The following is a 55,087-nucleotide window of genomic DNA, read 5'->3' as shown; positions in this document are numbered from 1 at the left end:
CTAGTGTAAATGTATCAATACGGAATGGCAAAACCATATAATAAAACTTAGTTACAAAAATATTAAGAGAATTTCTTCACCCTGTCATACCCCAAATTTGTCCTACCCTTTCAATTTTATCTGGCTTAGGCTCATGCATTTCATAGTCTCATGTACATACCTCCCATTAGGTCATTGATATAACTCATGCATCATTAACCAATAATCTGACGTGGGATCAAGGCCACGGATAGAGCTGGGATTTCTCACGGTTTGGAGTTACCGTATCACCAAGTTTGTTTCTGTTGGGGTTTTCGATTGATCATGGAATGAGATTTACTTCCTTATGCTTGGTATCATCAAATACATCTTAGTGTATGGTCCTATAATCAACTCGGGCTATTTCTCAACACTTGGGTTTGTTCATCATTTGAGGTGTGGCTTATGATTCAAGTCATTTTGTTGAGCTTCATCATATACAAGTTTGACCCGCTTGGATACTGGAAGTACAAGTTGTTGGTTTTGGATACTGGACAAGAATTTGATATGGAGCATGGTGGAACTTTTAGACTTGGCCAAAGTCAACCATGAAAAGTTGACTTTTTGACCAAAATCCATACAAGGCTACTTTAGTCTTTCTTCATCTTATCGTGATACCAATTAATTCAAGTATTGCAGGAATAAAGTGATGGTGTGAAGGCCCAATTGAGCACATGGAAGGAACGTGTGTTTCAAGTCTTATGTGAAAAAGAAAAAACATTACATTATCAACCATTGCACAAACTTGAGTTCTTAAACATCTTCATTACACTTTCTCATGATTCAAACCCAAATTACGGCATCAAATAAAATCACAGAATAATCAACACTTGACATATGCTTCTAGTCAACAACTCTTACCATACTTTCAAACATTGTCCCATATTACATCATTCAAACTAACATTCCATTCAGCTACATTTCATTATTCATACAAAGTTTAAGTCCATTCAAGGATAAAAAATATTACATATTTCCATTACATTCATCAAAAATAACAATACAATTCATCACAAAATGGCATTACAAAAGACCACAGCTTCCATACAATTCGAGACCGTTGCTACCCGCGTCTTTAAACCAGCCCTGTATATGAAAACAGAAAAAAACAAAGCATTCAGTTCAGCCACCATACATTCAGACCAAAACATATCCACCTGCATGTATACAAGAAGAGCTATGACCATTTTCGACACTAATTACTAATTGCCTTTAACCTTCAAATTACATCATCATTCAAAACACTTTAACACCATCAAAGCAACTGCATACGACAAGCCACAACAGAGATATTCCAGCCACGATATAACAAACCATTCATGTTCACAATACATACACACATGAAAAAGAAACTATGACAGTCCCGTTAACTACAAAGCCTACATCACTTCCACATATCAGTTCTACTCAAACTGACTTCTAACAGCAGTCACACAATTACCGGTTCGCATCCTAACAAAATCACCCTAATACCATGACAGTTACAAAACATAGAGAAGGAGTTACCATTTTAGTAAGTCGGCATCTCGAAGACTCTGTCAAGAACCAATGGTGGCTCGGGCATCATGCATCCAACGTGGCTCGAATGAAAATCACAAGGCCTTGTCCTACAGCCGTCATATGTATCAGTATACCAGATCTACAGCAACATACAAGTCATCATTCAGCATACCTACACATCATAAAAAACAATTAACATTCAATTTTTCCCACCCTTGCAGCCAATTCCTAATATCCTAACAACCTTAGACTTCCCTAATCAACAGTCCATCATTTAACACACAAACTACGACACTGCATCAAACTAACACCGGGTCACATTCTGAATTCAAACATCATAGCTTACTAACCTTTTCGCCAATAAAATTCATGCTAGCATTCAGCATTCCAGTCCACACTCAAGATCGCAGCCGAGCCAAATCCATTTGAAGCGCCATTCCAAAGCCATCACAGTTCAGGGGTATATCCAGTTCACGACAGAAATGCTGCATGGATTCAAAGTAAACCAAAGACCTGCATAAGACACAAAGACAAAATCAGAGTCAATCACTTTCAGTTCGAACGTTTACCATATGCATCCAAAGCTCCGATGCAATTCAGGTTGTCCAAAGCCAGCTCGCTAGATACAATGCAACCGTGTTCATATTCCAATTCAAGCCTCACTGCTAATTACACTAACAGCATACCATCACAGACCCTAACAGAATTCAAAAAAACAACATGTAACAAATTCTAACAGAAAATAACTACTTTCCTAACCTCCTAACTTCCTATCACCTATAACTGACTTCAACCAACTCAATCCCCACCCTCCATCCATAACTGACATCTCCTCTCCATAACTAACTTTTAACACCTTCCAACTACTATAACAGAATTCAATAACTAACTTTTAACAAGTTTAAACCTTCATAACTAACTTCCTCTCCCTCATAACCAACTCTAAATCTCACCCTTCAATCTCACCATTGATTCATAATTGATTTCAATCTCAACCACCACTTTCTAACTAACTCTTCCTCCCTCTCAATCTCTATATAACAGAATCATCTCTCACCATTTTCCTCTTCACGCCATTGTTTCACCCCTTCTCTTCCCACGCCATTTTCTTCATTCACCATCCACCTTTCACCTTCACGTTTACCACTCTCTCTCCATTCTCTGCAATCACTCTCATTCATCTCCATCATCATCTCCCTCATCTTCATTCTTCATTTTCATCAAAGCTCAGAAAACCAGAACCAATCCTCTCCATCAATCCAACCTTCACCTCCATGATTCTCTCTTTTCCCTCAACCTCAGAAGCTCCATTAAATTGAGCTTAACCTCACACTCTCTCAACGACAACATCACATCAGACTCAGAAAACAGAAAAATATCAAGAAAAAGAAGAAGAAGAAGGGAGGGAGAAGGCTTCACGGAAACAAAAACCAGGGAGAGTCATTACCTGAATGAAGGCTCTTCCGGGATTCTTTTATCTCCAACTTTCGTCCATGCTTTGACATCATCATCATCATCACTGATTTCATATACGCGATAGCTCCTCACGCACATCTTCGCCACACGCCTCGCAACGCACCTCCATCTGCAATAATCAACAACAACACGTTCGACGCACCAAGAACGCATCAATACTCCTGCAAATCGCATCGATCAACATCACAATCGTTTCAACGCGATCCAAAACTATACCGAGAGAACTGAGAGGCGAGGGATGAGATCGGAGGAAGAGATATTCGCTTCTGATTACGATGTCGAACAGAAGGATCATGCCGGAGATGGAAGCCCGCCGCCGTCGGTCGTTGTTCGTGAAGGAGAATAGCTGACAGGAACGTGTATGAGAGTTGAAAGGTAACGACTCCCTTAACCCTAAATCCCTTTTGCTTGTTCTTCTTAATTTTTTTCTTATTTCTTAAATTAGGTCTGAATGATAAAAAAAAAACTGATAATAGATTTTCAAAATAAATAATGGATCACCAAAACATTCCTTGGGCCGAATCTATCTCATACCCCTTTAGCCCATGCACCGCTTTTTCAGACCTGCAAACAACAACAAAACGCCCCTTGGGCCACCATATGTTTGGGCCCTGCGCCTGGACTACTGACTTCACCACTATTTTCAACTTAGCACCCCCCTTGATCACTATTTTCTTATTAGGATTTAGGTTATTTGACATAGTTTTGTTCTATTTTTTTTATATAGATAAAAACATGATAATGATCACCATTTTGATAGATTTTTAGGATTTGTTGACATTAAAAAACTCATAAAAATAGTAGACTTTTTAGGATGATTTTGACATTAATCTTTTGACTTCTCTTTCATAAAAAACGCATAAAAATGGTAGTATCTTTTAGTGTAATTTTGCATTAGTACTCGAATTGTTTTTGTGTTAGTTCCATGTTATTTTTGTATGATGCTTGTGTGATTTTGTTACTTGTATCTTTGGCCTCATTTTAGGCCTATCTTGTTAGTACCACTTAATGCTCCTTTTAGAATTTAGTCACCATGTTAACATTAGACTTAGACTAGAATAACAATTAGGCTAGAAAATAGGTTAGTCTCCCCTCTTTCATTCTTTTTCTTTTCAACTTTTAAAATACTTAATAAAAATCGATGAAGATCATACCGTTGCTTTATTTCATGGTAGGAAAGAAATGATTGAGGCGTAGGCCTCGATGTATGTTCTTTCCTACTTAGCGGAGAAGAAATGATTGAAGTGTGAAGCTTCGATGTATTTCTTAACCGTTATTTAGAGAAACGATTGTGGCGTAGGCCTCGATGTGCATTCTCTAAATATTCACAAAGGAACTCCTTTTTTATTTCTACTAAACGGAAAAGAAATGATTGGAATGTAGATTTCGATGTATTTCTTATCCGTCATTTAGAGAATCGATTGTGGCGTAGGCCTCGATGTGCATTCTCTAAATGTTCAAAAGGCTCTTTTTGGTATGATCTAAGTCACAAAATTAAATCCCCTTAAAAAACACCAACCAAAAACACTTCAAAAAACCTAATAAATGTTCAGACTTAAAACAAAAGTGAGGAAGTGATGCGAGACCTTGTAGTAGGTTCTCGTCATCATGGAATTACCCTAAAAGACACAAACCAATCTCTTTTCTTCTTTCTAAGGGCAAGTTATCTTCGCTCCATTGCATCCTAGGCTGTCCCCTTGTGCAAGAGCGTGAGCGTTAACGCCGCCCAACTAAAAAACACCAAAACAAACAGAAAATCGTGAGCCGAGCTACGGTAACTCTGATTCCTGAAAAGGATACGTAGGCAGCGGGGTAGGGCCCGTGCGAGTACAATTCTTTATTTTCCCTACATTTTGCATTCATTTCGCATTTAGACATAGACATAGTTATACACCCATTAGATAGAAACAAACATAGGTGGATACCATCGAGTACGATGGGCGCGAGGGGTGCTAATACCTTCCCTTTGCGTAACCGACTCCCGTACCTTGATTCTCTGGTCGCAAGACCCCGTTCCTTCCCTTGTTAGGTTTTCTGATATTCCTTTCCCTTATGGGATAAATATATTGGTGGCGACTCTGTTCATTTTTCGCGAGCGTGCGACAGCTGGCGACTCTGCTGGGGATGTGATAGACCTGTGCTGGTCCATTCTTAGCGAGTCGATCCTAGCCTTTGTTTGTTTCTTTTCTTTGGGTGTTTTTCTTTGTTTGTTTATATGCTTGCATCCTGTATATATATGTGTTTGCATATCATGTCTATTTTCCGCTTGCATATCATATTTACTTTCTCGCATTCTGGACTATATTATGGGTCCCCGTGGGGGCCACATATTTTCTCTGTTTGCAGGTTGGGTGGGATGTTTCTATGAGGTAAAAGGCCCAATACCCAGGCCAGAGTTGACACATAGGATACCTAGGATAGAGTGGATAGTCATGACGCCGATGAGATGTCAGGTCTTGTCTAGTGCGATCATGAGACCCACGCCCAGTCGAGGTCCAAATGGGGTATCATTGTTGGCATGTAGATGCAACAACGGTGGTTCCTCAGGAGGACTGATAACGCTGGTTGCCATTTTAACCTTACCCTGGCCTAGATTCACCTGTGAGTGGGGAGGGATATACATGACAGGTACCGTTGGTGACTCAAGTTTGATGGTGACTATTCAGTTCTGATGGTGACTATTGTTCCTATGGTTCCATGATACAAGGCCGAACCTTTGATCTCATGACATCTGATCTATATCAGTTATTCAGAGGATTATAAAGTGGTTACTAAGATTATATGGATCTTGATCCCATGCTTTTGCATTGCATAACATCATTACTTCATCCACCTCATTTGTGGGGATCCTAAAGCCTATTTCCAAAAAAAAAAAAAAGAGAGAAAAAGGACATAGAAAAGCAAAAAAAAGAAAAAGAAAAGATATTATATACAAAATAAGGCTTTGATTCCAAAAGAAAAAAGGAAAAAACAAGAAGTGCGAAAAGACTTTAGGATCTCTCATAAATGAAACATGCATTCATACTATCATGCATTTCATGGTTCTATCAGAAGCTTATGGAGCCCTTTCTATTCAGACTTTGACATCAACAACAGATTTGACTTCTCACCGTTATGTGCTTGAAAGTTAGCATTGGAACAACTCCGTGAGGTTTTTGAGTGAGATGAGAACATAAATGGAGACTGACATGAATCAGTGTATGGAGGTTATTCAAGCCTTTTCTCTTTGACAAGAAGAATTGAGACATGTTCCTCAGAGGCCTAATGGAATGTTAAACTCACCTCAAGAGAAGGTCCTATGAATCAGAATTTCTGAAGTATTGCTGAGATTCCCATCACTGTTAAGGAGGAAATACACCATTGGAAATTGAAGTCTTCAAGTTCCCGATTATTCAAATTGACAAAAGGTTTTACCTCTTGGAAGAAAGTTTGGAATCCATAAAAAGTCGTGACTCCGCTGATTCATATGTTATTGGTTTGTGCCTAATGCCTGATATCAAGAAATGCAAGGATCATCCACTCTCACTCCTAATGATGGATATTGAAGCTAAAATGGTAATCATATCTTGTACATATGTGGAAGTTGCTTGGGGCTCCCGCACGAGGGATAAGCAAGACGCACTCTTATCTTGAGCATTGCATCATTCGCCTTGCTCGAATCCCTAAAGCATTACAATTTCTTGGGTGACTTCGTCAGAATCTTCTTCCATGTGATAATCAAGAGTGTTCTTCACAATGCTTCTCATTCTCAAGGTTCTACTTCATATATCAGTTGCCTTTTCTCAGGATCTCCTTCTCAGTGGCCTTGTTAGTTAACAGAGACAAGAAGAATATGAGAAACAAATTGACGTGATTCTATTGCCTTGTACTCATTCGTTTCCTTGATTGTTGGAATCACAATTGGTTAAGATTCTAGTATTGGGTCTTCTTCACCACAAGTATCTCTCTTGAGTTGATGATCATACAAGATTCTTCCCATTTATGATGGCGATTACTACTCTAGAAACTATGCTTGGGGCTCCCGCACGAGGGATAAGCAAGACGTACTCTTATCTTGAGCATTGCATCACTCGCATTGCTCGAATCCCTAAAGCAAGGCAAAAGTTTACGACTCATGGGTGACTTCGTTGGAGTTTCCTTTTGGAGTAATCTGAAGTATTTTGAAGGAACTGCAGAAAGTATTCAAGATCAATAAGTCCAGACGGAGTCAAGTCTCCTCAACAATGGCATTCATTTAGTTTCTTTATTGCATTCTCATTCGTAACATTTCATTGTTTGTTTAAGCATTACTAGCATGTAAAAACTTGTTAATTTCTGAATGAAAATAAAATACATTGTTTATGTTTGTCTTGAAGAAACCCATTCGTTATCACTCATAAAATGTTTTGGCAATACGATACCAACGTTATTAGTCCCTTGCTTAGGCAAAGAGCCGAGGGAGAATGATGAAAGATAAAAATGCAAAATCTCCAATTGTGTGCTTTTGAATAAAACCCTGCTGAGGATGTACAGGCATTATTTCAAATCCCCAAACACCGGAGATATAAGGGAGATAGACCCTCGTTAACCCCTTTGGGCCTTGAAGTAGGAGTTTCTTTTCTAATCATAAAAAACCCTTATTTTAACCTTGGGGCAGGGTAGTGTTCATTTAACTTGATCGAGTGTTCAAAACTCACCAGAAAGGCATGCATCTAAGGATACAACAATGGTTATCCTCCAAAAGGTTGAGGAATGTCAAAACCGCAATGATTATCCTTATTCCATCAAGAGATCAAGAGATGACGATACCACAATGGTAATCCTTCATCAAATCAAAAGAAAGAGGCAGTCGCAATCACCTCCAACGAATCAAAGACTATGCGAGGTCACACGAATTGTTCAAAAAAGAGAGCAAAAAAAAAATGGCAAAAAATAATGAAAATAAAAAAGGATGAAAAGAAAAATGACAAAAGAAGCCAAAAAAAAAAAAGACGATGAGATTGCAAAGCAAGAACAAAGTCGTGTGACAACGAATCAGAAGAATAAAAGGTGAGCGACCGCCATGTCCAAAGAACCTCATTGATTCCTCAACCATTTCAAAATTCCTTGTGAGGGATGAACACTCGTGTCGAGTTAACTGAACATAGGAATGGAGAACATCACGAAGGGGGTGGGCACCAAATAATTTTGAGCCTAAAAATCCTTTGTTTCCAAAACCGTGAACCTGGCCAAGTTACAACCCTTAAAAGTCCTAATTGAAGTAGGGTTTATTTTGAAAGCGCACTCCGATGAGATAGCGTTTAACTGACTCCCAATGAAGCGAGACTCATATCCATGTTGGTATCGTACATTTACTTTATCTTCCACATGCAAAAAATCGAGGTTGTGTCAACTAGTGATTCGGTCACAAGAGGTCGCAACCTCATTTCATAAAAAGTTTTAAAACTTCAAGACTAACATAGGCTTTGCATTAGAATCATCATTCTTAAAATTAACATTCTTTTACATACAAAACATGTGCTTAACATCAAGGAAGTTACCATGATGAGAATCAGTGAGTAACTTGATCATGTCAAAGTACAAGAGACTTGAGAACTCCGAGGAGTAAAAGGTAATCATCTCAAAGGTTGACCATCAAGGGGCAGGCTCTCTAAAGAAATCTGTGGGCATGAACAGTTGATGCATTCTTTGATTACTCCGAGGGGAAGAGTTTGAAGACTCCGTTGAGCGTGGTAAAGTTGTTTCCACGTTTGTTTGACTTCAAAATAAAGAAATGTTGGGGATCCTAATAAGATGCACCTAATCAGGGGCAATTGAATCGAGGTTTGACCTCTCAAATTCAGCGTATCTGGGGCAATCATGTCGATAAATCTCTTCAAGCTTCGATCAATTTGGGGCAATCATGTCGAGGAATCTCTCTTGAGCTCGATCAATCTGGGGAAGTTACGTCGAGATTTGAACAAATCTCTCCAAGGATCCACTGGGGTAATTTCCTTCATGGGTCATGAAACTTGGAGCACGATCTTCTGAGTTTTATTGTCCTCTCCCTAATCATAGGAGTTTATTTCTCCTGGAACGTTGGCCTCTCCTCAAGCATAGGAGTTTATTTCTCCTAGGAGTTGCTCCACTTCCCTAATCTGGTCTCCTTATTTGGATTTCTCATCCCCAACGTGGTGAATCGAGGGAATCTCCTCGGGTTGAAAATCTTCCAAGTAGTGGCACATGGTGAGAGGTCAGAAGTTATTCTACACTCTACAAGCCAACAACCAGAAGGGGCATCTTGCAAGTCAAAGTCCAATATCTATTGGCACCTGTACATATGTCTTAACACTAAGGGGATTCTCCCTGGTGTTTACCTCACTAATGCCTTTATTTGGCATCATGCTTATAGTGTTCACTGCATATAACATTGCATCCTCAAAAGCGTAGCATATCCGTTAAAAGCGGAACATTACGCCACAGAAAAGTCAAACATGCATACAAAGCATAAGCCAGATAGTGCAAATCATCCCTCAGTCAAGGGAGTGAGTGATACATCCCCACATAAAATGTCTTTACAAACTCCAATTGATATCTGCTACTCCACTACAAATCTCCTCCATCCACGGTGCCGATACTTGGTTTTACCAATCCCCAATCCCCAGTCTAAGTGCTTTCATCTTTTTTCTTGTGGATCGTAGGTCCGTTGACCTTATCCTCATCCTTTGCGTTCTTGTGGATCGTAGGTCCGTTGACCTTATCCTCATCTTTTTTTCTTGTGGATCGTAGGTCCGTTGACCTTATCCTCATCTCTTTCGTTTCTTGTGGATCGTAGGTCCGTTGACCTTATCCCCATCTTTTTCATTCTTGTGGATCGTAGGTCCGTTGACCTTATCCTCATCTTTTTCATTCTTGTGGATCGTAGGTCCGTTGACCTTATCCTCATCTTTTTCATTCTTGTCGATCGTAGGTCCGTTGACCTTATTCTCATCTCTTTCGTTTCTTGTGGATCGTAGGTCCGTTGACCTTATCCCCATCTTTTTCATTCTTGTGGATCGTAGGTCCGTTGACCTTATCCTCATCTTTTTCATTCTTGTGGATCGTAGGTCCGTTGACCTTATCCTCATCTTTTTCATTCTTGTGGATCGTAGGTCCGTTGACCTTATCCTTATCCTTTGCATTCTTGTGGATCGTAGGTCCGTTGACCTTATCCTCATCTTTTTCATTCTTGTGGATCGTAGGTCCGTTGACCTTATCCTCATCTTTTTCATTCTTGTGGATCGTAGGTCCGTTGACCTTATCCTTATCCTTTGCATTCTTGTGGATCGTAGGTCCGTTGACCTTATCCTCATATTTTTCATTCTTGTGGATCGTAGGTCCGTTGACCTTATCCTCATCTTTTTCATTCTTGTGGATCGTAGGTCCGTTGACCTTATCCTCATCTCTTTCGTTTCTTGTGGATCGTAGGTCCGTTGACCTTATCCCCATCTTTTTCATTCTTGTGGATCGTAGGTCCGTTGACCTTATCCTCATCTTTTTCATTCTTGTGGATCGTAGGTCCGTTGACCTTATCCTTATCCTTTGCATTCTTGTGGATCGTAGGTCCGTTGACCTTATCCTCATCTTTTTCATTCTTGTGGATCGTAGGTCCGTTGACCTTATCCTTATCCTTTGCATTCTTGTGGATCGTAGGTCCGTTGACCTTATCCTCATCTTTTTCATTCTTGTGGATCGTAGGTCCGTTGACCTTATCCTTATCCTTTGCATTCTTGTGGATCGTAGGTCCGTTGACCTTATCCTCATCTTTTAAATTTCTTGTGGATCGTAGGTCCGTTGACCTTATCCTCATCTTTTAAATTTCTTGTGGATCGTAGGTCCGTTGACCTTATCCTCATCTTTTTCATTCTTGTGGATCGTAGGTCCGTTGACCTTATCCTCATCTTTTTCATTCTTGTGGATCGTAGGTCCGTTGACCTTATCCTCATCTTTTTCATTTCTTGTGGATCGTAGGTCCGTTGACCTTATCCTCATCTTTTTCAATTCTTGTGGATCGTAGGTCCGTTGACCTTATCCTCATCTTTTTCATTCCTGTGGATCGTAGGTCTGACGACCTTATCCTCGTCTTTTTTAATTCTCATGAGTCGTGAGTTTGTTATTTCTCACCCCGATGTTGAGTCATAGGTCGCACAAGATCTTTTCCTTTCAGTCATTGTTTCATACAACCACTTCCATGTAGTAAACATTTCCTTTGAGAACCTTGTATTGGCACCGCTACCACGTTATAAGCTATCTCCATTCGTCCAATTACTCACTGTAAATTCTTCCACCAGAAAAACAAAATTTCTCTTTCCCCAGCAGATATCAAAACAAAAATAAAGGAATAAAAAACCACTCCATCTCCTCAGGACAAATTTCAGGTCTTCGGTATTTAATCTTCTTCTACTTCGAATGTTCGAAAGGCTGGCGCCAATCTCACCTTCGAGTATAAGATGATTAAATAGGGGCAGCTGTCATACCCCAAATTTGTCCTACCCTTTCAATTTTATCTGGCTTAGGCTCATGCATTTCATAGTCTCATGTACATACCTCCCATTAGGTCATTGATATAACTCATGCATCATTAACCAATAATCTGACGTGGGATCAAGGCCACGGATAGAGCTGGGATTTCTCACGGTTTGGAGTTACCGTATCACCAAGTTTGTTTCTGTTGGGGTTTTCGATTGATCATGGAATGAGATTTACTTCCTTATGCTTGGTATCATCAAATACATCTTAGTGTATGGTCCTATAATCAACTCGGGCTATTTCTCAACACTTGGGTTTGTTCATCATTTGAGGTGTGGCTTATGATTCAAGTCATTTTGTTGAGCTTCATCATATACAAGTTTGACCCGCTTGGATACTGGAAGTACAAGTTGTTGGTTTTGGATACTGGACAAGAATTTGATATGGAGCATGGTGGAACTTTTAGACTTGGCCAAAGTCAACCATGAAAAGTTGACTTTTTGACCAAAATCCATACAAGGCTACTTTAGTCTTTCTTCATCTTATCGTGATACCAATTAATTCAAGTATTGCAGGAATAAAGTGATGGTGTGAAGGCCCAATTGAGCACATGGAAGGAACGTGTGTTTCAAGTCTTATGTGAAAAAGAAAAAACATTACATTATCAACCATTGCACAAACTTGAGTTCTTAAACATCTTCATTACACTTTCTCATGATTCAAACCCAAATTACGGCATCAAATAAAATCACAGAATAATCAACACTTGACATATGCTTCTAGTCAACAACTCTTACCATACTTTCAAACATTGTCCCATATTACATCATTCAAACTAACATTCCATTCAGCTACATTTCATTATTCATACAAAGTTTAAGTCCATTCAAGGATAAAAAATATTACATATTTCCATTACATTCATCAAAAATAACAATACAATTCATCACAAAATGGCATTACAAAAGACCACAGCTTCCATACAATTCGAGACCGTTGCTACCCGCGTCTTTAAACCAGCCCTGTATATGAAAACAGAAAAAAACAAAGCATTCAGTTCAGCCACCATACATTCAGACCAAAACATATCCACCTGCATGTATACAAGAAGAGCTATGACCATTTTCGACACTAATTACTAATTGCCTTTAACCTTCAAATTACATCATCATTCAAAACACTTTAACACCATCAAAGCAACTGCATACGACAAGCCACAACAGAGATATTCCAGCCACGATATAACAAACCATTCATGTTCACAATACATACACACATGAAAAAGAAACTATGACAGTCCCGTTAACTACAAAGCCTACATCACTTCCACATATCAGTTCTACTCAAACTGACTTCTAACAGCAGTCACACAATTACCGGTTCGCATCCTAACAAAATCACCCTAATACCATGACAGTTACAAAACATAGAGAAGGAGTTACCATTTTAGTAAGTCGGCATCTCGAAGACTCTGTCAAGAACCAATGGTGGCTCGGGCATCATGCATCCAACGTGGCTCGAATGAAAATCACAAGGCCTTGTCCTACAGCCGTCATATGTATCAGTATACCAGATCTACAGCAACATACAAGTCATCATTCAGCATACCTACACATCATAAAAAACAATTAACATTCAATTTTTCCCACCCTTGCAGCCAATTCCTAATATCCTAACAACCTTAGACTTCCCTAATCAACAGTCCATCATTTAACACACAAACTACGACACTGCATCAAACTAACACCGGGTCACATTCTGAATTCAAACATCATAGCTTACTAACCTTTTCGCCAATAAAATTCATGCTAGCATTCAGCATTCCAGTCCACACTCAAGATCGCAGCCGAGCCAAATCCATTTGAAGCGCCATTCCAAAGCCATCACAGTTCAGGGGTATATCCAGTTCACGACAGAAATGCTGCATGGATTCAAAGTAAACCAAAGACCTGCATAAGACACAAAGACAAAATCAGAGTCAATCACTTTCAGTTCGAACGTTTACCATATGCATCCAAAGCTCCGATGCAATTCAGGTTGTCCAAAGCCAGCTCGCTAGATACAATGCAACCGTGTTCATATTCCAATTCAAGCCTCACTGCTAATTACACTAACAGCATACCATCACAGACCCTAACAGAATTCAAAAAAACAACATGTAACAAATTCTAACAGAAAATAACTACTTTCCTAACCTCCTAACTTCCTATCACCTATAACTGACTTCAACCAACTCAATCCCCACCCTCCATCCATAACTGACATCTCCTCTCCATAACTAACTTTTAACACCTTCCAACTACTATAACAGAATTCAATAACTAACTTTTAACAAGTTTAAACCTTCATAACTAACTTCCTCTCCCTCATAACCAACTCTAAATCTCACCCTTCAATCTCACCATTGATTCATAATTGATTTCAATCTCAACCACCACTTTCTAACTAACTCTTCCTCCCTCTCAATCTCTATATAACAGAATCATCTCTCACCATTTTCCTCTTCACGCCATTGTTTCACCCCTTCTCTTCCCACGCCATTTTCTTCATTCACCATCCACCTTTCACCTTCACGTTTACCACTCTCTCTCCATTCTCTGCAATCACTCTCATTCATCTCCATCATCATCTCCCTCATCTTCATTCTTCATTTTCATCAAAGCTCAGAAAACCAGAACCAATCCTCTCCATCAATCCAACCTTCACCTCCATGATTCTCTCTTTTCCCTCAACCTCAGAAGCTCCATTAAATTGAGCTTAACCTCACACTCTCTCAACGACAACATCACATCAGACTCAGAAAACAGAAAAATATCAAGAAAAAGAAGAAGAAGAAGGGAGGGAGAAGGCTTCACGGAAACAAAAACCAGGGAGAGTCATTACCTGAATGAAGGCTCTTCCGGGATTCTTTTATCTCCAACTTTCGTCCATGCTTTGACATCATCATCATCATCACTGATTTCAAATACGCGATAGCTCCTCACGCACATCTTCGCCACACGCCTCGCAACGCACCTCCATCTGCAATAATCAACAACAACACGTTCGACGCACCAAGAACGCATCAATACTCCTGCAAATCGCATCGATCAACATCACAATCGTTTCAACGCGATCCAAAACTATACCGAGAGAACTGAGAGGCGAGGGATGAGATCGGAGGAAGAGATATTCGCTTCTGATTACGATGTCGAACAGAAGGATCATGCCGGAGATGGAAGCCCGCCGCCGTCGGTCGTTGTTCGTGAAGGAGAATAGCTGACAGGAACGTGTATGAGAGTTGAAAGGTAACGACTCCCTTAACCCTAAATCCCTTTTGCTTGTTCTTCTTAATTTTTTTCTTATTTCTTAAATTAGGTCTGAATGATAAAAAAAAAACTGATAATAGATTTTCAAAATAAATAATGGATCACCAAAACATTCCTTGGGCCGAATCTATCTCATACCCCTTTAGCCCATGCACCGCTTTTTCAGACCTGCAAACAACAACAAAACGCCCCTTGGGCCACCATATGTTTGGGCCCTGCGCCTGGACTACTGACTTCACCACTATTTTCAACTTAGCACCCCCCTTGATCACTATTTTCTTATTAGGATTTAGGTTATTTGACATAGTTTTGTTCTATTTTTTTTATATAGATAAAAACATGATAATGATCACCATTTTGATAGATTTTTAGGATTTGTTGACATTAAAAAACTCATAAAAATAGTAGACTTTTTAGGATGATTTTGACATTAATCTTTTGACTTCTCTTTCATAAAAAACGCATAAAAATGGTAGTATCTTTTAGTGTAATTTTGCATTAGTACTCGAATTGTTTTTGTGTTAGTTCCATGTTATTTTTGTATGATGCTTGTGTGATTTTGTTACTTGTATCTTTGGCCTCATTTTAGGCCTATCTTGTTAGTACCACTTAATGCTCCTTTTAGAATTTAGTCACCATGTTAACATTAGACTTAGACTAGAATAACAATTAGGCTAGAAAATAGGTTAGTCTCCCCTCTTTCATTCTTTTTCTTTTCAACTTTTAAAATACTTAATAAAAATCGATGAAGATCATACCGTTGCTTTATTTCATGGTAGGAAAGAAATGATTGAGGCGTAGGCCTCGATGTATGTTCTTTCCTACTTAGCGGAGAAGAAATGATTGAAGTGTGAAGCTTCGATGTATTTCTTAACCGTTATTTAGAGAAACGATTGTGGCGTAGGCCTCGATGTGCATTCTCTAAATATTCACAAAGGAACTCCTTTTTTATTTCTACTAAACGGAAAAGAAATGATTGGAATGTAGATTTCGATGTATTTCTTATCCGTCATTTAGAGAATCGATTGTGGCGTAGGCCTCGATGTGCATTCTCTAAATGTTCAAAAGGCTCTTTTTGGTATGATCTAAGTCACAAAATTAAATCCCCTTAAAAAACACCAACCAAAAACACTTCAAAAAACCTAATAAATGTTCAGACTTAAAACAAAAGTGAGGAAGTGATGCGAGACCTTGTAGTAGGTTCTCGTCATCATGGAATTACCCTAAAAGACACAAACCAATCTCTTTTCTTCTTTCTAAGGGCAAGTTATCTTCGCTCCATTGCATCCTAGGCTGTCCCCTTGTGCAAGAGCGTGAGCGTTAACGCCGCCCAACTAAAAAACACCAAAACAAACAGAAAATCGTGAGCCGAGCTACGGTAACTCTGATTCCTGAAAAGGATACGTAGGCAGCGGGGTAGGGCCCGTGCGAGTACAATTCTTTATTTTCCCTACATTTTGCATTCATTTCGCATTTAGACATAGACATAGTTATACACCCATTAGATAGAAACAAACATAGGTGGATACCATCGAGTACGATGGGCGCGAGGGGTGCTAATACCTTCCCTTTGCGTAACCGACTCCCGTACCTTGATTCTCTGGTCGCAAGACCCCGTTCCTTCCCTTGTTAGGTTTTCTGATATTCCTTTCCCTTATGGGATAAATATATTGGTGGCGACTCTGTTCATTTTTCGCGAGCGTGCGACACACCCACCTCCTAACCTTCTTGCCCACCCCTGGTGAATTTACAACATTACCCCTTGTTTCGGAAGTTCATTTCCGAAACGGTACTTTTTTTTGAAAAAAAGGTGTTTTCGGAAATGAACTTCCGAAAACGTGTTTTTTTTAATATAAAATATTTATTTCGGAGATGCATCTCCGAAATAAAGTTACATTTTCAGAAAATGTGGTGTTTCGGAAGTTCATCTCCGAACTCACCCCCCAGATGGAATTCGGAAATGAACCTCCGAAGTTATGTCTGGACAGAAGAAAAATGAAAAACATCAACGATTCGCTTTATTTAATCGGGTGAAGATTACAACGATAATATTACTGAAAATTAAAGTTACATATTGTTGAACACGGGTAGGTGAGGGATGAGTCAACATTTTGATAACGTCGTCCGCCGATCTTTGAAGTTTGGCGTCCAACTCGATCGGGCCTTTCGAAGAAAATCGGTCGAACGTTGTCCACATAACCGCTAAATCTTCGTCGTTCTTGATCTCAAAAGGTGTGATCATCAACCCTCCCTCGTCGTTAAGCGATGGCGAGCGGTACTCGAGCTGACAGTTTGAAGAAACTACCTACGACATCAGGAAATAATGATATACTTCTGGCCGATAAGGAAGATGTTTTTATTCTAGATAACCTTCATATGAAGAAGCTTTTTGAGAGCGAGAAAGTTTTTGTATGGTATCCTAAGCATAACATGACACCATTGTTCAAGAGTAAACTATCTGATATTTACAGAAAAGTTGGTGCTAGAAATATCTCTGAGTCACTATCCAAAGAAGAATCATCTGTTGTGAATGATGATGTTGAACTCGAGCATGTTGATCCAAATAATATTCTCAACTTAAGGGGGTTGGTTAAGCTTATTCTTGGTTTTCTTGCATGTTGTAGCCTGAAAATGGAACAAAGTAAGAGACATGAAGCTGTTCAAAGTCTTGTCAACTTGAGTTTCCACGAGACAAAGGAGCCAATCAATGTAAGCTATAGTTTATCATTATCATCATGGGACGTCATTACAAAAAAATCAAACAAAGGGGTACGCTGGGAAAGTCAAAGTTCTATGTTTATAATCCAGAAGATGGATAGTGTTCGCGGCGATGAAATCCAAGAATCTACATATTGATTTTAAAAGCGAAGAAATTGATTTTCTAATGGAATCCAAGAATCTACATATTGAGCATGAAGATACATATTTTCTAATGGAATCCAAAGTTTTATGTTTTTTCTTAAACTGTCTCGCATTTTAAATAAACGCAAACGCCAAATAAAAATAAGCAACAGATAAACTGAAATCAGAACAATCCAAAAACTAAGATGATAAATCCAATCCAAAAATACTGTGCGAAAGATACAATCCGAAATCAGAACAAAACAAAACAAAACACGTCAAACAAAACAAAAACACGTTATTCTGCCCGACGAGCGTTACAAAATACACATCAAACAAAACAAAAACACGTTATTCTTCCCGACGAGCGAACTCCTCCGAATGAAGATAATTATACCAATCCTCATCCCACTCAGTCTCAGAACCATCAGCGTTGATCACGACTCTCACGCCTGAAGACTGAGCCTGCACGTCCGAGCCATGGACCCCCAGGGGACGAGAAGCAGAACCAGTCAAAACCTTCTTCTTCTCCTTCACCTCCTTCACCTCCTTCTTTGAAGAACCCTTTCTTCCCTTAGCGCCACCCATTGCTGCGTAAAAATGAATAAAGAAAGGTCCATGAGACCTCCTTTTATAAAATAAGAAAGGGGACAAAAACGCTTGGGAAACAGACAATTCATTAAAGAACAAAGACGTTGGAAACCAGCGACACGCCGTCAAAGAAGTCAGAACGCATGCACACAAACTTCAAAGAAACAGGCACAATAAACAAAGGCGTTAAAAATAAAGTACTTGCAAATTAAAACGGACACTCCCTACCCTCTCTAGCCGACGCAGTCTGGGTCTCCTTACCCTGTCTGATGCGTGCTGGTTGGTTGTCTGACATGTTCCTGTAAACAATTGAAATCGATTAATATGCGAGACAAAATAAAAAACAAAAAAATTTGAACTTCTGATACATTTCGGAAGTTCATTTCCGAAAACTGGGATGGAGGTGTTTTCGGAAATGAACTTCCGAAACACCCCTGCGATGGAGTTTTCTGCAACTTCCATGGCAGACCCCTAAACCAAACTTCAAACCAAATCAAAATGCTTCTAAACAACCTAAATACTACTAACAACCTAACCATATATCATTTATGCAATTAAAACCCTAAATAACATGCATTTGAATAATGAATCTAAAAATTTCAAAACTTACAAAGTGTTAGGATTGAGGGCTTTTGAATGTTGTTTAGCAGTGTGATTGGAGCCTTGATGCAGCTTTGGAATTCTGTTTGCACAAATTTTCGCCTTTGCCACTTTTTGTTTTGATTTAGGGTAAATGATTGGGGGAGGGGGGGTATTTTGATAAATCTGCAGAAATCGCAGTATTTCGGAAGTGCACTTCCGAAATGATGTTTTCGGAAATGAACTTCCGAAATAAGACAATTTTTTCAAAAAAAAAAGACGCTTTCGGAAATGAACTTCCGAAGCAGGGGTATTTTGGGATTTTCGCTGGGGTGACCCCCATAGGGAGGTGGCTAAAGAAATATTCAATATTAAATCAAATTCTTTTCTACTAAAACATGCCATTGTGCAAAACTCAAATTCATAGCTTCCAAAACTCAAATTCTTTTCCATCCACAAGAAAATTGCTTTGTTTTTTTTCTTTTCTTGCATAGAGAATTTTATACATAAAAGAGAAAAACGATATTTTTCTTCAACATATTTGTCTTCAACCATGCATCAATTCAGTCGACTTTGTATTTCACCTCTCTACTAATCTGCATTAGTGAAATTTATACATAAGAGAAAAAAAATTACTTAACTTCTAAAAAAGAGAAATAAAATATTATACTAATTACCTTTGAGATGAATCTTTTTCTACAAAGGCTTGTTCATCACCATTATAAATCCTATCAATTTCAGAGTCTGGAATTAAGTAATCTTCGTCATTAAATTTTTTTTCTATTTCCTTCAACCATTCTTCTGTACTAATATCAACACCACCACCAAGATCAGATTCTCTATTATTGAAGACTCCTTCACTCAACTGCGCAAACCTTGATGCATCCATTGAATTTATATTCCAATTTGTATTAGTTGGAGTATTGTTAACATCACGAGGAATGATATCACTCCAATGAGAAGGAGATGCATTCATCATAGTTTCTATATTATTTTCATTATTGTTATAATAATTAGTAACATTCCCAACATTGTTAAATATTGGAATATTTGAAATATCAGAATTAGTAGAAGCTCTAAGAGAATGATCATTTGAAAAATACGGTTGGAGATTTGGATTTTGAGAACTAATAGAATCTCTCAAAGAATGATCTATCGAAAAATGTGGTTGAAGATTTGAATTTTGAAAACTTGTAGAAGGTAACGAAGAGGAAAGATTTTGTGATTGTAAATGATTTACTTTACAATAATCTAGAACCTTTTTTACTTGATTTAACTCTTCAAGAGCCTCGCTTAGCTTATCACAATAATCCTTAATAACATCAACACATCCGCCAATTGGATATATTTTACGAACATTTGACTCATAAATTAAGGTTCTCATTGCCAAATCTCTCTTCTCTTTTGGAAGTTCATTTAGAATTCTCACCATGTTAGAAACACCATACAAACTATGAGCATTGTGAAACATTTTTGGTTTATGGGCAGGAAAATAAGGAGCTAAAAGACAATCCTTTAAACACTTTTTCCTTTGATGTGTGCAGGCTGCACAAGCCTTGTTTGATTTGATAGTATTCATTGATAAGGAGCAAAGGAGTTTTGAAAAAAAACTAAGAGGGAAAGAAGATGGTTTATGGTGATAATGATTTAATTTTGTCAATAATTTGGCCCTACCAACCCTACTATTTATAATGATAAGATATTTAAATAATTAATAACAAACTAGCTATCTATATTTGCTCGCGGATAAGATTTATCTTTAAAATGTAGCAAAAGTTGTTTTTTTTTTTTTTTTTACAAAACTTAGGTACAATTCACTAGGTGTGGTTCTTACTTTATTCCAATAAAAATATGACAAGTATACTTAAACATTATTTAAGGAGTGAAAATAGGAAATTATACACTTATCATATTTTTATTGGAATAAAGTAAGAACCACACCTAGTGAATTGTACTTAAGTTTTATGTTTTTTTTATTGCTTTTTAAATTATTTTTGTAAGCTATTAATAAGGCACCACTAGTGAAGTGCCTCATAAATTATTTTTGTAAGCTATTAATAAGGCACCACTAGTGAAGTGCCTCAGGGGATGTTTGAGATATGTTGACTTATGAATGAATAGACTCACACGCCCTCAATTCATTTTTAGTTTTTTACAAGACACCAAATAAAATAGCGCACTTTATGTTCTTATTAAAAAATAATTCACGCAATTTTAATCATTAGTTATTATAATTAAGGGTCCGTTTATTTAGGTTTTTTTTTTAAAATGATATTTATAGTATTATAAAATTTTGTGAAAAAATGTTTTCAAAGAAACTTTTTATAAAAGCTTCAAATAAAATTTTTGTTTGAATAGTTATTTTTAAAATGTGATTTTAGGTAATTTTGAGAAAAAAATTGGATATCTAAATTTTAAAAAATCACTTAATTTTGAAGCTACTTTAAATAGATTTTCATAAAAATTATTTTTGAAATATAACTTTTTGAAAAAATTGCGATTTTGACTAAGTTTTGATCTCCATTAATCTATGTTTATGTTCTAAAATATTAAAATTAGTGTTTCATTTTAGAAAAAACGAATATAAAAAAATTTGTAATATTTTGAAAAACGGTTTTGAAAAATCTATTTTAAAAAATACAAAAAAAATCTATTTTTTAAAGCATAAACAAACAGACCTTAAATCAATTACGCAATTTTAATCCTGTTATTTTGTTTTGTTTCGCGTGGCATAATAAGAATAATAGCGGCAATCTTTGAAAAAATTATCATTAGCTTCAGTTGCAACAGTGACGGGGAGTCTATATACTTAATTTTAAGGTGTTTTTATTTATTAATTAAAATGTTTAATTTTTTATTTGTTTTTTATGACTTTAGGTTTTAAAAGAATAAATAATATTGTGAGAGTGTTTAAAAATAACCGAGCATCATTTCTCTACATACATTCAAACCACTTTCTATAACTACAGGAATTCCAAATTCATTGAAGGACTAAAAAAAACTGGTATAGTAGCGGAGAACTCACAAAAAGATTACAAAAAGAAAATTGAAGGAATGGAGAGGAGTAGAAAAGGAGGGAAGGCGAATTCAAAACTGTGTCAATGATTGTTGGTTCTTTGAATATTAGAGGGGGTGGTAGTAGGATTAAGAGAAGAAGGATTAGTCATATTATTAAGAAAGGGATGGCGGATATTTTTTTTATTCAAGAGACAAAGTTATCTTTTAGCGAGGAGTTTCTGGGGGTCTGAAGAGATAGATTATTCTTTTTCAGGTTTCAGAGGTATGTCGGGTGGTTTGTTGATTTTATGGAAGGTGAATAGTGTTGAGGTTCTTTGTAGTTTTCATGGAGTTGGTTTCTTGGGGATAAAAGTTAGATGGCAAAATTCTTTGTATTAGGTCATTAATGTTTATTCGCCTTGTTCAATGGTGTTAAAGAGAGAATTATGGAGGCATTTATCGTGGCTAAAGTCAATTTTTATCAATGGTAATTGGTTGATAGGAGGGGATTTTAACGCGGTGAAGAATTGGGATGAGAGAGTGGAAAGATCCTTGTTTAGTAGTAATACACAATGGGGGAGTTCTCCAATTTCATTGATGATAGTTTGTTAATTATATTGATGTTCCTACCAAAGGCAATTTCTTGGTTTTACGGGGACGGTAAGGCTAAAATTAGGAGTGATAGGTTCTTGGTGGCGAACAACATTATTAGAGATTGGGAAGTGGTGGGGCAATTCATCGGTCCAAGAGATATTTTTTATCATTGCCCTATTTAGTTGGTGGTGGACCGTGCAAATTGGGGGCCGAAACTTTTTAAATTCAACAATGAGTGGTTTTCTAACAAGGAGTTTATTCCTTTTGTTGAAAAAGAGTGCAAATCTATAGATGTGGTTAGGCGTGGTGATTATATCCTTAAGGAGAAATTTCGGATTCTTAAAGGAAGACTTAAGTGGTGGAATACTACGGTTTTTGGTAAGTTTGATCTAGAGGTTAAGGAGGGAGTTAGAGAGATGAATGTTGGGGATGATATCGATGTTGGTGGGATCGATGAAGTGAAATTTTGTAAGAAGGATAGTAGTAAATTTTGGTTGAGTCTTAAAATTAAGGAGAACGTGTTAATTTAAAAATCAAGGGTTAAGTGGCTTAACGACAGAGATACTAATAGTAGGTACTTTCATCGTGTTATGAAAGAGAGGAGGAGGAATCATATCGGGCCAATTATTTTGAACAGAGGTTTGTTGGAGTCGGTGGAGGAGGTGAAGGAAGAAGTTCGGAATCACTTTGAGTTGAAGTTTTTTGAACCGCAGGTTTCTAGACCGGTTTTGGATGGGATTTTTTTTATATGTTGGATTCTTTTGAGAGAGATTCTCTTGAGGCTCCTTTCTCGGAGGAAGAGATTAAGGAGGTGCTGTGGAGTTATGATAGTACGAAGAGTCCGTGTCTGGATGGATTCTCCTTTCACTTCATTAAGAAGTGTTGGTTCTTTATTAAAGAAGATTTTATGAAGTGTTTTAAGGATTTCTATTCCGGGGCATTTTTTTATTTTTTGACATTGGTCTCTAAATCTTATAATCCTTTGGGATTGGAGGATTATAGACCTATTTGTCTACTATGTTGTATTTATAAAGTTATATCTAAACTTTTGGCTTGTAGGTTGAAGAAGGTTTTAAACTCTATCATCTCTCATTCTTAAAGTGCTTTCATTCCAGGAAGACAATTGCTTGATGGAGTCCTAGTGGCTAACAGAGTGGTGAATTTTGCTTGTAAGGAAGGTAAAGGGTGTCTTCTTTTCAAAGTTGATTTGAAAAGGCTTATGATAAAGTTAGTTGGGGGTTTCTTAGATACATGTTTTGGAAAGATGGGCTTTTAAGTAGTTTGGATGCGTTGGTTTTTTCGAGCAATATGTCTGTGTTGTACAATGGTAGCACAACGAAGGAGTTTGGGGTAGAGAGAAATTTGAGACAAGGTGACCCTCTTTCTCCTTTCCTTTATGTGATTGTAGCGGGAGGGCTTAAGGGGTTAGTGAACAAAGTGGTAGAAAATGGGGATTTTGTGGGGTTTAACATCATTGGGAGGTGCACCATCGATATTCTCCAATTTACGAATGATACTTTGTTGGTGGGAGATGGTAGTTGGATTCATATTTGGTCGATCATATTGGTGTTGATGGGACTTGAGCTTGTTTCGGGCCTTGGAATTAATTATCACAAAATCAAGTTAATTGGAATTAATATAAATTCTAACTTTTTGAATGTTGCCTCTTCTTTTCTTTCTTGTAGGTTAGAGGATAAAGACTTTCTTTTTCTTGGTATTCCTATAGGATCTAATCCTAGGAGGATTTCTTCGTGGAGTAGTCTTGTGTCTAAAATAAAAAGAGTTTATCTTGTTGGAAGGGGATATTGTTTAGCTTTGGCGGTAGGATTACTCTTCTTAAATCCTTGTTGAGTAGTATTGCTATTTTTACTCTATATTTTTATAAAGCGCGGGTTAAAATCATTAAGGAGATTACTAGGACTCAAAGTAATTTCCTTTTGGGTGGATCGGAGGAAGTTAAAAAAGATTCATTGGGTGAGTTGGAAGGATTTATGTCTTCCAATAGAGAAAGGTGCTCTTGCTCTTAGAAAGGCAGGAGATTTTAGTTTAGCTCTTCTTATAGGAAGACAGGGCTTTGTAGTATAAAGTTTTGAAGGCGTGTTATGGTGATATTAATTTCTTAATTGTGAATTGGGATTGGTGATAAGAATCGGATTTTTAAATCGGTTTGGTGGATGGATATTGTTTCCTTGGTTAAAGAGAATTCGGAAGAAATATTTTCAAAGAAGGCTACTTTCATTGTTGGAAATGGCTTTTCCATTTATTTTTGGTATTCTTCTTGGTTTCCAGTTGGTTGTTAGAAGGATTATTTTCATCTTTATTTTCACCGTCTGTCTTAAAGGATCCATCGCTGGGAGGCATGGGTGATTGGGTAGGAGGTGTTTGGGAGTGGGGAGACTTCGGACTCACTTCTCCGAACAGTCCTCATGTGGCCGCAAACTTGCTCTCCTTGCTGTTTCTTATACATTCGGTTTCTGCTTGTGCGGACGGGAGAGATAAGGTGGTGTGGAAGGATGGAGCGTATAACCTTTTCACGGTCAAGGTTGCTATGAGTTTTTCAATTTATCCCATGTTCCTTTTGGTTCGGTTAATAAATTTGATAAGGCATATGTTGACAGTTGGAAGATGCACGTTCCTCACAAGATAAAAGCTTTCAGGTGGAGGTGTTTTATTGAGAGGCTCCCTACTAGAGATTTGCTTGTTTGTTGTTGTATTTCTTAGTAATAATAGAGATATTTCTTGTGTTCTTTGTAGTGTGCTCCCTAATTTTTGTCTCATTCTTTTTTATTATGTCATATTGCTGGGTTGGTTTGGAAGGAAGTGGCTGGTTGGATTGATTTTTGAAGCGGTTAGTCTTTTGGATAGGTTTTTGAGGTGGAGTCGCTTTTGCAAATAAAAAAAGGTTAAAAAAGGAAAAGAAGTTAGTGTTTGGTCATGCCTTTATTTTTTGACATGAGAAGTTGAAATTCTGGACTCAGACACGCGATGTCTTACAAGATGTCACGACATCATTATCTGAATGTTTTCAAACAAATGAACAAAGAGTAAACAGTAAACAACACAGGAAAATTGTTAACCCAGTTCGGTGCAAACACACCTACATCTGGGGGCTACCAAGCCAGGGAGGAAGTCCACTATAAGTAATATTAATTCAAGGTAATACAACTCAATATTACGCCTTTCACTTAATATCTACCCAATGCAACTTCAATCTAAACAGCTAGACCAGAGCTCCTACTCACTCCCCCTCAATCACAGCAGTGATGAAAAACTAACAGACGAAAAGCAACAGAAGACACTCTTCAAAGACACAACTTGATCTTGCTTAAAAGCTTTGATCAAGTACAATAGTACTCTTGCTTAAAAGCTTCGAGTACTTTTTACAACTCAAAACAGAAACACCTAGACCAAGACAATCATCATGATGATTGTTTGGCTTACAAGAAAACACAACGAGAAAAACTAAAACAAACAGAACTCTAACAGTTTTTCAACCAAAAACCCTGACAGCAACAGCAGCTCCTACACGGATTAAATACCCTTCAGACAATACAGCAAATGGGCCTTGGATCCACAAAATAGTTTTTGCCCTAATTAAAACAAATCTCCATTATACAAGGAACTGATAATAGTAATCATCCACGACGTCCTTGAACCAGATCAGAATCCATTATTACCAAATATAGCGCATAAGGTCTTAACCGATCATACAATCATAAGAAGTAATATAAAATAGCAAACAGCTGCGAATGTCATGACATCGGCCTTGACATCAGGTAAAGGCCTGCATTAGGAAGCACATCACAACACCAGAAAGTATGTCATGACACTGTTTTTGACAAGATAGAGCCACAATCAGTTTTACCAAAAATTACAGCCAATCAACAACATCTACAAACTCCCCCTTTGGCGAATTTTTGGCTAAAACACTAATAGATGCAAAGCAGATACCAGAGCATACAGCAGCCAACAACAGAAAACTAAATTCTGTAAGAAAAACAGCAGCAACTTGATTCAACTTGATTAATCACCAAAAAAAACAACTACTTAATCAATTGTTACAGAAACCACTTGTCATTGTTAGGGAGAACCAGAGAACACCCAAATAAGGGGAACCAAAAGAAAACCATGTCCAAGTAAAAAAAAAACAAAAGATCACCACCATGTCCAAGTAAAAAAAAACCAAAAGATCACTAGAACAATAAGATAACCATTACAACCATTACAATCAACACAACCAAAAACACACACTACTCCCCCTTTTTAGCCACAAAAGGAGCCAAGCACCAAATGAAGATTTAATCTTCAGAGCCAGCAGTACCATCATCATCCTCCTCACTCATCTCTTCATCACTGGAGCTACTAGACTTATAGTCATCCTCACTATCAGCATCCATATCATCATTCATCTTCTCACCATCACCACCAGCAGCATGATCATCATCACTATCAGCAGACTGCTCAAGACTGAGTATAAGCTGTTCAAGCTTCATCTTCCTATTTTCAAGCTCTTTGCAGGTCTCCTTCAGCTCAGCTATAAGAGAGGCTTTGGTCACAGACTTGCTAGTTTGAGATGTCCCAGCAGATGTTGAGGCATCAGTCCTTTGAAGCAGCTTGTAGTGAAAAGTCAAAGCACTTTCCCTTTTGCAAACGGAATCTTTAGCTTTCAAGATGCCAGGGTATTGCTTTAGGATGATTCCACATATTAGGGATGGAAAGGCAATAGGAAGCTTAGTAGCAGAGGTACCTGCATGTCTCATAGTCTGGTCAAAAATATAGGTTCCATAGTCAAACACAGTCTTGGTCCCTATAGCATAAATGAATCTTCCTAAACCAACAGCAATGGTAGAGGTGTGATTGGTGGGCACCCAGTTGGCAGAACCAATTTTATGCAGCAGAGCATACTTAACAGTCAAGAGACTAGCAGACAGTTTGCTTTTGATGGGCCACTTTTTCACCTTACCCCCAGTGATGGTGTTGCAGACCTCATTATCAGTTACTTCAAGCTCAGGTTGAGCTTCAGCATTTCTACCTAGAAAGTGATTGATAACAGCAGGGGAGAACTCTATGCATTTTCTTCTAACATAAACTTTATGAAAATCATCTGTTCTACCATCAGCACAGTCTTGAGATAAATTGACAATAAACTCTTTCACAAGCATTTCATAGCATTTAGAGAATTGAGAAACAGTCTTAATCAAACCTGCAGTTTTGATGAGCTGCATTACCTCTTGATTCTCCAGAGCATCATTTGCTAACTCTCTTTCAAGGGCCAGCCTTCTTTGATACACAAATTTCCACTGGATTGCATTGGAAGCATAGTGCAGATATATGTTATCCAAAGGAACATCATGGACCTTTGTAGCAGATTTAGTAACAGCAATTTTCTTCTTGGAGGGGATGTGAGGGACATCACTTGGGACATCAGCTTCAGAGTCAGAAATGCTTCTTTCCTTCCTCTTCTTCACACTAACTTTGCTTCCAGACTTTGAGGGTCCAGTAGGGACTTTCTTTATTTTTTCTTTAGTAACAGTCTTCAGAGGAGTAACCTGTGGCTTGAGAGAATGTTGCTCACAGACTTGTTTTCCCTTACGAGCTTTGACCCTGTTGGAGATGCTGGAGATGAGGTCATCATCATCAATATCAATAGGATCATCAAGATCATCTAGATCCACCACATCATGCACATTAGGGTTTTCATCTTTCTTAGCAGGAACAGCAGGAACCTCTTCATCTTTCTCAGGAGCAAGAGTCTCATCATTTTTGGAATCAGATGCTTCAACATTGATAGCTTCAGATGTTTCAACATCTTTGGCAACAGGGGTCTCATTAACAGATGTCTCAACATCCTTAGTAACAGGAGTCTCATCATTTTTCTCAGCAGATGTCTTATCATTATCAACAGTTGTCTTAACATCTTTATCAACAGGGGTCTCATCATCTTGCATACCTTGATCATCATCGGAGGCAGGCATTTGGGCTAGAGGAACAGAAATTCCTTCAACTTTGTGCCCTTCATTCAAGATTCTGGTGACCATATTTGCAATCGCATTATGAACATAGGAAGTGCCCTCTCTATGCTGGACAGAAAAGGTTTCTGGGACAGATCCTCCGGTTGATTTTCTTGCATGCATCTTTCTTGGTTGACTGCGAGCAGAATCGGAAGGAGGGACAGAGTTCAATGGCACAACATCCAGCACAACATCTTGATTGCTCACAACATTTGGTGCCCTAGAACCTGATGCTGTTTCAGAGATGGGAGAAGATTTCTTTGAGGAAGGACTCTGAGACATGGTGAGAGAAAATGAGAGGCTGGGTAAGGAGTGATGAATGCAGGAACACAGTGAGATAGCGTGAGTGTGGAGGAGAGGTTGTGGAGGAATGGAAACCGTTTGAGTAACTTGCAAGAAGGGGGGAAAATACACTTTAATGTGTAATGATATCCAAGATTTGGAGAGAGAAATAGTGCTGGCCCCACTCTCAATTAATTGCCATAATCTTTCACAAAGACAAATGCCTAATTTGTTTCTTAGATTTTCAAACTTATTTGCATCTAAGACTTTTGTAAAACTGTCAGCAAGTTGAATATCTGTGGCAGCATGTTCTAAGCCAATTATTTTGTCCTCAACAAGATCTCTGATGTAGTGATGTCTAATATCACTATGCTTGGTATGCTGTACTGGATGGAATTCTTTGAACTGTTGATGGCACCTAAGTTATCACAATATAATGTCATGACATCTTGTGTGACATTGTATTCTGATAACATCTGTTTCATCCAAACAAGTTGAGAACAGCTACTTCCCAAGAAGAAACATCCTCCTGAAGTTCTTTTTCTGTTATCAGCACTGCCTGCCCAGTCTCTTAGATAAGGATGACCAAGTTTTTGGTGCCATAGCTTTGCTTCTTCTTCTTTAGAGCATATAGAAGAATAGCTGGATTCCTGAGACACCCACAAGAAGCAGTTATTTTTGGATCTGACACCCCTCATTACTACTTCCTTTTCTTCATTAGTAACCACACACTCATCTTTAGTGAAGTTGACTTGGTATCCTTGGTCACAGAGTTGACTGTGAAGGATAGAAAAACACTTAGAAAGGGGGGGTTTGAATAAGTGTAGCTTTAAAAACTTGACAGATAAAAATAAATTGCACAATTATTTTTATCCTGGTTTGTTGTTAACTAAACTACTCCAGTCCACCCCCGCAGAGATGATTTACCTCAATTGAGGATTTAATCCACTAATTGCACGGATTATAATGGTTTTCCACTTAGTCAGCAACTAAGTCTTCCAGAGTCTTCTGATCACACACTGATCACTCCAGGAACAACTGCTTAGATACCCTCTAAGACTTTTCTAGAGTATACTGATCCACACGATCACTCTAGTTACAACCTGCTTAGATAACCTCTAAGACTTCCTAGAGTATTCTGATCCACACGATCACTCTAGTTCCTTACAACTTAATGTAATCAATTCTAAGAGTATTACAAATGCTTCTTAAAAGCGATAATCACAAACTGTGATATTTCTCTTAACGTTTAAGCTTAATCTCACTAATATATTACAACAGCAATGTAGTGAGCTTTGATGAAGATGAAGATTCTGAGCTTTGAATTGAACAACGTTTCAGCAAGTTAATTTGAGTTGTTTTGGTGCAGAATCGTTAACCTTGCTTCTCATCAGAACTTCATATTTATAGGCGTTGGAGAAGATGACCGTTGAGTGCATTTAATGCTTTGCGTGTTCCGTACAGCATCGCATTTAATGTTATACGCTTTTGTCAACTACCTCGAGCCTTGTTCACGCTGTGTCTACTGACGTAGCCTTTAATAGCTTTTAACGTTCCTTTTGTCAGTCAGCGTAGCTTGCCACTTGTACTTCCTTCTGATCTGATGTTTGTGAATACAACGTTTGAATATCATCAGAGTCAAACAGCTTGGTGCAAAGCATCTTCTGATCTTCTGACCTTGAAGTGCTTCTGAGCGTGATACCATCAGAACTTCAGTGCTTCTGTTCTCTTGTTCTTCTGATGCTTCCATAGACCCATGTTCTGATTCTGCTTCGACCATCTTCTGATGTCTTGCCAGACCATGTTCTGATGTTGCATGCTGAACCATTTGAGACAAAGCTTCTGAGCGCTGAATTATGCGTACTCTTTATATATTTCCTGAAAAGGAAATTGCATTGGATTAGAGTACCATATTATCTTAAGCAAAATTCATATTATTGTTATCATCAAAACTAAGATAATTGATCAGAACAAATCTTGTTCTAACAATCTCCCCCTTTTTGATGATGACAAAAACATATATAAATGATATGAATTTGCGATCAGAAAGAACAGACGGCAAAAGACAAATTACACAGCTATAGCATAAGCATATGAATATGTCTCCCCCTGAGATTAACAATCTCCCCCTGAGATAAATAATCTCCCCCTGAAATAAATACTCGAAGAACTTTAATAAAAGACTTCCCTGATTATTTCGGTAGAGACGATCATATAAGCTTCTTGTCTTCAGAGAATTCATAGCTTCTGACTTCTGCTTCCATAGGACAGCTTCAGAACTAGAATTTCTTTAGATCCCTAGAACACTCACAGCTTCTGATTCCTGCTTCCATCTAGGACAGCTTCAGAACTTGAATTTCTTTGATCTTCTGAACATTCACAGCTTCTGATTTCTGCTTCCATTTAGGACAGCTTCAGAACTTGAGTTTTCTGGATCTTTAGAACATTCACAGCTTCTGATTTCTGCTTCCCTCGGATAGCTTTCAGAGCTTTGAATTTCTACCAACTTCACTTCATGCTAGATTTGTATCAGAACATTGTTGAATGTACCAGAGCATCATCTGAGCATCTCTACATCCTGAAATGTTACAGAACAAAAACTAAACGACAAAAGTCAGCATGAACGAGTCAGAACATAAAATGTATATTTGAACACATGATATGTATCAGAGCCATATAGGCTAAAATAATGTATCAGAGCAAATAGAATTTTGTCAGATCAAATAGACAAATATGGATCAAATTCTATTACCAGTGCTTCTGATTCATTCTTCTTTCTTGCTTCTGATTTCTGAAGCTTGACAGCACTCGGCTTGCTTCAGTTTCCATGAGTTTATTCTTTTTACAGAATAACACTCCTTATGGTTTTGCTTCTTGTGTTTGCTTTGAAGATTCTCTTTATTTCTTTATACCTGCAAAACACTTAAACCATATAGAACTTGCAGTTCTTGTTAGTAAATGTGTGGGAGCTTTACCCAGCAACTGATAGATTAATCAAATCATTTATCATTTATCTTCTCCCCCTTTTTGTCATAACATCAAAAAGAATATTTCAAAAGATTCAGATGAATAAAACGACAAATAAAATCACTGGAATGTAAATCAAAGAAACTTTTCATTGATAATCAAAAGATATTACAAAAGGTTCCTATGTTTAACAAGATGAGAAACATTCCTAGCAAATACATAAAAAGTCATCCCAAGAGGAAATGACTACAAAAATTAAAAACAGCACCCTAGCAGGACACACTCTGTGTCAACCCATCAAGAATCCCTGTGGACTCTTGTCTTCCAGACTAGAACCTCCACTGTAGGAGAGATCCAAGTGACCAAAGAGGAAGAGAGGGACAGTTCACAGACAGAGAGCTAATGTTGCAAACGGGGCTTTCCCTTAACATAGAAGTTAATAATATCATTCTTAACCTCCTCCCATAACTCAAGAAAGTCTTCTGTCTTTGGGTGAAAGTTGATAACAACATCAAAGAAGAGGTCTGACTTGAGAGGTATTAGGAGAGCCATCCCGAGATATGCAGAGATCTGTCGCCTTTGAGTCATAGATCCTCAACAGACTTAGGATGAACGCTAGGTTTGAGCTAGGATTTTTTTTTTTTAAAAGTAAGAAAAACTGTTTGAGCAAGAGAAGAAAACGGAAGAGAGAGAGAAATAACTTGAGGAGGAATGCAAAGTGAGAGAGATATAAGAGAGAAGAAAAACGTTTGAAGAATATACAAAGAAAAACTGAAAGAGAGTAAATGATGAAAAGCATTTAATGTTACGTGACGTGAGGAGAGATAATAATGACAAAAGACGTGATTTGCACAGTTACCTATGGTCGGCGTCCCTTCAACTGCACGCGCGCTTATCTATGAACAGTAACGACAGGTTTACCATCCCGAGATAAAACGTTACAGCTGTTTTGCTTTGAAAGAGGTTCTGAATCAACTTAGACAATGAAACGTTAGTAATAACCGAATCATAATTTCTAAAAGATTTCTAACAGAACTTCTGATTAAAAAAATGATCAATTTTCATTTCAGAAGATACTCATACATAAGAACTTCTCATCTTCTCATTCTGGGCATAAATCCATACTGATGTTCTTCAGAATGAACTTAAACCTATCTTCAGCCAGGGGTTTTGTAAAGATATCAGCCCATTGATGGTCTGTATCAACAAAGTTTAAAGATATAACACCCTTCTGAACATAGTCCCTTATGAAATGATGTTTAATCTCAATATGTTTAGCTTTTGAATGAAGAATAGGATTCTTAGATAAACATATAGCAGAAGTATTATCACAGAATATAGGAATGTTACTCTCAAATATCTGATAATCTTCTAGCTGACTCTTCATCCAGAGCATCTGTGTACTGCAACCAGCAGCAGCAACATATTCTGCTTCTGTTGTGGATAGAGCAATAGTTGCTTGCTTCTTGCTATACCAAGAAATCAAATGACTTCCAAGAAATTGGCAACTTCCTGAAGTACTCTTTCTTTCAATTCTGTCTCCAGCATAGTCAGCATCGCAGAATCCTACTAAGTTGTATTCTTTAGATTTTCTGTAAACTAAGCCAACATTAGTAGTACCTTTCAGATACCTTAGAATTCTCTTAACAGCAGTTAAATGAGATTCTCTAGGATCTGATTGGAATCTAGCACACAAACAAACACTGAACAGAATGTCAGGTCTAGAAGCAGTCAGATATAGAAGAGATCCAATCATACCTCTGTATAACTTCTGATCTACCTTCTTACTTACCTCATCCTTACCTAGGATGCATGTTGGATGCATAGGAGTTTTGGCTTCTTTGCAGTCTAGAAGATTAAACTTCTTCAGAAGTTCCTTCACATACTTGGTTTGGTGAACATACGTTCCTTCTGATGTTTGATTTATTTGTATTCCAAGGAAATACTTGAGTTCTCCCATCATGCTCATTTCAAACTCAGCCTGCATAGACTCAGCAAACTCCTTTCCAAGTGTAGCATTAGATGTTCCAAAAATAATATCATCTACATATATTTGACAAATTAAAATATCCCTTTTAAAGGTTTTACAAAAGAGAGTAGTGTCCACTTTTCCTCTAGTGAAACCATTATCCAGAAGGAAAGAACTTAAGCGTTCATACCAAGCTCTGGGAGCCTGTTTCAATCCATACAATGATTTCTTTAATTTAAAAACATGATTAGGAGACATAGAGTCTTCAAAACCAGGAGGTTGATGGACATAAACTTCTTCATCTATATAACCATTTAAGAAGGCACTCTTAACATCCATTTGATAGAGAGTGATGTTATGTTGAGTGGCAAATGAAATTAATAGACGAATAGATTCTAACCTGGCCACTGGTGCAAAGGTTTCTGTATAGTCAATCCCTTCTTGCTGACTATAACCCTGAGCCACCAGTCTGGCTTTGTTTCTTACCACTTCACCTTTCTCACTGAGCTTGTTTCTGAAGACCCATTTTGTACCGATTATATTGAATCCATCTGGTCTAGGAACAAGATCCCAAACATCATTCCTTGTAAACTGATTCAGTTCTTCTTGCATAGCAATTATCCAGTCTGGATCTTCTAGAGCATGATCAACAGAAGTTGGCTCGATCAAAGATACAAGACCTAATTGACAGTCTGCATTGTTCTTAAGGAATGCTCTTGTTCTGATTGGATCATCCTTCTTTCCAAGAATGACATCTTCTGAATGACCAGAGATGAGTCTGGATGATCTTCTGACAGATGGTTCTTCAGATATGCTTAGATTCTCCAGTGAAGCTGATACTTGATCTTCAGATTCTTTGCTTCTGAGAAGCTCTGCTTCTGATGCATTGCTTCTTGGCTCAACAACTTCTGATATATCAATATCACAATCTGCAAAATTATCAAACTGCTTTGGTTTTTCAGAACCAAGCTTATCATCAAACCTGATATTGATTGATTCTTCTACAATCAATGTTTCAGTATTGTATACTCTGTAGCCTTTAGAGCGTTCAGAATATCCAAGAAGGAAACACTTTTGTGCTTTGGAATCAAACTTACCAAGATGATCTTTAGCATTCAGAATAAAGCATACACATCCAAAAGGATGGAAATATGAAATGTTGGGCTTTCTATTCTTCCACAATTCATAAGGAGTCTTATTTAGAATAGGTCTGATAGAGATTCTATTCTGAATATAGCATGCAATGTTTATTGCTTCTGCCCAGAAATGCTTAGCCATATTGGTTTCATTGATCATGGTTCTGGCCATTTCTTGCAGAGTCCTATTCTTTCGTTCTACAACCCCATTTTGCTGTGGAGTTCTAGGACAAGAGAAATCATGGGCAATACCATTTTCTTTGAAGAATTCTTCAAAGGATCTGTTCTCAAATTCACCACCATGATCACTTCTGACCTTTATGATTTTACACTCCTTTTCAGATTGAATCTGAATGCAGAAATCAAAGAACACTGAATGAGTCTCATCCTTGTGTTTCAAGAATTTTACCCATGTCCAGCGACTATAATCATCTACGATGACTAATCCATATTTCTTCCCTCTGACAGATGCTGTTTTGACTGGGCCAAACAGATCAATGTGCAAGAGTTCTAATGGCCTTGAGGTAGAAACAACATTCTTGGACTTGAATGCAGGTTTGGAGAACTTGCCCTTCTGACATGCTTCACAAAGAGCATCTGATTTGAATTTCAGATTAGGGAGTCCTCTGACAAGATTCAGTTTGTTAATCTGAGAAATCTTTCTCAAACTAGCATGACCTAATCTTCTGTGCCAGACCCACTGCTCTTCAGAAACAGACATAAGACAGGTCACCTTCTGACTCATAAGATCTTGCAGATCTGTCTTATAAATGTTGTTCTTCCTCTTGCCTGTAAATAGGATTGAGCCATCCTTCTGGTTTACAGCCTTGCAAGACTCTTGATTAAAGATTATATCATAACCATTGTCACTCAATTGACTGATAGATAAGAGGTTATGTGTTAATCCTTCTACAAGAAGTACATTAGAAATGAAAGGAGAGTTACCAGACTTTATAGTTCCAGAGCCAATTATCTTGCCCTTCTGATCTCCTCCAAACTTGACTTCTCCTCCAGACTTAAGCACCAGGTCTTGGAACATAGACCTTCTTCCTATCATGTGTCGTGAGCATCCAGAGTCCAGGTACCATGACATGTTGTGCTTTGTCCTTTTTGCAGTCAAGGATATCTGTAATAGGAATAATCTTATCCTTAGGTACCCACATCTTTTTGGGTCCTTTCTTGTTAGATTTTCTCAAGTTTTGATTGAACTTGGGTTTAACATTGTAAGCAATAGGAGGAACAACATGATAATTTTTACTGTGAGTTTCATGATATTTCCTAGGTTGTGTCACATGCTTTTTGGTGTGTGTTATGTGAAAACTTTGAGCATGTGAAGTGTGCCTAATATCATGGGAGTGGCCATACTTGAACTGATCATACAATGGCTTGTATGTGAATTTCATTTCATCAACAGGTTCAAGTTTGTATGGGGTTTCACCCTCAAAACCAATGCCAACTCTTTTGTTTCCAGACACAGCATATATCATAGAAGCTAGCTGACTTCTGCCAATACTTCTAGATAAGAACTTCCTGAAACTTAAATCATATTCTTTCAGAATATGGTTTAGACTGGGAGTGGATTTTTCTGAATCAGAAGGAGATCCAACATTATTGGATAATTTTAAAAGTTTTTCTTTTAATTCAGAATTCTCCAACTCAAGCTTCTTTGTTTCAAATTCAAATAGCTTTTTCAGCTTTTTGTATTTGAGACTGATTTGAGACTTGAGTTCCAGAAGTTCAGTTAGACCGGAAACTAACTCATCTCTAGTAAGTTCAGAAAATACCTCTTTAGAATCTGATTCTGATGTAGATTCTGATCCGTCATCTTCTGTCGCCATCAGCGCACAGTTAGCCTGCTCATCTTCAGAGTCTGAATCATCTTCTGACTCATCCCAGGTTGCCATAAGACTTTTCTTCTTATGAAACTTCTTCTTGGGATTTTCCTTCTGAAGATTTGGACATTCATTCTTGAAGTGTCCAGGCTCATTGCATTCATAGCACATGACCTTCTTCTTGTCAAATCTTCTATCATCAGAAGATTCTCCACGTTCAAATTTCTTTGAACTTCTGAAGCCTCTGAACTTCCTTTGCTTGGTCTTCCAGAGTTGATTTAGCCTTCTGGAGATCAAAGACAGTTCATCTTCTTCTTCAGATTCTGATTCTTCAGGATCTTCTTCTCTAGCCTGAAAAGCGTTAGTGCATTTCTTGATATTGGATTTTAATGCAATAGACTTACCTTTCTTTTGAGGCTCATTTGCGTCCAGCTCTATTTCATGACTTCTCAAGGCACTGATAAGCTCTTCCAGAGAAACTTCATTCAGATTCTTTGCAATCTTGAATGCAGTCACCATAGGACCCCATCTTCTGGGTAAGCTTCTGATGATCTTCTTTACATGATCAGCCTTGGTGTATCCCTTGTCAAGAACTCTCAATCCAGCAGTAAGAGTTTGAAATCTTGAAAACATCTTTTAAATGTCTTCATCATCCTCCATCTTGAAGGCTTCATACTTCTGGATTAAAGCTAGAGCTTTAGTCTCCTTGACTTGAGCATTTCCTTCATGAGTCATTTTCAAGGACTCATATATGTCATAGGCCGTTTCCCTGTTAGATATCTTCTCATACTCAGCATGAGAGATAGCATTCAGCAAAACAGTTCTGCATTTATGATGATTCCTGAAAAGCTTTTTCTGATCATCATTCATTTCTTGCCTTGTCAGCTTTACGCCACTGGCATTTACTGGATGTTTGTAACCATCCATCAGAAGATCCCATAGATCACCATCTAGACCAAGAAAGTAACTTTCCAGTTTATCTTTCCAGTATTCAAAGTTTTCACCATCAAATACCGGCGGTCTAGTATAACCATTGTTACCGTTGTATTGCTCAGCAGAGCCAGATGTAGATGCAGGTGTAGACTTTTCACTTTCATCAACCATCTTTTACTGAAGCGTTTTTCTCTTCCTGAATCTTTTCTAAACACGGTTAAGTGCTTGCACCTTAGAACCGGCGCTCTGATACCAATTGAAGGATAGAAAAACACTTAGAAAGGGGGGGTTTGAATAAGTGTAGCTTTAAAAACTTGACAGATAAAAATAAATTGCACAGTTATTTTTATCCTGGTTCGTTGTTAACTAAGCTACTCCAGTCCACCCCCGCAGAGATGATTTACCTCAACTGAGGATTTAATCCACTAATCGCACGGATTACAATGGTTTTCCACTTAGTCAGCAACTAAGTCTTCCAGAGTCTTCTGATCACACACTGATCACTCCAGGAACAACTGCTTAGATACCCTCTAAGACTTTTCTAGAGTATACTGATCCACACGATCACTCTAGTTACAACCTGCTTAGATAACCTCTAAGACTTCCTAGAGTATTCTGATCCACACGATCACTCTAGTTCCTTACAACTTAATGTAATCAATTCTAAGAGTATTACAAATGCTTCTTAAAAGCGATAATCACAAACTGTGATATTTCTCTTAACGTTTAAGCTTAATCTCACTAATATATTACAACAGCAATGTAGTGAGCTTTGATGAAGATGAAGATTCTGAGCTTTGAATTGAACAACGTTTCAGCAAGTTAATTTGAGTTGTTTTGGTGCAGAATCGTTAACCTTGCTTCTCATCAGAACTTCATATTTATAGGCGTTGGAGAAGATGACCGTTGAGTGCATTTAATGCTTTGCGTGTTCCGTACAGCATCGCATTTAATGTTATACGCTTTTGTCAACTACCTCGAGCCTTGTTCACGCTGTGTCTACTGACGTAGCCTTTAATAGCTTTTAACGTTCCTTTTGTCAGTCAGCGTAGCTTGCCACTTGTACTTCCTTCTGATCTGATGTTTGTGAATACAACGTTTGAATATCATCAGAGTCAAACAGCTTGGTGCAAAGCATCTTCTGATCTTCTGACCTTGAAGTGCTTCTGAGCGTGATACCATCAGAACTTCAGTGCTTCTGTTCTCTTGTTCTTCTGATGCTTCCATAGACCCATGTTCTGATTCTGCTTCGACCATCTTCTGATGTCTTGCCAGACCATGTTCTGATGTTGCATGCTGAACCATTTGAGACAAAGCTTCTGAGCGCTGAATTATGCGTACTCTTTATATATTTCCTGAAAAGGAAATTGCATTGGATTAGAGTACCATATTATCTTAAGCAAAATTCATATTATTGTTATCATCAAAACTAAGATAATTGATCAGAACAAATCTTGCTCTAACAGACTGATGCTTATAAGATTGGCAGTCAGGTCTTTGACCAATAGAACATCTTCTAAATTAGGCACTCCTGAACACTCTAATTTTCCAACTCCTTTGATTTCACCTTTAACTCCATCACCAAAGGTTACATAACTAGTAGAATGACTCTTGATATCAACAAGCAGATTCTTGAGTCCAGTCATATGTCTGGAGCATCCACTATCAAAATACCAGTCTTCTTTGGTTGAAACTCTAAGAGATGTATGAGCTATTAAAGCCATACTTTTAGGTTTCCATTGTTGCTTCTGAATGGGCATGATCTGCTTAGGTTTGTAAAAAGGAGCTTGATCTGGATATCCATATAGTCTGAAGCAAAAAGGCTTAATATGTCCAAATCTTCCACAGTAATGACATCTCCATCTTTGAAACTTTCTCTTCATTTCACCTTTCTCGTGATGTTGAGTCACATGTTTTGACATCGGCTTCGACATCTCAGCTTCAGGTTTAGTTCCGCTACTATCTTGGACATATTTTTTTGCACTGACAAATCCTATGCCAGACATATCTCTTGAACTTTTTCCAACCTGCAAGATCTCCTCCAGCATATCCGTGCCATTGTTCAACATTTTTACTGATTTAGACATCTGATCAAGTTTGGATTGTAACAGGATAATTTCATCATTCAGTTCAGATATAGTTTCATTAAGCTCTTTGTTATCAACCTCCAACTGGGCTATGTATTTCTTCTGCTTTTCACCTTGTTGACATACTTCAGCACTTCTGATAAAGAGCTTTCTGTAGGAGGTTGCCAGTTCTTCAAAAGATAGCTCATCTTCACTAGAGTCTTCATCTGAGTTGTAAACTCCAGTCAGAGCTGTGACATATTTGGCTGATTCTTCTTAAAAATCACTCTCAGAATCTTCATCAGACCAGGAGACTGACAATCCTTTCTTTTGTTTCTTGAGATAGGTAGGGCATTCAGCTCTAATATGTCCATACCCTTCACATCCATGACATTGAATCCCTTTACTGTGATTGTATTTTTCTTCTGGTTTATCTCTTCTGCCAGAGTCATAAGATCTACTGATGTCAGATGAGATGCTCTTGACATTAGGTCTTGGCTTCTGATCCATTCTTCTTATAATTTTGTTGAATTGTTTGCCAAGCATAGCTATAGATTCAGATAGATTCTCTTCACTACTTTCCTCTACTTCCTCTCGAGAGTTGGACACAAAGGCTATGCTTTTGTTCTTCTTTTCAGAATTTTCATTGATTCCCATCTCAAAGGTTTGAAGAGATCCAATTAACTCCTCTACCTTCATACTGCTGATGTCCTGTGCCTCTTCTATAGCTGTAACTTTCATATCAAATCTCTTAGGTAGGGATCTAAGAATTTTCCTCACCAACTTTTCATCAGACATTTTTTCTCCCAAAGCTCCTGAGGTATTAGCAATATCGAGTAAATTCATATGAAAATCCTTAATACTTTCATCATCCCTCATCCTTAGATTTTCAAATTTTGTAGTTAGCAGTTGAAGTCTTGACATCTTCACTTTGGAGGTGCCCTCATGAGTAGTCTTTAGGATATCCCAGACATCTTTGGCTAGTTCACACTGGTGCACCAGTCTGAATATATTTTTGTCAATTCCATTGAATAAAGCATTTAGAGCTTTATAGTTGCCAAGCGCCAATGCCTCTTCATCTTTGTCCCACTCTTCCTCTGGTTTAAGAGTTTTGTTGCCATCTTTATCAGTAATAACAGGATGTTCCCATCCTTTGTTCACAGCTCTCCATGCTTTGCTATTCACAAATTTCAGAAAAGCCACCATGAGAGGTTTCCAATAATCATAATTAGAGCCATCCAGAATGGGTGGTCTCATTATAAATCCACCACCTTCTTTGTCCATCGAACCAGAAAGTACCTTCCCTAGATCTCACCCAGTGAAAACAGGCAGGGTGCCTGCTCTGATGCCAATTGAAATTCTGGACTCAGACACGCGATGTCTTACAGGATGTCACGACATCATTATCTGAATGTTTTCAAACAAATGAACAAAGAGTAAACAGTAAACAACACAGGAAAATTGTTAACCCAGTTCGGTGCAAACACACCTACATCTGGGGGCTACCAAGCCAGGGAGGAAGTCCACTATAAGTAATATTAATTCAAGGTAATACAACTCAATATTACGCCTTTCACTTAATATCTACCCAATGCAACTTCAATCTAAACAGCTAGACCAGAGCTCCTACTCACTCCCCCTCAATCACATCAGTGATGAAAAACTAACAGACGAAAAGCAACAGAAGACACTCTTCAAAGACACAACTTGATCTTGCTTAAAAGCTTTGATCAAGTACAATAGTACTCTTGCTTAAAAGCTTCGAGTACTTTTTACAACTCAAAACAGAAACACCTAGACCAAGACAATCATCATGATGATTGTTTGGCTTACAAGAAAACACAACGAGAAAAACTAAAACAAACAGAACTCTAACAGTTTTTCAACCAAAAACCCTGACGGCAACAGCAGCTCCTACACGGATTAAATACCCTTCAGACAATACAGCAAACGGGCCTTGGATCCACAAAATAGTTTTTGCCCTAATTAAAACAAATCTCCATTATACAAGGAACTGATAATAGTAATCATCCACGACGTCCTTGAACCAGATCAGAATCCATTATTACCAAATATAGCGCATAAGGTCTTAACCGATCATACAATCATAAGAAGTAATATAAAATAGCAAACAGCTGCGAATGTCATGACATCGGCCTTGACATCAGGTAAAGGCCTGCATTAGGAAGCACATCACAACACCAGAAAGTATGTCATGACACTGTTTTTGACAAGATAGAGCCACAATCAGTTTTACCAAAAATTACAGCCAATCAACAACATCTACAGAAGTTATTCTCCATAATTCTTTTAAAATAACATTAATTTGGACATGCCTTTATTTTTTGACATGAGTTTTTTTTTTTACTTAGACACTTTAGGCACTTTAGAATTATTTTTAGCGCGATAAATTTTTAAATTATGATCGTACAAAATAAGTCTATGTAAAATTGTCAAAATCATAGTGAAACAACAACAAACTTTTTATGGGCAATCATTGGAGAATAGAGAAGGCATAACGAGGACAAATTGTCAAACCTCTATACATTCAGTGTACTATCCTCTCTCTCTCTCTCTCTCTCTCTCTCTCTATATATATATATATATATATATATATATATATATATATATATATATATATATATATATATATATGGGAACGTATCAAATGAAAATTTTAGCTATAGTGAGAACTAATAACTTTTAATAATAACTCAGATTTATTTCATATTTTAGATACATATTACATAAATATCTTTTTTAATTATTCACTAATTAAATTCAATGGTTATTATTAAAAGTTCTATGTTTTCGTTATAGTCAAAGCTCTCATTTGATATATATATATATATATATATATATATATATATATATATATATATATATATATATATATATATATATATATATATATGGGGACGACTCAAGTGAGAACACTTGGTTATTATGAGAAATGAGAACAATGAATCACGACCATTAAATTTGATTTTAATGGACTTGATTGGTTTCTCTTTCTATGTTAATTTAAAATAAATATTAAGGATCATAGAAAGAGAAACCAATCCAGTCCATTAAAATCAAATTTAATGGTCGTGATTCATTGTTCTCATTTCTCATAATAACCAAGTGTTCTCACTTGAGTCGTCCCCTATATATAAATATATATATATTGAGAATGGTATAAATAATTATTAGTCATTGGATTTAAAGTCAAATAAAAAATAAATGATGAAACATAAATGATGGATAGTGGCAGTGGTTCATCTCTTTAAGTGTCTTCTTTATGTTGACGAATTTAGATGTTGTTATTTTATTTTGTATTTTTAATTTTATTGTGCTCAGCTTAATTTATCTTATATTTTCATACCTCTCTTTTTATTCTAATATAATATATTATTTTACCTTTAAAAAATATAAATGTAAGTCCATCTTTTAAACAAATTTTAATGACTAAAAAATTATTGATAACTACAAGATTCTCCTTTCAATCAGGATTTTTTATTTTATTTTTTAATCAAGATTTCATTAAAAGAACCGATAGTTCTAATTCTAATAGAGAGATTACAAAAACACGGGCACAAAGCACACCCTAAAGAAAAATTACTCATCAAATACACTATGTGACATATACACAAAAGGAGCGTTGATCAACTCATAGAAGTTATAGTTGGGAGAAGTAATTTTTTCAATAAAAGACCACCGTCAAATAAGCACCTTAATGCCTCAAACGATGTCGGCAATATTCCACGAACCCTTCAATTAGGATTATTTTCATTTTTTTAACATATCGGGTATTATTTAAATCGGTGGTTTTTTATTTTGTAAGCAAGTTTCATTAGATAGAACAAAAGTTCACAGAACAAGATTACAAAAGAAACGGGCAAAGCCGCGGAAGGAAAATTACCCACCAATTGAGACCTAACTAAAGTAAAACAAAGGGTTTTTGTCAAACTCATAAAAGTTACAATTGGTATGAGGAATATTCCCAATAAAAGACCACCTCCATAGAAGCGCTTTACAACTCCAAACAACGTCCCGGGTGTTCCACACTGCATTCTTGAAAATAATATCATTCCTAGTAAGCCATATGCTCCAAATAATAGCCATCCAAATACACCCCGTCTTACTTTTACTCAATTTATTAGATTTACAAAAAGAAAACCAAATCCAATAACTCTCCTTAATATCCGCCCCCTTGTAATTGGACAAACCAATCCAAGACGCCATCTCCTTCCAAACCTCATCCACTTTACGGCAACTCAAGAAAAGATGAATGGTAGATTCTAAAAAGTCATCACAAACTACACAACAAAGATTAGAGGTAGAAGACAAAATACCTCGAAACTCTAAGGAATCTTTGGTTGCAATCCTATGCTTGAAGCATCTCCAACCAAACGCTTTTACTTTTAAAGGAATATCTCCCTTCCAAAGAAGAGAATTAACGAAATCAAAGCGATTAGGAGGACCAAAAATTAAAACCCCATTACGGATAGCACCGTAGCAAGAGGAGACGGAAAAGGATTCATGAACCGAAGGACGCCAAAACGCACGGTCTCCCTTAACGTTGTTCGACGAAGAAAACATGTCACTCCGGTGAAAATCCAACAAATCCCTCAATGCCATCAAGTTACCTTCCAAACCTTCCGGAACTAAAGGAATTCCCAAGTCGTTCCACTCCCACACATCACCATCCCACGCTCACATGCAAGCAACAGAGACATCCTGTAAAAAAAATATAGCAAAAAGAGACGGAAATAACAATTTTAACGTTCCCTCCTCTAGCCAAGAAGAATGCCAAAACGAAGTAGAAAATCCATCTCCAATGCGAAAAGAAACATTATTAGCAAAAAAGTCCCCGGGAAACCTTTTATCCAAAGACAAAATATCCGACCACCAAGCAGATTTCGAACTATACTTATCGGGTTTTCCTCCTTTACAAATCATCCTAAGTTTTATGTCTCCGTAACGAGCTTTAAGCATCCTATACCATAAAGAATTAGACTCCTCCAAAATCCTCCACTTCCACTTACAAAGGTGAGCTATATTGAAATCTTCAAGACTCCTCAAACCCAAACCTCCTCTATCAATCGGAGTGCAAACATCTTCCCAACACACCCAATAAACACTTTTCTTCTCCTCCAACCCTCCCCAAAGAAAATTACTTTGGATCCTATTAATCTCCCGAATCACCTTTTTAGGAGCCAAATAAAAAGAAAGAGTAAAAATGGGCAAGCTACCTAACACCGATTTCAAGAGAGTCAATCTTCCCCCAAAACTAAGGAACCTCCCTTTCCACGATCTCAACCGCCTCCTAATATTTTCCACCAAAGAATTCCAAAAAATAATCCTTTTCGGATTAGATCCAACACGGATACCAAGAAAAGAAAACTCCTTTTCCTCCCTTTTACAAGAAAGAAAGGAAGTTGCCACCTCCAAGAACCTAGCATTAACATTTATACCAATGAGCTTACTCTTATTATAATTAATTCCAAGACCCGACACTAACTCGAATCCTCTCAACACCACTTTAATAGCTCATAGGTTCTTCCAACTACCATCTCCAACCAATAAAGTATCATCCGCAAATTGAAGCACATCTACAAAACAATTACCTTTAACATTAATACCAACAAAATCCCCATTTTCCACCGCCTTATTGACCATAACTTTAAGACCTTCCGCTACAATCACAAAAAGGAAAGGAGATAAAGGGTCCCCTTGCCGGAGGCCCGTTCCACTACAAATTCTTTAGTGGGGCTACCGTTAACGAGAACCGACATTTTGCTAGTGAAGATTAAAACCTCCATCCATTTCAACCAAACCTCCCCAAAGCCCATCCTTACCAACATAAATTTAAGGAAATTCCAATTCACTTTATCGTACGCCTTTTAAAAGTCCACCTTAAAAAGAAGACAACCCCTCCCTTCCTTAGTGGAAAAATCAACCAATTCGTTCGCCCCAAGAACCCCATCGAGCAATTGACGACCCGGAACGAAAGCACTTTGGCATGAAGAAATGATGGAATGCAATACTCTTTTAATCCTACCGGCCAAGACTTTCGAAATAACCTTATAAATGCAACCCACCAAACAAATAGGCCGGTAGTCATCTAGACCCAAAGGATTAGAAGACTTGGGAATTAAAGATAAAAACGAAGAGGTAATAGCTTTAGAAAACACACCTCCCGAATGAAGCTCCTTGAAACAAGCAACAAAATCATCCTTTAAGAAAGACCAACATTTTTCACGAATAGGAGAGTAAAACCGTCCGGCCCCGGACTTTTCGCACCATCACAATTCGAAACCGCCTCCTTTATTTCCTCTTCGGAAAACGGGAGCTCAAGAGACGCACTATCCTCCATACTCAAAGTATTGAAAGAACCGTTCTCTAAAACCGGCCTACTTTCACAAACCTCCTTGAACTTTTCGTTAAAATGGCGCCAAACACCATCCTTAACCTCTTCAACATTAGCCAAGATACCACTACTAGTAGAGATGGAGCCAAGATGATTCCTCCTCCTCCTTTCTTTCATAACCCTATGGAAGAATTTACTATTAGAATCACCATCATTGAGCCACTTTACTCTAGATTTTTGAATAAGCATATTCTCCTTGATTTTAAGATTTAACCATAATCTACTACTTGCCTTTCTTTTGATTGCTTGAACCTCATTACTAACATCATCGCAATCATCCGCCTCATTCAAATCTCTAATCCCCTCCTCCACTTCCAAATCATACTTACCAAAAACCACTTTATTCCACTACTTGAGTCTATCCTTGATAATGCGAAATTTCTCCTTTAAAATAAAATCTCCTCTACCACTAACATAAATCTCCTTCCATTCTTCCTCAACAAAACGCATGAAATCTTTATTATGGAACCATTCATTATTAAACTTGAACGGTTTCGGATCCCAATCCTCCTTATCAACAACCAACCACACCGGACAATGATCCGACACATCTCTTTGATCAATAAATTGACCCACCACCCCCAAGAAGAAACAATATTTCTATCAAGAATGAAGCGATCCAACCTACTCTTGGATTTTCCATCCGCACTAAACCAACTATATTTTTTCCCTTTGCACGGAACATCTACCATACCACAATCATCAATGAAATTAGAAAGCTCCCTCCATTCCAATTTATTAACCTAAATAGAAGACCCAAATCTCTCACTTCTTTTCTTAATTGCATTAAAATCGCCACCAATTAACCATTCCCCATCCTTAAATTTATCCTTCAAATCTACTAACTCCTTCCATAAAGAACGTTTCAAGGACAAGAAGCAAGAAGAATAAACATTAATGCAATAATAAAATTTAGGGTTAAATAAGTTTTTTATCCTTATAAATATTGCAGTTTCATTTTTAGTCCCTCTGGGGTTTTGGCAACGGTTTTAGCTGGTTTTGGCAACGGTTTTTTTGTAAAACCTGTTGCCTAAAGGCAGGGAGGGACTAAAAATGAAAACTGCAATATTTATAGGGACCAAAAACTTATTTAACCCTAAAATTTATTCCTCCAACTAACCTTTATACCAATATAACCCGACCCACGGAAGCTCATCACCACCGATACGGTACTAGAATTCCAAAGAGTAAGAATTCCACCCGACATACCATCCGACTCGGAATAAGAAAAATCACAATCCGAATTGCCCCAAAAACTTCTCGCCACCCCTTCCGAAATATGACTCATCTTAGTTTCTTGAATAAAAAACAAGTCCGCCTTTCCCTTTTGAATAATGCTACTAATCCGCTTCCTTTTAATCCTACTTCCTCCTCCCCTAATATTTAGAGATCCCACAATCATTACAAATAATTATGAGTCGCCTTCCCTCCTAATGAATTACACATCTCCTTAACTTTTAGATCATTAGCAACCACCCCTAGATTAGAAATGGCCTTCCAAAGTTTATCACCCGATACAATACCGAAATTGCTCAGAATCCTCTGATTGCACCTAATTATATCCGAGTCCGCTGCACTGACTGCGCTGCCAGCAGCCCCAGACTGCACGACATCTCCGACTGCAGTAGAAATGGGCGCAGCAGCAGCTACACCTTGACCCCTTAACTCTGCTTTAACACCAAACTCAGCCGCTGCATTTTTGTTCTTCCGCAAAGTCTTCTTGGACCCCCTTGACTTACCGTGTCTCGAGTGAACTGCTAGCTTAGCCACACTCCTTCTCCTTCTAATCTGACCGGTTCCAATACCTCCGCCTACTTCCCCGCTTCTCACCGGAAACGACAATACAGGGTCGAAGTCGTGAACCCTTCCACTGCCAGCAGCATCTCCTAACATAACCTGCACTGATTCCGCCACCCTAGTGTCTTCGGTTCTGAGACCCGAAACAGATTTATATTGCCCTTCATTCCGAGATTGCTTAGCAGCAAAACCCTCCACAGACAGCGCAAACCCAGTCCCGATACTTCCCTGTTCAGCTGCAGAAATAGATACCAACCTAGCACCGATCATTGCGTTTCCAGTCACACTATCTGAAACAACTGAGACCGGAATAAAACCCCCATTAACACATTCGATAGCTTTATCAAAAACACTGTCGCGACTGGAAGCATTATCACGATTGGGCATAGTCTGTTCAACAAAAACAGGATTGGAATTCCTAGCAGACGATACAACCTCCTTCTGTCCTAATCCAAAGCTCTCTCCTGTTTGTGAAAACTGTTCTATGCTATCTGCAGACACTTCGAAATCGGATCCAACACCCACTTCATCAGAACCGATGTCCCAATTATCCTCAGGAAAAGAAGAACCCACTGATTTGTCCCAACTCGATGAGGCTTTCTTTAACCGCACAACACCATAAGTATCTTCCCTTAGAGCGAGATGGAACACTTTATTATCAATAACAGCCTGGAAAGAGGACGGAATTACGAAAGAAGATGCAACTTTCACCATAACTCTCGCCACATCTAGGAAATCGCCTTTCGAAGTATGCTCATCTACGCACACGAAAGAACCCATCGTTTCAGCCAGTCCTATAAAAAATTCAGAAGTCCAAGCATGAGGCGGTATTCCGTAGATACGTATCCACGCCACTCTACTATCGTCAACACTATCTTCCTCCCATTTCTTTATCTCTGAAAACCAAGTCCTCCACCACGTCTCGCCTTCACCAATAAGATCTTCAATATAACCGTCCTCCATCTCCTCCAACAAACACAAGTTACCTCCCATGGGAGAAACTTTGATCGCGAAAAAGCCTTCCATCTCGAAGTGAGTCTGAATATTGTAAGCCGATCCCGGAACAATAACCTTACCTACATATGCTTTGTTAAGCCTCTCCCTAATTTCTTCCTTCGACTTATAACAGAAACTCAAGCCTTGGTCTTCTGACTTTCTCCCACCGGTTTCCCTATCCTTGTTGACTACCTCGGCAAAGCTCCGTTTATCCCTCCATGTCGCCTTCCTTCCTTCGAAACGATTCACCGGAACCTCAAATTTCTCCCTACCAATTGACCCTCTAGCAGCCGCCTGCCTCTGAAACCGAGGCAAATTAGCATGAATTTTCTTACCATCAATGATCACATTATCCACCCGCACAGCCAACAACCTCTCATCTTCCACGTCCGCAAATCTCGCGAAACCAAACCTCTTCCCAATATTATTCCTCCTTGGAGAAATAGAAACCTCAACCACCCTACCAATACATCCAAATAACTCGAACAACTCCTTAGCCACAAAAAAATCTGGGATTTCAGAAAAATAAATAGAGGTCACGCGATCCTCCTTCATCCCCTTAAAATTCAAACTTTCCCCCCCAAATGGAAACGTATCCCATCGAGGTTTCCAACTATGAAACGGTCTTCTGTTCCTGACCTCCATCCACCCTCCCCCTCTACCAGCAAAACGAGATTCCTTCATGGGGAGGAACCAGAAACAAACCACCCTAATGTAGAGTCACCGACACAGAAGAAGACCGCGCCAAAGCAAAACAAAGAAAAACCGAGAAAGAAACCACACGTAACAGATTCCGACGCCCCGGAGAAGAAGCCCGGCGAACCCTAAAAGCCTTAAATCAGTAACAGAGCCCAACCCCCAATAAGGTCCCTGAACCCTAAAGCCAGGAGTTTAAACCGAAATTGAGGATATGGGAAGTACCTTTCTAAGAGCTTCTACAGGATCAACCGGATAGGACGATAATAGGGACCGTCGGAGAACCAGCCGGAAGTCGCATGGTGATTCAAAGGATTTAAAAACTGCTTATTAATGTTAACTAGTCAATTAAATTACCCAACAATTTAAGTCGTTTTATTTTTTAAATTTTTTAAAATTGTATTGAACCAGCTACTTACGGAAACATACGGCAGACTAATCTCGTCTAAAAGAATTTTTGGAGAAGTGACAACGTGAGTTTAATTAAAATTTAAATTTGGGAAATAATGAAAAAATAAAAATAATGGTCACTAGTTTATTGGTCGAATTACTGGATCACTGGTCGAACCACATGACTAAATTGAATTAAATTGGATAATTCGATTCAATAGACCGATCGTTATAACAAAATTATATAAGTATAAAACATGTCAAACTGGAGGATTTAGTCTCTATAAAATATAACTAGTACTTAAATTTTCTTGAAAATATCTTATCATAAATAAATTTACAAATTCATAATTTAAATTCAAATTTTAAACATAGATATCACACATAATAAAATAGTACAAAATTATAAAATAGAACTATAAACAAATTGTAATCGCAACATAATCTACTTAAATAATATATAATTAAATAATTTATAATCAACTAATTTTACTGTCTACTAAATTTAATTTAAAGGAAGAAAATTGTTTAAATATTGGAATCTCCTTCTTCAATATCAAAACTATATGCAACAAAGTCAACCGTCTGAAACATCTTCATTTTTTTTCTTAAGTTCTTTTATTTTTATTTCTTTTATTTTTTATTAAAATAATTAAAATGACGTCGTTTTAATTTTTTAAATATTTTTTTTTTGTTAAAATGCAATTAAACTACCGGTTCATAAAAACTGCCGGTTTTAGTAGTTTATACCGATTTTGACCGGTTCAATGACATATCCGATCCAGCAATTAAATCAGACCAATTATCTGGTCGATTCCCGATTCGACCGGCCGGTCCGGTCCAATTTTTAAAACACCGGAAATACTTATGGAACTGCTTTTAAGGTTTGTCCATAAAACTACAGACAAAGTCTCTCTAATTTTCCCTAAACGAATTATTATAATTTAAAAATATGTATAGTGGTTGTTTTTAAAATTAAAAGTATAAATGAAAAAAAATAAAATTTAAGTAGTTATAAAAAAAAAGAACTAACATGCACCGTTTTTTTTTTAAAAATTAATTATTAGATAACTTTTTTGAAAACCAGCTAAAATAAAGGCTTACATATCAGTATACATATTTAATGGATATATTAATGTTTTTAAAAATAAATAGAAATAAAATTAGTTTTTTAATTGAATAAATAAAACATTGCTATATATAATCATATAAAGTTCTAAAGGTGAAAGAATAAAAATCTTGAATAAAAAAACAATAGCAATTGAAGCAATTATATCAAACTAGCAATTGAACAAAATGCTATAAACATACCCAAAAAAACCTAGTTAATAATTGATCGTACCTGACCAGAAGGATCGTCGTAGGCTGCTCGGACTAGATCTTCTAGGAAGGAGAGAGGGGGGGTGTACCTGCAAGGTACTCCGATGCCAAAGTGAGAAGACGAGCAAGGGAGTGCAAGTACTAGCTAAAGGTTAGAAAGAAGTGAATACCTGACCCTCTAGTAAAAGAGGGTATATATAGCCCCCAGCGCTGGGCCATGATCTCGCTATTGGGTTGGATTCCCAAGCCCAACTAGGAGACTGCCAGGTTTCCTGAGCGGAAATATCGGAGGTGCGCGTACGCCCTCTGTCCTGGTTAACCGCTCCGAAGTCCAAGGGAAGACGCGGTCTTTTAGGAGCCACGTGGGATCCGGGATACTCGGAGGGTTGGATATGACGCCGAGCAAGATCTCCGGGACGAGTAGGGTGTTAGTGCCGAGCAAGGCGTGCTGGGGAGGCACTGAACTATTCATGGACCTCTAAGGCTTATTGGGCCGGAAGCGGTGTTGGGCCTATCTTGGCCCAGTCCAGAACAGGAGCCCCCCAAGTCGGAGTTTTTTGGTTAAGAAGCTGTGACTTTATTTCAATGCTCGGACCCCTATCCTCGTAGTTGCTCGGTGAATTGATCCTCGTAAGCCTCGTGCTCGGAAGAAGGTCCGGTGATGGAAGAAACGTCGCGCGTAGGAAGCACGCGCTGACGTGGCATAGGTAATAATGGCCTAGGGTCTAGGAGGCGGCGCCTGTCAGGAGAGGTGACGCTTCGCCTTCCGAGCTTTTTACCTATAAAAAGGGGCGGATTCTCTCATTTGGGAACTTTCCTTTCTCTGTTTATCTGCTCGGCTTCGATCAAGGGTTCCTCGGAGAATAATTTCCCGGCTCGTTCATCATACCAAGGTCGTCTCCCAGTGAAGGATTCTCCTCGGCCATCGTCGTCATGTCTAATAGTAAGTTCGTCTAGCTCGTCCTTGCTTTACTATTTTTCATGAGATTTGTGCATTCTGCTTCGGTGGCCTTCGCCACCAACGTCTTCCCCGGGTTATCTAAGCGATGCCCGGGGGTTAGTGTGGGTCGGCAGACCGAAGGGCGTTGGTGTTAAGTCGTTTAGATACGTTTTCCATTGGTGTCATTGGTGAGCCCTCGGCAGACGAGCGTTTTCCTCGATGGGGGTTTAGCCGGGGGCTCAGATGCTCCTGCTCTACCCTTTCGCTTGTATCGCGGTGGAGGGGTGGATTTGATGACCGTCGAATTCATTTTTTCCCTTCTGCCTGCAGGTGAATCTGAATTGAGTGCTAGTTCGGAGTCTGGTTCGGAATCTGGCTCGGAATCTGGCTCGTGGACGAGTAGTTCGGACGACTCGACGGCCACAAGCTCTGGGGTTGAAATCATCGAAGACCCAAATGCGCCCTCTCCAGAGGACCATGATGAGTCACTGGGCTCGGATGCCGAGGGAGGGGTCTCTCCCATGCCTTTATTTAGTTACGTGTGTACGGTCGCGTTCGACTGGATAGCCGACGAGGCCTTGACGGTCGCCTCTCGGTATACTGGGTCTTTGGATGGGGCGTTCAGAGAAATCGAGACATTGAGGGAGGGTGAAGCGCCGAACTACCGAGTGGTCTGCCCGTCGAGGGACGAGCGTATATGTTCTCGATTTGACGGGGACGGCTTTGCAATGTATGAGTATGTGTTCAAGGAACTCGGCTTCCGATTGCCGTTCTCCGACTTCCAGAGATCTATGATGGCATTTCTAAACTTGGCGCCGTCCCAACTGCATCCGAATGCCTTTGCTTTCATGCGAGCATTCGAGATCGTTTGTAACTATCTGGGGATTGGTGCCACGACCGCATTGTTCGGCCGGTGTTTCCGCGTCCAGAGGCAGGCGGCAAACGGTCGATATAGCTGGGTCTCGTTCAGAAATGCTGAGCGAAAGCTCTTCGGGATGTATACTGACTCCGTGAAAGGGTTCAAGGATCGGTATTTTGTCATCCAGCCGATCAGCCGAACAGCCTACTCGGAGGTATCGGACCTCGTGGTCATGCGTGATGAAGACGGGGAGGTGTTAAGGGACGAGGACGGACATGTGGTGAGGGAGCTCTGTACAAGGTTCCCGTTCTTCTGGTGGAAGGGTCACTTCTCTTCTCCCCCGAAACACTATGTTTGGGAGGACGATGATTTGGATGATCAAGACCGGGAGTCCTACTCGGTCCTCTGCAAATACGTAGACAGATTTACTATGTCTCGTTGGGTGACGAGGAACGGGGATCTCGTATTGGACGAGGAGGGTGTACCGGTCACGGAGCAGCGGACTATTAATACCAAGGCTTTGCTAGCTTGTCGGACTCCCGAGGAGACCAGGACGTTGTTAGGTTGTGCCCATTTACCCTGCTTTGTGATCTCTGTCCGGTATTTTGCTAACTTGTTTTATTTTTTCTTTGCAGAGGCTATGCCGGAGAAGGAGGATAATATTCTGAAACAGGCTTTGGACGCGAGGAGGAAGAAGAAGAACCAGGGAACCGGAGCTGGAGAGAACTCAGGCTCGGCAGGCTCTCCTCACAAGACTCATGCCGACGAGAGGTCTACCAAGAGATCTCGTCCTTCCGAGGGGGTACATCCGGATCAGTCGACCCTAGGTCCCGGGCGCGCCTTCGTGTTGCCTCCTTGCTACAAGGATGGAGGTTATTTCGAGAAGTTCCCCTTGGCTGTCTCCCCGGACGAAGCTCGTCGGATCAGTGATATGGATCCCCCGTCTCTTCAGAAACAGTTGGCGTGCGACAGTGCCGCCGTGGTGAGGGTCTTGGAGATGGCCCAAGTGTTGGCTAGTGGAGGTTCGGGCTCGACCGAGGCCCTGAAGGAGGCCGAGGCGGCTAAGAAGGTGGCCGAGGACAAGGTGAAGACCATGGAGGTCGAGCGCAAGGAGTTGAGGAAGAAGGTCGATGCGGCCCTGAAGCAGAAAGATGCGGAGGTCGCGGCTGAGAAGAAGAAGCTGGCTGACCTTCGACTCGAATGGGCTCCCTCGGCTGACGAGTCGCCGGATGTGGCAGCTCTGAAGTCCAGGGCTGAGTTTGCGGAGAAGATAGAAAGCCTGAAGATAAGCCTGGCCGACATGGCCGACGTCGGTTTCGAGCGTGCTCTTAACCAGCTGAGGCTTCTGAACCCTGGTTTGAAGGAGGATAATGTCGGGCTCTCTTCGAGGATCGTAGATGGCGTGTTGGTGCCTGAGTCCCCGGGGAGTGAAGAGTAGAAAGTGTAGTTCCGGGCCTGCGTGTCCGTTTTTCTCGGCCTGCGTGCCATTCTTTTTGTTGGGCTATGCCCGGATAATTTTTGGGGCCTGCGTGCCCGGTAATGATTGTAACCTTTGACATCGCCGGCCAAGTTGGTCGGCAATTTTAATGTCTTACAATTCTTCTTGCTTATATCTGTTTATTTTTACTTTCGGCGTTATCACTGTATGTTTGTTCTTTTCGATAACATTCCTGCCGTGCTTGTATGACGAGGTATTTCCTCTGAACTTAGAGTATTTTGCGGTTGTTCTAGGTGACCGATGACTTATGCTCGGACATGCCGGAGCGTCACCAGTATACTTGTGATATTATTGGTTTTGTGGGCTATGCTCGACCTAGATTGATTGCCCGGGCGTGTTGAGTACGGGCCGGGTGCGCAGAGCAGGTATGCGCTTTTAGCGAGCGCGAGACCGCGGTTGCGGCCAAGCGTTCGCGGCGTGAACGATCCCATCGCGAGCTGGGGTTCTGCCATGCAGGTACTTCCACGGGGGGTCTAGGTGTAGAATCCGCCGAGGGGTCGGTCCGTCTATCCGACGAGAGGAACCGATCGTTGCTGTCGTGGAACACTCACGTCCGTACCGACGACGTGGCTCCGTGCCCGTCCGTTACCTGAGTTTGGTTGGGGGCCGG

General features: G+C 38.8%; 2 protein-coding genes and 2 long non-coding RNA genes across 5 annotated transcripts; all 4 read right to left on the bottom strand.

Moving 5' to 3' along the window:
* Nucleotides 1–903: 903 nt before the first annotated feature.
* On the bottom strand, nt 904–3,342 carry LOC131647313 (uncharacterized). Of its 2 annotated transcripts, XR_009297787.1 has the most exons (5): nt 3,211–3,342; nt 2,966–3,103; nt 1,869–2,031; nt 1,525–1,690; nt 904–1,104 (listed from the first exon to the last, which is right to left on the bottom strand). It is a non-coding gene; the product is annotated as an uncharacterized LOC131647313 (long non-coding RNA). The 2 variants fall into 2 exon arrangements; XR_009297786.1 differs by having other exon boundaries at nt 2,966–3,336.
* Nucleotides 3,343–12,280: 8,938 nt separating this feature from the next.
* On the bottom strand, nt 12,281–14,714 carry LOC131647312 (uncharacterized). The gene is made up of 4 exons (XR_009297785.1): nt 14,344–14,714; nt 13,247–13,409; nt 12,903–13,068; nt 12,281–12,482 (listed from the first exon to the last, which is right to left on the bottom strand). It is a non-coding gene; the product is annotated as an uncharacterized LOC131647312 (long non-coding RNA).
* Nucleotides 14,715–19,359: 4,645 nt separating this feature from the next.
* LOC131650504 (LOB domain-containing protein 12-like) lies at nt 19,360–20,358 on the bottom strand. The gene is made up of 3 exons (XM_058920210.1): nt 19,971–20,358; nt 19,457–19,853; nt 19,360–19,375 (listed from the first exon to the last, which is right to left on the bottom strand). The coding sequence occupies exons 1-3, from the start codon at nt 20,356–20,358 to the stop codon at nt 19,360–19,362; spliced, it is 801 nt and encodes a 266-aa protein (XP_058776193.1).
* A 25,431-nt stretch (nt 20,359–45,789) lies between these two features.
* Nucleotides 45,790–47,269, bottom strand: LOC131650503 (uncharacterized). The gene is made up of 4 exons (XM_058920209.1): nt 47,102–47,269; nt 46,610–46,666; nt 46,389–46,491; nt 45,790–46,292 (listed from the first exon to the last, which is right to left on the bottom strand). Exons 1-4 carry the CDS (start codon nt 47,267–47,269, stop codon nt 45,790–45,792), a joined length of 831 nt encoding a protein of 276 aa, XP_058776192.1.
* Between the last annotated feature and the right edge of the window lie 7,818 nt (nt 47,270–55,087).

The sequence above is a fragment of the Vicia villosa genome, linkage group LG2 (assembly GCF_029867415.1).
Source record: "Vicia villosa cultivar HV-30 ecotype Madison, WI linkage group LG2, Vvil1.0, whole genome shotgun sequence".
NCBI classification, from domain to species: domain Eukaryota; kingdom Viridiplantae; phylum Streptophyta; class Magnoliopsida; order Fabales; family Fabaceae; genus Vicia; species Vicia villosa.
This window is presented reverse-complemented; position numbering and strand designations above follow the sequence as displayed.

Bases quoted from the DNA above. Each gene is read 5' to 3' on its own strand.
- LOC131650503 (XM_058920209.1), bottom strand. From the start codon at position 47,269: ATGAGTCATATTTCGGAAGGGGTGGCGAGAAGTTTTTGGGGCAATTCG. The intron at 46,492-46,609 runs GTAGGTTGGATC...GTTGTTGATAAG, and splicing joins TGCGGATGGAAAATCCAAGA to GAGGATTGGGATCCGAAACC. The intron at 46,293-46,388 runs GTAGAGGAGATT...ATGATTTGGAAG, and splicing joins GAAGGAGATTTATGTTAGTG to TGGAGGAGGGGATTAGAGAT.
- LOC131650504 (XM_058920210.1), bottom strand. From the start codon at position 20,358: ATGAATACTATCAAATCAAACAAGGCTTGTGCAGCCTGCACACATCAA. The intron at 19,854-19,970 runs GTTTTCAAAATT...ATTCTCTTAGAG, and splicing joins CTCTTCGTTACCTTCTACAA to CTTCTACTAATTCTGATATT.